The 71,612-nt window shown below is 41.4% G+C and overlaps 2 protein-coding genes and 1 long non-coding RNA gene across 7 annotated transcripts; 2 read left to right on the forward strand and 1 right to left on the reverse strand.

The window, feature by feature from the left end:
- Positions 1–3,253: 3,253 nt before the first annotated feature.
- PPP2CA (protein phosphatase 2 catalytic subunit alpha) lies at positions 3,254–20,682 on the reverse strand. 2 transcript variants are annotated; one of them, XM_075056880.1, is made up of 7 exons: positions 20,443–20,682; positions 7,555–7,764; positions 6,871–7,044; positions 6,593–6,682; positions 5,978–6,139; positions 5,079–5,197; positions 3,254–4,296 (listed from the first exon to the last, which is right to left on the reverse strand). In XM_075056880.1, the coding sequence occupies exons 1-7, from the start codon at positions 20,542–20,544 to the stop codon at positions 4,224–4,226; spliced, it is 930 nt and encodes a 309-aa protein (XP_074912981.1). In that variant the 5' UTR covers positions 20,545–20,682; the 3' UTR covers positions 3,254–4,223. The 2 variants fall into 2 exon arrangements, with proteins under 2 accessions (XP_074912981.1, XP_074912982.1); XM_075056881.1 differs by lacking the exon at positions 20,443–20,682 and adding an exon at positions 19,696–19,716.
- Positions 20,683–20,903: 221 nt separating this feature from the next.
- Positions 20,904–42,172, forward strand: LOC142044436 (uncharacterized). Of its 3 annotated transcripts, none has more exons than XR_012654322.1 (5): positions 20,904–21,037; positions 26,705–26,854; positions 30,428–30,535; positions 32,819–32,924; positions 41,769–42,172. It is a non-coding gene; the product is annotated as an uncharacterized LOC142044436 (long non-coding RNA). The 3 variants fall into 3 exon arrangements; XR_012654321.1 differs by lacking the exon at positions 20,904–21,037 and adding an exon at positions 21,072–21,188; XR_012654323.1 differs by lacking the exons at positions 20,904–21,037; positions 32,819–32,924 and adding an exon at positions 21,072–21,188 and having other exon boundaries at positions 30,428–30,527.
- A 4,670-nt stretch (positions 42,173–46,842) lies between these two features.
- Positions 46,843–59,158, forward strand: UBE2B (ubiquitin conjugating enzyme E2 B). 2 transcript variants are annotated; one of them, XM_075057107.1, is made up of 6 exons: positions 46,843–46,922; positions 54,233–54,313; positions 55,053–55,078; positions 56,138–56,227; positions 57,683–57,771; positions 58,588–59,158. In XM_075057107.1, exons 2-6 carry the CDS (start codon positions 54,288–54,290, stop codon positions 58,714–58,716), a joined length of 360 nt encoding a protein of 119 aa, XP_074913208.1. In that variant the 5' UTR covers positions 46,843–46,922; positions 54,233–54,287; the 3' UTR covers positions 58,717–59,158. The 2 variants fall into 2 exon arrangements, with proteins under 2 accessions (XP_074913208.1, XP_074913207.1); XM_075057106.1 differs by lacking the exon at positions 46,843–46,922 and adding an exon at positions 50,435–50,587.
- Positions 59,159–71,612: the final 12,454 nt, after the last annotated feature.

The raw sequence follows: 71,612 nt of genomic DNA on the forward strand, positions 1-71,612 counted from the left end.
CCAATACTCCATGTAGCGATCGCTGTAGTGCACAGAAGGCACCCTACACATTCTACAGGACTTCAAAAACCATTGCTTGCCAACATTTTGCTCCAAAATCTAAGCTCATACAAACCATGCGTATGGTTGCAAAAACCATGGAATACTAAAAAGCCATTTCTCTTGGTAAAACTTTGCTTTAACCTATGCAAAAACCCCTAAAACAGATCTTGAGTTTCCACGAGCGCTCAGCATACACACAAAACAAGAAGCAATTAGAGTAAGTGATAAATGAGTGTGTGACAGGTGCATAAGGAAGTGGCGAGAGTGGAGCCACACCTTCAATTAATTGAATTTGGAGCAGCATTTAATTTGAAATTCAAAATTGTGCTTTGATCACACTTAGCTCTTCTTACAGACCACTTTTCCCAAATGAACAAGCACTTTTATCCTTCAGCCCCCTCCTGCTCCTTAGGTCACAGCTCCTCAGACAGCAGGAACTGCGCTCCAGTATTGCTGCAGAAATGAAGGGGTGAGAGGGGAAAAACAGAGGAATGTGTTTACCAAACTATGAAAAAAGGCCCAAAATAAACCTGGCACTTGCATTAACAGTTTTGGGTTTGTATTATACATGAGGAAATCCTTTGCCTTTAAGATTCAGGCTGAATTTCTAAATTGCCAGAGCAAAGACTTTGTCTCAGGCTCTTAACACACAATTACTTTATGAAAATGACTTTCAGTGTTTAAATTTACCACTATAAAAAAGTGAAATGTGGAACCATGGATTGGCAGGTATCAGCAACTCTCAGAAATCTTTTCTCTACTAACATTTCCAGATGGACTTCTGATACTAACCAGGCAGATGAAATGTCAAAGCTTTCATCAGCAGTATGTCCACTCACCACCTTCTTCCCCAAGGCAGAATTTATTCCATTATCATCCAGACACATGAGGAAGAACAAGGTAACTAGCTCTGTCTCTCTTCACTTGCCCGTGCGTCAAGTATCCTTCTGGGCTATTATCATAAGTTCTAAAAGAGGTAATGCTGCCCAAGCATTTGAAGCAGGGATACTGAACATGTATGCAAATGTCAGCAGCTGGAAACAATCTGACACGAGCACGAGCCGACAAACACATGCACTGGTTTACCTTGGAGAAAACATCCACCTACACACGCAGCACTCCTTGTCAGTCACCAGCAGAGCTGGGGCTGCTGCAGGAGCCAGCCCCGTTCCCCAGGGCGCTGCATAAGAGGCGCACCAGCGCAGCTCTGCCATCGGGGATGGCCGGCCAGGAGGCCATCGGCAGAGAGTGGGCCGTGGGAGGAGGGAAGACAGAGAGTGTGAAGGGGAAAAAAACATGGCAAATCTATACACCTCAAAACAGTCTCATTTTTCCTTTCAAAACCAAAAGCTATTATTTCCTTGGGTAGGAGTGCAATTTTGCCTCTTGTTTTTGACTTAATGACCCCTTAGTTCAGAAGGACAGGCCTCCACAAAGGAATGGTGCTGACTTCAGTCTGATATACAAACTCAGAGAAATGGCCAAATGATAGGACATCATTAAGTGCGACTTAAGTAAAACACAATATGGAAAGCTCAAAACCCTCCCCCATCTGTCCAACAACAGATTCTACTGACGCTACCCAAATTCTGAGAAAGAGAAGAAAAAAGGGGAAGTTTTTAGAGCAGTTTGTAGAAAAGTGTCGAGTTTCATTCACAACTGCCTTCTGACAATTTAAACCCCACTGTCAGCCCTCCTCACTGAACACTGGGTTTAACTATCCTGCTTAAAAAAATACTGAACTACCACTACTACTGTGGGATTTCCAGCTACTCCTAGTTCACGTTTCATGGAATTCACTAGTCTGTGTATTGAAGGAGGAAACATCAACACTGATCTCCAGCAGAAGTACAAATCCGAGTTATGCTCAGCATCATCACAGTCTGAAGTGAAGTTTTGCTCAGGTGAACTAATCAATCTGCTACCACTAAATCAGACAGTAATTATTTATATTTGAAGTTTTCTCCTCTTGAATCTTCCAAACATGCCTTTAGCTGGTTAATACTGCTGGTGGCCAATCTCCATCAGAGTAACAATTTTTTGTTCACAACGTGATTATTCTCAATGCAATCTTCAAACAGGCAGTCACAGTGCAGTTATGGGGGAAAAGTGCAAAAACTGGAGTCACTTTTAACATCTTCCATTGACTTTTTACTAACAACTGCTTGCATTTGTATACAGAAACTGAACAAATGGACTGACTGCTCCCCCCCAGAGGAGATGAGTCACACCAATTAAAGTAACAGGGAAAACAGAAAATAGGGCAAAGTCATTACTCTTGAAGGAATGGTGTCAATTAAAGACACAAAGTTCTGTCTACGAAAACATTTACAGAGAATGGCAAGTGAAAGGAATTTAAAGTGAACTACTCTCTACAGCAAAGGATTTTGTTTTTTTAATAGTGATCAAAGCAAAAGTTCCTGATACACTAAAAAAAGACACTTCAGATGCACTTATTTTTAGTATGCACTTCTTCCTGTAACAGATCAAACTGCAGAAGACTGAGCGCTCTCCAGAAACCATTTGGAACCCAACCTACGGGACAAGTCTGAATTTTTGGTGAAGAAAAAAGCAACCACTCAAGCCTTTCGGAAAAGGGATGAAGTAATGCTTGGTGAAATGCAGCACCTTCTTTGCTAGTTAGAGAATTAAGCGGTCCTCCAGCAGAAAAGCAAGACTAGGCCTTTCCCTAGGACTAGGCCTCCAGGTAAGTTGGACATTTGCAAAATTCCTGTACTTTCCCTTAGAAGCAAGCAGTGTTAAAAAAAAAAAAATCCTCTATAGTGTTACAGAATCTACACTGTGCCCAAGGAATTTAAAGTCTCTTAAACAATATGAAAATTAAGAACCCTGTATTAAAACAAGACCCAGGTGTGTCTTTTTAAGATATGCCCAGTAAGTTTCAAGCACAAGCCTTAAGAAGGCATAAAATTTAAATTTGTTTTGAACAAAATAATCAAATCAGGATTCAAATTCTGAAACAAATTAGTAGAAAGGAAATATTTTAACAGAAATTAACATAAAACACATACCACCATTTTTCAGAATGGAAGTTTGGGCAATACACGTAGTACTAAATTTCAAGTTATTTCCTTTAATATTTAGAAAACTGGTTTTATTCTTAGTTTTTCAGAAAATTATTTTAAGTATTAGCACCTACATTGTAAATTACTCAAACTTAGATTTACACTTGAAAAAAAGCCACACTCAATCAATTAAGTGATCCTATATTCTTCCATTTTCGAATATTTCAGTAGAGCACCGAGAGGGAAAGAGAGCAACATGTCAGTAATAAGCAAGCTCTGTTCTCAGCTGCATGATGACATATGACCAGGCACCTCCCTGGGACAGAATTCAAAAGGTCAGTTTTCCAGCACACTCCAATCACCTCAGTTTTAGTTATTTAAGGTGGAAATTTCTATGCAAGTTTGTAAAACCCATCCAGCTACATGTTACTTTATTAAACCACAGTTGACCTGAGATGCAATTAGGATTTGACATTTTTCCATACTTAGTTCACAAGTTTATTATGAAAAACACTGCAGCTCTGTCCTGCAGTAACATTGTTTTACAGAAAAAAACAGTTCTGTTCAAAGTAATTCACTATCCTTGGACAATTACAAGGGACAATATGGTAGGGCAAAGAGTGGAAAAGGGAACCGAGTGCAGACAAAAAAAAAAATCAATACAATTAAATTAAACAGTATTCCCTGAAAATAAAACAAACAAACAGTTTCAGAACAAATATGAGGCCTTGGTACTTATTTTAAAAATGTTCTTTAAGCTTCAATGATTGTTTGCTGCTACCCTTATCTACAGTCATGCTGAATAAAGCTATAGCTAAATGGAAAGTTAAATGTATTCACGAGGTGTTAATGTCTACATCTTATTATTTGCAGTCTCTCAGAGAAAGCAAAAGTAACTACAAATAGCGCTATGCCAGAAACTGGTTTCTTGACCAACAATGTTGCTTCAGCATGCAATGAACTGGTTCATTCTAAAGTGGTCACAGTTGTTGACGACAAGAGGCTTTGTATTTGAATATGGCACGTCTTTTGGTCCATGTGAAAACAAGTTTGAATGTTAAATATTTTCTGACACTTTGGAGTTACTGTTGCTCTTCCCATTTTCTTTAGGTCAACATATGGTTCATGGCAATACTGTACAGGTCTAAAATCTCTTTACAGGAAGTAGTCTGGGGTGCGACGAGTAACATGCGGTTCACCTCTACGTGGTGCTGGATCAAACTGCAAACTGAAAAGCGTAGATATTAATGAAACCGCAAGAGTTCAGTTTACATGCAGGTATGTTTTATATGTGAATTACAGTACCAGTGGTCTTAAACACAGGTAAGTCTTTTCAAGTTTTTTTCAACTGATTAAAGTCTTCCAGAACAACTGTTCAACTTCTTCCACTCCTTCTATTAGTATGTATTTATCACCCCCATATTTTACACCCCTCTTATGATTACTACGAAGGACTGGAGAGAAATGAATCTTAGCTTTTAAAACTCAAACTGGTCAAGCATTAGCATATATTTAGAAAGTTAAAGTCTCCCGTAATTGTCAAAGGGGGCAGTTTACACAATGCTTTTGCCTCATTTATTAGTAAAGTTGCTGCTGAGGTAGTTAATTAGAAACCTCATTAAAAAAGCTGACATCCTAACATCTGAAGAATTCAAAGATTCTGAAAGACTCTTGCCCTCAACTGACAGGAGGGCATTACCTCAGATGTGACAGAGTACTCCTACTCTCAAATCGCATACCTCTGTAGTATTTCACTGAACTCCAGTTATACCAAACAAAAAGGAGTCATCTGACTTTAATCTGACAGACAAGATGTCAACAATGACTGTTACAGATATTTGACCCCAAGACTTATGATGTGACTAATCCAACAATTCCACACTCACTTTAACTCCCTAGAGCGTATAGGGGAAAAAAAACATACCTTAACACAATAATTAAGTGGTATCTTGCTACAGCAACTATCTTAAAATCATGGGCAATGTAATTCTCATTTTTAAAGATACTTACAAGGAGTATTTTAGAGTATCATCAAGTTCCATAATTGCAGCCTGGTTGCCACAACGGTAACAATAGTTTGGAGCACTGAAAATTGTTACTACGTTCCTATCATGGCACCAGTTGTACCCCTGGGGAGGAAAAAAAAAAATTATGACGTCCAAGTTCATTTGTTGTACCCCATATAACCATCTGACTAATAACTGAATTTTTAATGCACAAAACCCAAAGTGGCATTTGTAGTGTCATTTTAAATAAGATTAAGGCTATATCTTTGTCTTCTTGAGAGAAAAGAAAGTAAAAAGGAATTTTGGCTTTCATATGTTGCTTCTTACTAGTAAGCATGAGCTAAGCATATTTTAAAAAAACTGCAAGAGTTCTCCATTCTGTTAGTGTTAAAAATTAAAACAGCAATTCTGAAGTACACAATCTATTCTGAATCTTCAGCACTGATCGGCAAAACCAGAATCCAGACACACATTTAAAAATCGTAACTGCCAGGGATAACTAGAGACTAAGAACAAAAACACACATCCAAGGTAAAAAAGAAAAATACCTATTTTTTTCAAGGCACACATTTGTGTGCATTTTCTTATCGAGGGACTCAGCATTTATGTTTAAGAATCATTTTATCTACACAGAAATGCAATACCACATCTACTGCTGAAGTCTGTTTTGGGATGTTACTGTAAATTTTCAGGAAAAAAAGCCAAAATAAAGGTTACTCTAGTGTCAAAGTGAGAAACTTCTTTAGTAGCACATGAACACTGTCAAAGTAGAGTTTCTGGAAGACTCTCAACTCGATCATCAGTTGTCACAGCAGTATATGCACATCCCTGACACACAGAGTATGGTATTAATGGCCAAACTATGCAATCAACAGTTTTAAACACACAGACTATCCCACTTACCTCCATTACCAACTGATGAGCTCTTGAAACCAACGTAAGGCCATTAGCATGGTTAAAGGTTTCTGAAATATCCTGTCCAAATGTATAACCTGCACCTCGAGGAGAGATGCCCCAGCCACCACGATCATCTGGATCTGACCATAGCAAGTCACACATTGGACCCTGTAAGAGATGTAGAAGATGTTTCAGAACCTAAGTGCAAAAAACCAAAACCAAACAAAACCACAAAAAGCCTGCACACGCACCATCCCTGCACAGCTTGTTGCAGCATCTCTTTAAGACTTAAAAAAAAAAAATGCCTACCAACTACAACAGCTCATGCAGTTAGCACTTGAAATACTACCAAGAAGTTAACCTGAATGAAGAATTTTCACAGAAGTAGTTCTCACCTCTGAGATCATTAAGTCATACCTGTTGAGATTCGAGTCACACTAAAATACGTTTGTTTCTTCAGGCAAGAACACACCCCTTACTTTCCCTTCAAAAAACTAGAACAGGAAGACAGGCACTTTCATATTGCTCAGTTGTTCTGAATTTAATTTTCGGCCTGTGTACTCAAATACCCAATATATGCTGAATCATGAATCCCACAAGTTGAGAATTATTTTTCAGTACCTCATGGGGAACTTCCTGCAAGCGATCAAGTGCTCTGATGTGATCCAGTGTATCTATCGATGGAGAGAGGCCACCATGTAGACAGAAAATCTGGAAGAGTTAGATACATGAAGTTTATCTCATTCATTTACACTAATTATATCAGTGCAATTATAATTTAGTATAAATGACTAGGAGAAAATCTGCAAGAGATTCCTTTAAAGCTGAGAGCTGATAGAATACAGTGCTAATAGCTCCCTTTACAACTAGTAACATTTAACTTGTCAATATCAACATACCTGGCCATCCACCAAGGCAGTTAGAGGCAGGTAATCAAAAAGGTCTGTAAAGTATTTCCAAACATTTGCATTTCCGTATTTTCTTAAACATTCATCATAGAAACCATATACTTGTGTGATTTGCCTGCTTTCATGGTTCCCTCGAAGAATTGTGATACGTTCACGGTAACGGACCTAAACATAACAGTTTATTTTAGAGACATCAAAATACGCCTGTGTTCCCAAAACACAGAATTTGCACCCCTCACCACCCGTCATATAATAAAGCAATGAAAACCAAGCCCTTTAAGATGAAGATTCAATTATAACCTTTGAGAAAAGAATGGCTAATTCATTCAAATCTTCAGCTGGCAAATACTTTTGAAATTAATTACAAATTTTATTCATTGTTACTAGTGGACTTCACTATACCTGTGCATTAAGCTGATCTCTCCAAGCAAATTCTTAAATATTGCTACTTAGGCAAGTAAAAAATAAATACAGCACTAATTTTAGAAAAAGTTCAGGCTTGCATCTGAACATCGACTTTATTTCAGAAGTATCTCAGAAAACTAAGACAGCCAACATTTCAGTTTTTGTACCTATAATACCAATGTAGTGCAAATCATAATAGATATTAAGTGTAGTTAGGATAGTAATTACATATGTTTTATACAGAATTGTACAACTGAGAAGAAAAGTTACCTTAAGAGCTACAAGCAATGTGACTGTTTCAACTGAATAATAGCCTCTGTCAACATAGTCCCCCATAAACAAATAGTTTGTGTCCGGTGATTTGCCTCCAATTCTGAAAAGTTCCATGAGGTCGTGAAATTGTCCATGGACATCTCCACAGACTGTGACTGGACATCGCACTTCTTGTACATTAGATTCTTTTGTCAAAATTTCTTTAGCCTATAAAACAAAAACCACATAAATTGTGAATTTGTCTATGAACAGTCACTTTATTCAAAATATGCTCTACCACTTCCAGCTCTCAACAAGCTGCTCTCTTTATGAAATCTTGTCCCTTCCTTGTCTGAAGCGCTTGAGAGAAGAGCTTATCTTTACTTAAAATAAGATTTTGCTTTATGCAACCCTGTATTAGTAGAAGAAAATTGGTATGGTGTTTTTTTCCCCTCCTTGAGGAGGGTATTTCAGAATTAATTTCCAGCATAAGAAAAACTTCATACTTTCTACAAAAATGGTTCTGTGAAGCATAAAACAGTTCCACCAGTGATGATAATTGAAGAAGTTCGTAAGTATTTGAGAAAATTAAATCTAAAAATCACACCAATGTCTCATCTCCAACCCTCCAAAAGCTTGAACTCAGACATGGCCATAACCGAGACTCTCCCTCGGAGAGGTGAGCACAGCCGTATCAGATAGCAAAAGCTCCCAAGGAGTTCTACACTTCCGACGTCTTGCTTCGGAAGACTGTTTGCCACCCGTCTACACATACGTCTTTGAATGCAAAGGCAGAGAGTCCTACATGAAACAGAAGCAAGAACATAACTAACATCCAGTGGTATCAGCAAAAACAGCAAGTTATGTCTTTATAAACCAAAGTAGGAAAACAACTTTGTCATCACCATTTTTCCCACAAAATTGTGTACATAAAAGTTGCAGACAAAGGCAATTTGTATGAAGAAGCACAAGCTAAATATAGCATCAGAAAGGTAATTTTGAAATAACACAAGAATTCCTTAGTCGTACCATCACACTGCCAGTTGTTAGTTTGTTCTCAGAGCAGTCACCAAACACGTGCCACAATAATTTTCTAAATCAAGAGAGTATTAGAAATATAAATAGTAACAAGTTCACAAGTTACTAACTACAAAGCTTTCCATGCCTTTCAACCACCAATGTTCCTATTCAAAAAGGATCCCTTTTCTACCTCATTACCAGAATGACAGAGAATATATAAAAACTATATTCTATTTCATAACCCAAGGTGTCTATAAGACTTGCAGAAATGGCACCAAATACTACCTATGCACAGGCTACACTGAATCCAAAATATTCTGAAGCATACACCAGTTTAAGAGACAGATGGAAGAGCAACACCACATTAATTTTAGGGTCACTTTTCTTAACTTTCTCAAACCTAACCTGACAACTAAAGCAGCATGCTCATTTTTGGGGGGTTCTGCTAAGCAAAGAAGTATTCTCAGACACTGGAAAAAATTCATCATAATCTGAAAGAGTATTAGATTTTAAAAGGTTAGGAAAGAAACATTTCAAGTTAAAATCTAAACAGTATATTAAATGCTGGGTATTCACATGAGCCAAGCTTTTAAGAAACATGCTGCTGTGTCCAAGTTTCCACCTTATTCATGAAGCCACTAGCGGGACAGTGACTGATACTCCCACTCCCACCCCCAAAAGTGGTCTCGCTGTTCCTGGACATTGTCCAGGCTACCCACCACAGTCACCACTTCAAACAAGAAAAGTGCCAGCAACATGTAGTATAACGATGGAGAATCATGAAATTCAACATTTCATTCAACACTAGAAAGAAATGCAAAAATGCAATTGTGGTTAAGAACCCTGCACAACACAGAGCCTTAGATATTACAGTGTGAGCAACAGAGTTAAATCACTCTGCAGACATATTTACATCAAAAGTCAATCTCATATGACAGTTTCCACTCATGCCGTGCCTAGTACTAAAGATAGGTCATTGCTGGCTTGTGGTAGATGCTAAAAGTGTAGATTTATTTTAAGATAGCCTGACTTAAGTTCATTTTAATGCAGTGACACTCACCGGATGTTTTGAAGGTATTTTAACAGCCTTAGCCTCTTCTAATACGCTATTACAATCAGAAGCATTAGCCATCTTAATTCTCCTTTTGACAGAGAATGTTACAGATGCTTATAGCGCTTCAATATAAAAACCCTACTCTTTAATTAGAATGCTTTCTACCACCGTATTTTCTTAACGCACTAGAAGCATTGCACAAAGAATGAAGCATTCATTTTTCATCAAAGGTATGCAGCGTTTATGCTGACGGAGATTAAAATGGCATAGTTCTCAGCAACAGAGTTGCTGCTTCCTCAGTTTCTGAAATATTAAATCACTCAGATATGCATACAACCAAACACGTAGGTAAGTCAGACAGCTACTCTGATGGAAAAAGACTGTTCCAGGTCAACTTTCAAAACAACAATCTCTATTTAAATCCTGCAGTGGAGGAATGCTGGTGCAGGGATTTTGGTATTTCCATGTTCCAAAACAAGTTTCATGAAATACTGTGTTATGAACTGCTTAGTCCATTTACAGTCTTATCACATCCCATAGCATTAACAGTGGCATATACTGAACTGCTTAAGCAGCATACCTGCCTCTACAAAAGAGCTTCAGCAGAGCTGAAAGTGGAAAAAATAATACCCTGAAAACAAGCCACCAACAAGTAGTCCATCAACCATACCCCAAATTTCCATATTAAATAAATTCCTATAAAAGGGTAAAGCAATAAATGTTTTAATATACTGTAGCATAACAAAAACACAAGTTGGTAAGACAACAGTACATGTAATATTACAATTTCACAGTTCAAGTTTCACAAAGGTAAGTTATTGCTGAAGTATCTGTGACCCTGACTTTGTAGTGGACCACACACCATCCTGTGCAACCTCATCTGATTCTACTCCCTCTTTCTTGATCCTTTCCCCGAGATCCACGATGATGCTACTTGCTCAACCATATCAAATAACTGCCTCCCTGTCTATCCCTGTCCACCCCCCCCCCCCCGCCAACAAACAGGGACTTCCCACCAGCAACTCTCCTACACTTCCTCCCAGAAAGAAAGTAGTAGAGCATCTTTCAGCAGCCTTCAGTACAAGACCAAGTACTCCCTGATCAAACCACCTGATGAAGGAGAACTAGGGAAGAGAGACATACACCTGATTCCTTGTATTTCAAAACCCCAGTGACCTATTGCCACGAAGGATGATACTGCAACACTTTGCAGTATTTTGACATCAACATTTTGAAACATCCAGGTTTCGTTGCCTATCACCAGGATAAACAATTATGCAATTCTGAAACAGATTTTTCTTGATCACTTATTAGTGCTTTTACTTCTCAGTCTTTTTTCAGTTCTTAACAATTCTTAAGGCAGGCCTGAACCTCTGTATGTCTTCGATCCTCCTAAGTACCCCACACCAGAGAAAGTTTAACTTGTGGTGGTATTATACAATTTAAAATAGATGAATTAACTTAAGCAAAAACTTGATAACCACAGCCTACTACATTACAGTTATAAGACCCTACTTCCAAATCAGCTTAAGTATTTTGTCAGCACTACACACTCTCAGATTTCAAAATCAAGTGCAAACGTATACAGATTAAGACTGAAAAGAACCCATTACTTCAAATTCATAAATGCTAATTTTACAGCCAAGCACCAACGAAGTCTAATGCAGAAAAAACCTGTAGCTATAAGACACAGTTGCACAAGGAGAGCCTAAGAAGAACTAAGTAAAATGCTGTCATAAGCAACAATTGCTGAGGTGGAAAGTCATGTAATTTACTTAAAGCAATCTCAAAGTTCAAACAATATGCATATATCAAATACACTTCAGCTTAGTCATAGTGCCTGGAATTCATTCCTACTTGATTTCTGAAATACTGGCTTACTCAGCCATTTTACTGGAAAGAGGCAACTTGTACAATCGAAACACCCAAAAGACAAGAATAAAACCAATATTGGTTTAAACACAGATGAAGAAAAGACCAAATTTTCACTTTATTGTAAAGCAAGTAGCACTGCATAAAACCACAACCTAGTATTTAAGAATTAAAACATTCCTGGACTGCTGCACATCTTCTGAATGGCCAGATGAACAGTAAATCATTGTTTTGTTCCCTTTGTTTACAAAGCACATCTTCTATGCAAAACACTGTTCTTAAAATACAAAGATTAGCTTCATTGTTTTAAGACAATGCAAGATCCAAGTGTAAATTCTGCATTTTATAATGAACAGCCAGGGATAAGAATTTAAAAAACTGCATGACCATTAAAGCTACTACCATATGATTTTCAGATCTTCACAATTTTATTTAATGAAATGCAGGGGTTGTATGTATGCGGAGGTATCTCCTATTTCCTGCACATATTTTTATCCTATATGCCACAGAATAAGGCTCAGAATCAAGTGCCGTAAAGGCTATAATCCATCCATTCTCTTTCTCAACTTGCTCTACACTGAGCACAAGTGAGTTTCCCTCATGAGCAGAGTACATCATCAGCTTTGCCTCACAGAATTAATTTGAAGTGGTCCATTTCTGAAATATCCTCTGAATTCATCTGTACCCAAATTCCTTTGTGTTTCCAAAACATACCAGATATTTCTCAATTACTCCTACCCCTTCTTAGATCCATACATTATACCAGTAGCTCTGACAACTCAAATCAAACCAAATATCTACCCTGAAAAACTCTGGGGCACATAAAAAAAACAAACAAAAAACCCAAAACAACAAATAAAACCCCAAAAAACCCACAACAAATATTACTGCGGCTTTGTAGAATTGTAGAACAACACTTGAAACTGCTGCATAGCAGCAAACCTGTGCTATAAAGCACTTATCAAAAGATTACCGCTAACTCAGTAAAGGAAATACAACCATTATTTTAATTAGACAACATAGCTCCGAAGTCATGGTTGCAGACGGTAATGTGTCATTCTTGGCAGAGCAGAATTCACACCTGCAACCCACCATGTTGTCTAGTAAAGTGTGTGTTGAGAAGCATCCACTATAACCAAGAAAAAAAAAAAGGTATTTCTAGTTACCATAAAGATATTTTGATGTGATCGAAGACTTCAACCACACCCATAATTTCCTGTCGTCAAGATGCACAGGATGTGACTAAAGGCACAATGACCAGATAATTGGGATGAATACTCGTTTTAGCTGGCCAAACATCTGTGGCCTGGAAGAGATTCCAGTTCCAAGCAAAGTCATCCATTACAGTCAGCAAGTCTTCTGCACAGTGAATGCATTTGTTTCCTTCAATGTAAGGGTTTCCCCCTACCACTTACTTGCAGAGGAAAGGGAACATGTTCAGACAAAAGATGGACTCACCATTTTTAGAGAAAGGTATTTTCATTCACTGTTGACATTTTAAACAAAACTAAGAGGAATGAGGCCTCCAATATCACCCTTCTGTGAAGAAGGTATGCCAGCAGTCAGATTACATACGACACAAATGGGAAACTGATTTATGCTGAACTTCAGAATCCACTAAGGAGTTCAATGTGAATGTATAAGTAGGAACAAAATTAAAATACAGAGCTCCCTGTTGGCATTTAATTATTTAGTATTCCAAAGTAAGTAAAACCAGGATTTCCATCCACATAGAAGAAGCTACAGCAGCAAAATACTCTTTTCCCAGGACTGAAACAGAAGATAACCTATCTGCTTTCTCTCTGGTTTTGTGACTAGCACCTATACCTCCGTTTCCAACCTCCTTCACTACCAGTGATACCAGAGGTTTAGAACTCAGCGAAACAAAACAAGGCATGCCTGGTCAAAGAGTCACAGTGCAGCTCCTGAGAACATGTGTCACAATGCGGTCACTACATTTTTAGCCCTTAATTTTCTTGGGATAGGGCAAATAGAACTAAGAAATGAACTCAATTTATTTTAATTCAAAGTTTGCAAAATGAAAGTTTAGTAGCTTATGTATCAATGATGGTTTGTCAGTGAACAAGAACAGGCAATCAACTAACCAAAAAAGCATAAAATCCAATGAGCTTTGTATTTTACAACACACAGCGAAGTACCTTTCTTCACTGCTCCACAACTCATCAACAACTGCTCCCTTACTCTCTTCACAATTTCTGTTTGGTTAGAAGAGAGACCAGTTAAACACAAGATGTTAGCCAACCAAAAGATCAATCCTAATGCCAGTACTGCATGTAAGAGTATGAGACAACCACCTTCCTTATTCTCCTGTAAATTCTAGAAGGTCTACAAGAAAGCATGCAGACAGTAAATTTTTGCCAAATAACCCTCTATTATTCCTTTGTATTACCAAGTAATGACTGACACCATTTGCAGCCTTGGTAGTCCCCTCAACACTTCAATTTGAAAAAATCATTAGCAGTCTTACATACTCAGCGTAACTGAAAGGAGTGTTCTTTCCCTCAGAGGCAGATTTGGGGGAAGGAAAGGGGAACTGCTATTTAAGTACCAGTAGTCAACAAGACCAGTTGGAAAACGAGGATAGGAAGGGGCTGCTCTGAAAGAACTTGGTGTCATCTTTTTGCTTCATACAAAAGATCTTAGTATCTTTTACATTGAATTAAAAGAAAAACAAAGCCTAGAAAAATATTTTTTAAAAATATAGGAGGCCAAATATCTCAGGAAACAGAGATGTCTTCCTCTCTACATGAAGTTGCAAGAAATACAACAGTAGTAATGCAGGAAGCTGACCACTTAACACAGAGGTGGCCTTCAGTCCTGTCTGTAGAACAAGCTGTATTCATTTTGTATCATTCAAATTGTTAAAAAAAGAAATACGCTAAAGCTATTCCCAAACTAGTTGTGCCTGATATCAACGAATCCAGCTTCATGTAATAAAAGGTTTTCAACTCTTCTGCTCAACGAACTCCAACCACAGCTAGGCCCGGTCATGTTAAAGGTACGGTCAGGATATCAACTGGAGGATAGTGTAGACACATGTGTCAAAACTCAAGAAATGTACTTCAAAACCAACTAGCAAGCATGCAACACCTATATTGGAAGTATTTTCAATACACCCAGCAAAAATATTGGAGACCTGGCTACTGAGCAACTGACCTCCAGTATTTATTTTTTAGCCAGGAACAGACTTCTTGCAGCTTAACATACTACCTAAAGAAAAGGAACTGAGGGCAACAACTGTGTTACTGAATATAGGTGTAGTGTTTAAGGGTCCCTAAGCAAGGATGGAAATGCAATCGCTGCTCCTTTGATTCCCTTTGTACAGCCATTTGTACAAGGCCTCCTTAACTCCTGCCAGACAGAGCCAGACAGGTTAGGTTATTACACTGTTTAAGGCAACCCAGATGACTAACTGAAAATGGCTAGGGAGCAATCACAGAGCAGCACTGTCATCAGATCTGAGGAGGCAACAGCCTCACCACAGGTAGACTTGGAAGAGGACATCAATCTACAGTCTCATCCATGTCCTGAGCCTTAAACTGGTAGAACTCAACCAGGAGCTTGCTCTGACTTACAAGTGCTTGCTTCTGTTATCTTAAGCTATGCCCAAAATAACTTCTAAAGCAACACAAAAATATCTTTCACTCCTATTAGATCAGAACTAATGTTGTAATTAAAAAAAAAAAACCACAACAACAAAACTACAAAAAAACCTACACCTAACTGCCAGCACAACTCAATTTTACAGAATTTCCTAGAATTGAAAAAAATTAGAAAGCTGCTGATGCTACAAGAATTAGCACATACAAGACTAAATTCACAAGACTAAATTCTCACACACACATCAAAATGTTGTAAGTATAATCAGGACTAGGTGAGAAAGCTGGCAAGGTTGACACTTCAAATGCCTTTTGTGTAAAGAGACAATTTCCATTTTATATTACCAACCATCACAAAAAAAAACCCCCACAGAACACTGGGAGTGAAAGGATCTTTTTTTGTGAAAGTGTTCCAAAATCATCCGAAATACAATTATTAAAGTGTCACAAAAAGCTTTCCACAATACACCTTTAACTCTTCAGAGGTGGAAGGCATAACTATACATGCCCATCAATGGCTTGATCCGTGGGTATGTTCAACAAAGCGGCAGCAAAGGAGCCCTAAACCATCTTCTGGTGTCCTGCAGCCCCTGGAACCACTGAAGAAAGCCCTCCCGCCATTGGCAGTAGTTCAAGGGTTTCCTTGTTAGTGAATCCAGAAGCCAATGCAGTAGCGAGGAAGAACAGAAATGCTGTGCCTTCCAGATACACGTTCTTCTGCCAGGCATAGGGTTGGAGGGACACAGAACTTGTCCAATACACAGCCCCCACCACAGGGAAACTCTCACTAGCTGGGAATTCTGTCAGGGCAGGTTTTCAGTCGATTTACAGCAAGTTCAGACAGGAATATTCATTTTTACAATCATCCTTGTTTGAAGAATAGTTACCTGTGATGGTTACTTGTAAAGATATGGGAATGCAAAAGCTAGCTAATTGAAAAGCCCTTGCAAACGCAGCTGGGGACAGTTTAAAAGAATTCACTTCTGGACAAAAATAATCAGCTAAGAAAGGTAACTCCCAAACAGCAGAGGAGGCAGAAGGGAACGTGTGCCTCTCTCTGGCCAAAAAAAGAAGTGGGGCAGACATCTCAGGGCAGTAATAGCTTAAAACACAGGATTGAGATCCACAAAGCTTGCTGGTCCTATGCATTAGAGGAAATGAACTTTGAGTGCAGGGGGTTTTTTGACCCAAAAGAAAGCTTCATCAGTAACGTACTGCCCTCCCAGAACTAAGGCACTTAACATAAGCTGAACGAGTTCAAGCAGCTCACACAGCTGCAGTGGGTACATGCATGTTTGGTTAGTTCTCATCTGCAATCAGTCTCACAAAATCTAACTTGGAAGATCTGGTGTTAAACAAAGGCAGAAGTTTTGCAACAGGAAAAAAAAATTAGAAAAATACACCATTAACAAGGTACATACCAGAGAACAGTATGGCCCAGAAACATATTTATACTATGAAAATTAGCACTGGTGACAAATCAAAAAGCAAATGTAACCAAGATCATTGTTACAGATCAAAAGCTGCAGGAGACAAGTCTTGAATCAAGGTTTCTTGAATGCCTTTACCAGAATCAGCCCTACACTGAATTTAAAAAATTCTGAATAGCAGCACTGTCTATTCAGAGGTATTTTACTAGTAATTCAAGTACACAGGTAGAGAACCCAATGACCAAATTGTCGTCTTTTTCTAAAAACTGGATGCCAAGTTCCAACCTGCTTAATTACAGACTAGTATTTCCAAAGGAGAGACACCGATACCTCCGCCTCCACCTGCACTAGATACCTTCTGAAATAACCAATGGAGACTCTATCCACAAATTCAACTAATTCCTTTGCGCATTTTTAGACTGTCATCCCACCTTTCTGAGCAATGTGCCACACCCCCATCTCCTCTGATAAAGGGCATTTATACACCACAGTGAGGAGACAAGACCATTTCCCTCTATCCTCACAAAGTATGGAAAAGAACAGTCCTCCAAAACAGCATTCTTTCATTCAAAATGGCCAGTGGAAAAACCCTCACCTGGGAGTAAAAGACTTCCTTTCTCCTCTGTTCACAGACAACACTCAATAAACAATACAGTGTTAAAAGGACAAACACTGCCGATACATAACAGTGACTATATGGTGTATGTTTTGACCACTTCTTCAAAACTTGCACTTATCAAATCCCCAAGCAAAGCACTCACAATTAGTCACACAACTGATGTAACATAAAATACATAGCACATATTAAGCCTAGAATAACTTAACTGCCACTCAGAGGTTCATATTTTTTCAAATCATCTGTGAAAGTATTATGTATTATTCATGGTTACGAATTATTCCTAGACTTAGAAGACATTTCTGCCCAGTTACCACCACCACCATCACCCAGGTAACCAGGTACAATATAAGATGCACTAAGAAAGTAACTGGGATGCAGGAATGGCCACACTTAATTATCATGTTTGTAAACAGCTGTTATGTTCTTTAGATATCAATACTGAAATACAAGAGAGCCCTCAGGTTTATTCTTATTAGACAGGCACCAGTCTGCACACATGAAGTCCCAGCAGATCAAGAAATACCAGTCGGGAAGATCATCCAATCAAATAGTGTTATGGGGGAAAAGCCCTCACAAAGACTTTTTTATTTATTTATTTGTTTATTTTAACTAGCCCTAGCTACAATTCAATGTGGTGAAGAATGACAGTTTACACCTAGCAGGGTCTTTATCTGTCCTTTGGAACTGTAGCTATATTTGACACTGTCCTTAACACATTAAGCTATTCATGGAAAAAAATAACCTTTGGGTGTGATTACAGCCCCAAAACTACTTAGGACAATCAAAACATGAAGCACAACTCAGCGAAGTTTCTGAGAGTCAGTGCTGGAAGCATGGAAACATGTTAAAGCAAATACTGTCCCTCAGCAGGAGGGCACAGAATTCGACTAACACCCTGCTTTCATGAACACGGCTTCCCACTCAAGGGAGCAGACACAACTTGATAGAAAACTCGAACTTCGGGGGCCTACTTCCAATTCCTTGCATCAGCAACCATGTAGAAACTTAACTACTCTTAGCAGGAAGTCCCAGTAAATCCACCTGTAGTTATCAGTGACAAATCATCTCTCCTTAACATAAATAGCCGTGTGGCTGTACTCTGCAACATGCTGACCACAAACCAGTCAGAGATAGGAATTTCAGCTCAAACACAGTATCACGCTACCTGGAGAAATTCTACCTTTGGTGTGGAGCTGGCTCATGTCCACCCAACTTGAGGCAACATGAGGTTGCTGCTAAATGATAATTTTCAAGTAGATTTCTCACACATCCTTGTGGTGTCTCATCTCAAAACACAGTAGTTGGACACACAACTTTCTGTGACCTTTCCTTATCTACCATTGTTTTGGTGACAGGCATTACACATTTATCCAGAAATACAGCTCATTTCCATTCTTCACTGGGAAAAAATGAACATGTCGTCTTGCGCAACAATGATGACTGGGACTACAGTATCTTCTGTAAGGAATTTCTAATGGTATACCTACTCCTCACCTATTGAAAACCCCCAGTAAACTGAACGCTTTTTGTATATTCCTCATGCTCCTGCAAATTACCATACAACCCTTCAAAACACACCCACTTAGGCAGTATTCAGGACCCTGTACCAGCATCAGTTTATAAATGACGGCAAGTGGAATACTTGCCTCTCCAACAAAGCAATACAAGGAAGAAGCTGGACGGCTGTCATTAGAGACGCACGTGAAAAATAGTCAGGCAGTGACATTGCCACTTGCTTGCAACACAATTTGAAATACACAACTGTATCAAATGGTAACAATTTTAAGTTGCTGGAGTACTAGCGAACTAAAATTTGTACTTGGGCAAGAACCCGTCTGGCCAAAACCACTGCAAGTTCTTTTAATAAGTTCATAGACAGTCCTCTGGAAACAATGTGCTTCCAAAACAACAAGCTGTAGTATTTGGAGGCATGATACCAAATTTAAAATATTCTAATTACGTCTTGTGGCAGGTATGCAGGCTTCTTTAGAACCCAATACATCAGTAGCTTCCCATATTCCTTAAGTTCCAGTTCCCAAACAGTCCACAAATATTACTTCCTTAAGTCTAGAAACATAGGAATACGTAAAACCTTCAGTAACCAAAAAAACTTGCTCAGCTATTAAGTTACACCCAGAATTAGAATCCAACTGGAAAACGCAGCTGGATGCTACTAGAACAAATTTTTCCTTGATTTTCCAAAATGCAATCTATCCTGGGCTGATTTAAGAGCTTTCTAAACTATAAATACTCAATCAACACAGTACTCTAACATCCACGTCTCAACATTTTCAATCCACCACCATAAAAATAAATAGCTATACAGGATCTCAACTGCGTGTTCTGTGAATGTCACGAAACGCAGACTCTTATTCAGAGAAACCAAGTCCCAAAGCTAATCTACCCTTCGATTAGTTATAAATGCGTCTGTGCTTATCACAAAAAAAAAAAAAATCAAAGCTGTTACCTTCAAGCAGCAGCTCTTTACCCCGTGCAATTATCAACCGATTACCATAAGCTTTTATTTCCGTTGTAATAACTTACACTTTTAGGGCTGCTTTAAAATTTTGACCGTATCATGACAGTACGTCGCGTCGATTCACGCGTGACCCTCCGTACACGACGGCCGGACCGACCGACAGCCACCACCCGGCCGCGGGCACGGATCCCCCCCCACGCCCAGCCGAGGCCGGTCGCGCCAAGCGGGGCCCGAGGAAGGGGAAAGGGCAGCGTGGAAGGCCCGGGGCCGGTGCAGAGCCGCCCGGCCGGCCCCCACCCCCCCCGCCCCCGGGATGGCGGCCCCGTTCGGGGGGTCTCTCCCGAGAATGCCGGCAGCGGCGCCATTTTAGGAGGCGATGAAAAGGCGGGAGGCGGAGCCAGGTTCCAGCGCAGCGAGAGGGGGCGCGGATCCGCCCGCGGAGGGGCCGCGGCTCGCCCGGCCCTCTACCCCCGCCGGCGGCTCGGGCGCCAGCCCAGCCCCGCGGAGCCGCCCGAGAGGCCCCGGCCAAGCGTCCCGCTCGCCCCGACGCCTCTTCCCGCGTCCCGCCCGCGGACCCCCCCCTCCCTCCCGCCTACCCGCCGGAGAGGCGCCTCCCCCGCCCGGCAGCACCTTCCCCGGCTCCCCGGCCGCTCGCCTTCCCGCCGAGCGATCACCCCGACCCCGCGGGCTCCCTCACCGGGCGCCGCCTCCCCGGCAGCGACCCGGTCCCTGTCCCCCCCCACCGCCTCCCCACAGCCCCTCACTCGCCGGCGGGGAACGAGCCCCGCCGCCGCCCGCTCGCCGACCCTCACCTTCTCGCAGAGGCTCTTCACCTGCCCCTCGGAGAGCTGCTTGCACTCGTTGAGCTGCTCCACCCACTGGTCGAGCTCCTTGGTGAAGACCTTCTCCTCCATCCCGCTCTCCCCCTCCTCACCGGCTGCTGCCGCACCACCCCCGGAGGCCCCCTGCGATCCGCGCTCCCAGCGGCGGCAGGATGAGACAGGCGGCGGGTGCGGAAGCGGCCCGGAGCGCTAACGAGTCGGGAGGAGAGGCGGAGGAACGGGGCGGGGGACCGGGGAAGGGGAGGGGGGAGAGAGGCCGGCGCCGGGCTCTCCGCTGCTGCAGCTCTGCCGCCCGCTCACCTCGCACCAGACCGTGTAATGGCCGCCGCTCCTGACGTCACCGCCTCGGCTTCCACTACGGGGAGGGGGAGGGAGAGGCCATGAGAGGCAAGAGCGCATGCGCAGCCTCTGGGCGGGACCGCGCGTGCGCGCTAGCCCGGGCCGACGGGGACCAGCCCGACCGGCAGGACGATCAGCGACGGCGGCGGGACGGAGTCGAGACGCGTCTGCGCCTGCGCAGCCCCGCGCGGCACAAAGCGGCGGGGGCGGCGCTTGCGCTCTACGGGTCAGGGATTGCCGGCGCATGCGCGGCAGGGGGGGGGTGGGGGGGTGCTGCCGGGAAGGGTCTTTCCCGCCCACTCGGTGTGTGAGGCGCGGCGTCCCGGTCCCGGTCCCGGTCCCGGTCCCATCCGCCTTGGCTGTCCGCCGGGCCTGTGGTGCGTGAGACCAGCGGTGCCGCTGAGCGCTGGTGCTCTCCTCGGTGGGGTTCTGCTTGAGGGGGGCGGCGCAGCCCCGCCCCGCCCGCCCGCCCGCCCGCAGCCCTGAGGCGGGAGCGATGGGCGCTGCTGTGAGGGGGCTGCTGTGGCCGGCCTGTCCCCGGTGTGCCGAGCGGCGGCTCCTCAGGGGGGGCACGGACTGGACAGGGAGCCCGGCCTGCCGTATGTCTGCTGGGGGGGCTGGGAGAGGTTGTGATCACTTCGTCCGACTTCGCAGTGTCTGTGCTTTTCCCTGTAGTCCTGAGGACGATTACCGTGTCCCTCTGGGATGAATGAAGTGGAGAGAACTTGCTGGCGTTAGGTGCTTAGAAAGAAATCTCTTCAGCTCCAGCATGAGCGTTAAATATTCTCTCTCTTGTACCACCGTGTAGCGGTTGGATTAAAAAGGCTGCGTTGCGTTTCTTTTCTTCAAAACAACTTACACGGAAAGAGTTCTTGAAGTCTTGGGTTTCTTATGACCTTTTAAGAGAGAAGGAATAAGTGAAGCACAGTGTAAGCTTTCAGCAAAATACAGGAAGCTAGTGGTGGACCTCAGTTACCTTAGTGTACTCTGACACTTGGTTTTCTACCTAAAGGAAAAGATGTCAGTAAGGTGGAGACAAATAAGGTGCAATAAAAAGGAAGGAAGGAAACATGCGTCTGTGATGGATTATGTATTTTATTGCAGTTTGCTTCGAGGTATCAGTCAGTGCAAGATTCCCCTTAAATAACTTGCAAAAGACATGAAATGATCAGTAAAAAAAAATATTCTTTCCCTTAAATGGGTCAAAATTTGGACAAAATGTACCCTGTTGAAATCATCAAATCAACAACGACTTTTCCTAGTTAATAGGCATTAATTGTTTTGGTTAGGGTTTGCCTAATACAGAGTCTAAATTGTTAAATTCTTTGCCTGCTACTGAAGCACGTTAACAATTACATAGTGAGCAAGGGGGAGAGAATGTTTGCTTTCAAAGGTCAGTCTCGGTTTCTTGGTGTCATACTCTCCTAGTAGACATCAGTTGGTTTGAATGACCTAACTCAGGTGTTTCCTTTTTCTTCCAGAATGTTTTTGCACTTTTTACATAGATTTACATCTTCAGATGTTCTTAGTTTTGTACTTAAGTTGTAGAAGGAAAAGTGTTGTTCACTGAAAAATGATAGGTTTCAGGAATTTACTTTGTAGCACATCTTCCTAAATGCTCCCAAAATAGTCTCGAACAAATAAATGCAAAGAACATGACGCAATAACATCATCTTTTGTGTAACTTGTCAAGCTAAAGTTTATTTTCTTTAATAATTGTTGACCTTCTGGCATAGTCAGATGTTTTAAGACCACATTTAGCCCTGTTTTCCATACAGATAGTGAAATTCTTGGCAAAACTCGAGTAGATTACATCTTTGAACTCCTCATGGTGTTGGTTTTATGGTTAATTATGTTCCTGTCTACAAAAAAATAACTAATTAGTGTTATTTTTTTACTTATTTTCCACAACTCTCAGAAAAATCTGAACCTACAGTTTTGCTACTATATGCCTCAATCTCAAGAGAAACAAGTGCTTCAGCACCTCATCAGAGTCTAACTATGATCCAGAAAAAGGTGTTCTGTGCTCTTGGATGATGGTCACATTAGGCTGATGGGAAGATGGCACCAATGGCAGTCCCCTCTCAATATTATTCCCCGTCTGTTCAGCAAAAAATGAGCGTTCAAAAAAACCTGCTCTACTTGAAAAAGTGTTTTTTGCTGCATCTGTACCGTTGTCCAGTTCTTTGTGTGGGTTTACAAATGGTGTGAGCTGGCATGGGAAGGGATCCACAGGGTCAGGATCACAGCAGGGGCCAGGTGGGAAAGGAGCTGTGGAGATCATCTGGTCCAGCCTTCAGCTGAAGGCAGGGCCTTGGTTATCAGCTGTAACTCTTGGGCTTTCTGTGGCAGACAGCTGATCCAGCTGAAAAAGAGGGTGTGCTGGGTACCGATCCTAGTGCTCAAAATGGGGCAGGACTGCATTGCCTGCAACCGTCTTGTGTTTCTGGAATAGGAAAGATGGGAGCGAGAGAGGAGAAATAAAACCTCCTCAGCAGCAGGAAACTTAACCTGGCTTATTTGCTTACGAAACTACAGCCAAAGTCCTGTGATGTTTTATCTGATTGGTGTGGGGAAAGCACAGCTAGTGTGGATTAGACAGGGCTCCTTACAGGTTGCAATAAGAATCGCTGCTGTCTTCAGAGCAAGTGTGATGGTTCCCAAGCCCACCATTGGTTCACAGGAGTGTAGTGTTAAAGTGCTTGCCTAAGAAAAGAACCCTTTTTGTTTGAAGACAGCCATAGCTCTTAACTGCCAGGACAAAGCCCACTTTGGAAGGGGTAGGTGATTCAGCACTCCCTGCTTGCAGCTGAAGCTGTGCCATTGACTAGGAGAGACTTGGCACAGGAAATTCAGGATTCGGTTATCTGGACACTTGCAGAAAAGGGGAAAGTTTTGGTTTCCATCTCCATCCCAAGCATTAGCTCTGTATTTTATCCTTATATTGTTTCAAGTAGTCTATTTGTGGATCAGAGGTCAGATCTTGTTCCTCCCTCCTTCTTGAGAGTCATAATCAATAGTTTAGAGAATCATGGTTGCTTTCCTCCTCTTTCTTAGATAATTATCTGAGCCTTCAAAGGACATCAAAATAATGAAAGAATACCTGCTGTGTTGCATAAGTTGGGGGTTTGTCAGTACTTCAGATATACAGTAAGATTAAAATGTGAATTGTGAGACGGCAGTAATAATACTTTGTATTTAGTATGTGAATATATGCCAGGCTTTTGTGTGTGTGGTTTGTAACTAAGGAGATCGACGGGGTGTGGCTGCCATGATGAGTCAAGGGCAGTCTATACTGCTGTACATGATCCTAGCACTTGAGTCAGAAACAAGTGGTTTTTGTATATATGGCATTCTTTAAAAAGGTTAACTATTCAAGCTGACTGCACTTAATGTTTACACACACTGAGTTGGTAGGTTATTCAACTTTTTTGCAAAACCACCTATAGTGCCAACTAATTCTCTAACGGTCTGAAATGAATCTCAAACTCATTGATGTGTGTGTTAGCAATTACAATAATCAGTTACTGCAGTAACACCAACATTTCCATTGTAGTATAAGACATATCAGTCAGCGTTTAAGCGATGCAGATTTATATTGCCGGGCGTCGTACAACTATGTGAATGTAGTGTTGATTAAGTACTGTATAGTAAGGAACACGCAAATTAGTTTTCTTCACACTTACCTCTCTCTGAATATGTTACTAGTTTTAAATTATCAGTCCATGCATGTCTGAAATGGCTGTTGCTATGGTGTTGTAATACTAAATGCAGAATTAAAAGGCTATACAATAGTGTACTAATGAGTTGCCACATTTGATGGAGGGCTGCCTTCTTTGATTAACACATTTTTTTGTAAGCAAAGAGTATAGACACTGGTACTTCGGTGTAGAAGTCAACTGCCTCTGTGGAAAAGGACTTTTCCTGATCAGATGAAGTGAGAAGTATACATCCTGTAATCTCTCACATATTCAGATACTGGCCACTTACTGAGACAAAACATTGTATGTTTTGTGTCTTAATAGTCCTATTAAGTGAGATAAATCTTGTGATCTTTAGTAGAACGATTGCAAAAGATGGGAGCTGGAAGAGAAGCTATTTATGTCAGATATTTGTGTAACAGCAGCACGAACAAATATTATTTCTGTATATTTGACTCATTCCAGAGTCCAGGTAGTGCATGACAAAACCGTGACAACACTATCAACAGAGGCCTACTCACTTTAAATGTTCAATTAAATGGCTTCTGTAAAGGGTGGAATCTCATTATTAATCACCTTATATACCACAAAACATATTACTTGAAATCTGGTAGTTCATAGTTCACTCTAGTGTTGCAGAGAAAGCAGGAAATGTACAGTCTTATTGAAAGAAGAACTGTGAAAATCACATCTTCAAATCACTATGGATACAGATATTTCATACTCAAGAATCTTTCAAAAGCTAGGAAAGGAGTGCTCATTCACAAACATTAGGTTTTTAATATTTTGCAAATATTTGTTGTCCTGCTCTCTCCCCATGAGCATGGCAGCACTGAACGCTGCTCTTGGCTTGTACATCCAGCCTGGTGCTGTCTCCTAGCTGGGCAGGAGCACTGCTGAAGTAGGTGCATCGCTGTGCACCTCAGCACATGGCCGTGGTCTTCCTCAGTTCTGAAAATGCTACGTATCATCTAACAGTTTTAATCTTTAGAGCACTTGACAAATACTACCACTGCCAGGACAAATACTATCGCTATCTTGGCCAGATGGACAAATACACGATTTCAGGCCTGCTGAGGAAACAGATACTGAGGTTAACTAACTTTCCAAACATGACAGAAGCATTTAAAGTCAAGAGAGTAGAGACCACAGTTCAATAGATACTTGGTGACATGCTTAAATTCCTTTCTTTTAAACAAATAATGTAAACATCTGTGAAATGTCCTGCTAAGCTTGTGCTAGGAGGCTTTAGACTTGCTGATTGCTGGTGTGGTGCTCTGATCAGGTCGCTCATGTTACAAGTACTTTCGTTGGAAAAGCTCTCCTATCGTTCAGTCCTTTCCATAAGCTACGTTTAAGCACACAACAAATTATTAATACATACAAGCAGTTGTCATGGAGATAATATGATCCAAAGTGGGGTTTTTAATAAGTGGCACAAACTTGGCACATCCCACGTGCCTTGTACAGACAATTCATATATAATGTTTCCTGCACTAGGCACGGGATAGATAGATATCTTTGCTTTTCGTGCCAGCACGCTATGGAGAAACCACTGTTTCTGGCTTTCAGATGGTTGGCTTTAGGAATCTGAAAAATGTAGGACTTGCAAGAGGGTGGTTTTTTTCAAGTTGCGACATCTTAGCAAGGGGCTGCACTGCTCACTTCTGTGAAACTTCAAACACAACATGACAGCTGAATTACGGCTAAAACCTCTGCAGGATATATTTTCTCTCCTCATCTTGGTGCATAGACTTATGGCAAAATGCAGCAGCTAATCCAAAAGAAGGCAGCTGGCTAATGTAGCTGGGGAGGCTTCAGGACTGTAATGAGAATTGTTTTCCTTGGAACAAGACTGTGATCCTATTAAATGCCTATAAATCCAGGAGGACCAAGTGCCATACCCGCAGACTTAAGGATATTAAGCCTGCGCTTTGAGAGTCATTTTGCCCATGCTTGTCATAACGTTTCTGCTCTTTTACTGTGCCCTTGCAAAGTAGTACATAGGACAGTTCAACCGATAAGTAGGACTTTTACCTTTATTCTGTGCCTCTTTTTCTTGTCTTGTCCTGGAGAACCTGTTACACTTAAGCCAGGCAACACCTAAGTGATGTAGCCATTCTGTAGCCTATTTGAGTGAATGAATGAGATTCTCTGCATATTATAACTATTGCTTTTTTTTTTCCCCCCAGATATTTACTCTTCAGTTAATACTACGTCACAGTTACTGTCATAATGACCTTCATCTGGGCCAAGCAACTAGAGAGTTAAGCTATAGAAAGACTGCAAAAAAGGATTCCAGCAAGAAAATGTGAGATATTCCTCCCTCACTTCCCTGCCAGGTAAATGTATGTTTCCTTCATAACACTGCCAGTATCTTGTAGCGAAGGAAGCATGAACCCAGTTGGGGAGTACCCATGACTTCTAGCAGTGTATTAATATAATATCCATGTTGTTTTGGAGATGCCACAGATGTCTTGCATGACAAAACAGGTACACGGAACCTGCTAAAGATGCCTTGGCTATACTGCTGCTTTGCCATCCAGCTCAGCATCAGCTCTCAAGCTCAGTTCCAAGCAGTGCTGTGTCCTGGCTGCTGTTTAAATGCTTCCTCTGAATAGAGAGACTGGGGAGGGAAATTTCTTTTGAAATCTATTTGTGTATGTACTAAAGAACAAAGGAGAACCGTGATATATTCACTGCACAGGCACACTTATTCTTAGATCATGATTTCGCTTCACTGTGGCTAACAAGTGTATTATTAGTAATAACTAGTTACAAATAATAACCTGACCTTATTTTTAACCTAATACTGAATCAGATTTCATTGTAATAGGTGGATTCACTGCTGTGCTTTGTTCTTTGAATATTATCATTCAGAATTTCAGTGCCTTCCATCTTAGGTATTAAAAATAGGTGGCAAGTTGGATAATTATTATTGTTCCAAATCTCGTTTGCAGCCTTACATAACAGTGTTCTCACCAAAAGCCTTATTTTAAGGGTGGAGTGGAAGAACATGCTGTAGCAACCTGAAATTATTTGCACTACTGTAGCTGGCTTATACGGAGCCTAGATAGAACTGTCTCTTCTTTTTTGAGGAAACTTTGAGAGCCAGTTTAATATTAATGAAAATACAGATATCATGGAAAATAAAAATGCGTGGACTACCTTGGCTTTGGCATTATAAAGTCATGTGTTGTCAGCACACCTCAGTCCCAAGCATAAGCATTCTTGGTAATCCTGTATTGCCCAAGCAGAAACTACTAGTCATGCCAACTCAATGACAGTCAGAATATTTGTGAGTATAATAATAGTAAATATATAAACATGCAAAATGAAATAACAATGGTAAATTACTTGGAAAGAGAATGTCCCCAGGTAGATGGAGCTACACTTGATAAACCTGAGCTTCCTCAACTTGATAAACCTGAGCTTCCTCATTAGTAACACTGTGTTCATAGGCAAAGTACTGTCTCCGTTTTTATTAGCTAAGGCTATTTACCCTTCCAGCCCTGAGCAGGGTCACCTTTCCCCACCTTTCCTGATCATATCCATCAAACTCATGTGACTTGGGAAGGATGAAAAATGGTTGGGAAGAGGCTGTGGTCAATCCTGAGAACATTAGATACCTCCCTTCAGCTGTAACAAACTCACCAGCTCTCCCAGTGATCACAGTAACAACAAACACTGATCTCTTCTATTTTAATAATAAATTTCATTTTTTCATCTCCTATTCCATTGCATGCTGTGGCCTCCCTCCTTGATCGACATTTTTTTGCATCAAAGCTAGCATCATTCTTCCTGACTGTCATTCTTCTCCTCTGTCCCTTTTCCTGTGCATAACTTCATTTCTTCCCCTTTTCAGCCTCACTGAATAGGATTTAGCCAAATGATCCACAACACCTTGTAAGCTCTGGAAATGTCATTCTAAACTGAGAGGCTTTTCTCCCTGAAGTTGTGTATAGGATAAATATAATGAAAATTAAAAATGCAGTTATAAATTTGACTAATAAAAATCTCGCATTTGGCAAAAGAATGAGAAATGGCCATGAAGGGTGACCCATTAATCTCACTGGTAATACCAAACCTCTCAGCATTTCAGTTGGAACTGGCATCTTACTTAGAGAGCATCAAACTTCCTTTTTGATATATATAGCATTAGTGATAGCTGCTGAGTGTGTTTGCTGGCAAAGTAACGTTCTTCTCGTATTAGCCCCAGAGTGCACATGTCCACTATACTGTATTGCATGTCTGTCATACAGATGTTACACACACCCAGCTGTTGGAAGCCCAAGCCAACAAATCCTAAAAGTCTGCAGGCTTAAAAGCTGTGCTTGTGCTGGGCTGCCCAAGTGCATGCTGAACTTGAGCTGCATTAGCTGAATTTCACTCATGGGCAGTAAGTGCATCCAAAAGCTGTCAGTCTCTATGTGTTCAAAGACAGGAGCTAGTACTAACCTTGCTTGCTGCCATGATACACAGAGATTTACTTTCAGAAGTACATATCTAGCACAAGCATAATGTTAATTTGTACACTTCAGTGTGGTTTTCTCCTCAGACTACAAACTGAAAAGATCAATGAAATTATGACTGTTGTTTTTGTTGGATGAATAATTACTCCATAATTAAATAATGATATCAGGTATATTATCAGAGAGAAGAACTGGTTTCAGAAAACTGTCATTAACTTGAGCAATTAGAATTTTTCAATTCCATAATGAATGTATATTTATTACAGGACTGAATGAGTAGAGAGGCGATGCAGGGTCTATTACAACAGTGGTTGATCTCAGTTGCACAGAATGAGAGGGAGAAGCTTGCCAGCTTCACAAGGGAGGCTCTGTCATGAAATCAGTGGCCCAGTGCTTTGGGACACTGCACAGCAAGTTTAATTTGGATTCATGTTTTACTATCAAAGATAATCTTACAAAAACCTGGCTGAATTTCCTCATAAGAATGTTTATTTCAGAAACAGCACCTTCCAGGGCACCAAAGCTATAGTACAAATTAGTCTCAACAGCATTAAGTGTTAAACTTACCATTCTTGTGTTGCAACTGTCAAGTCCATCAATATACCTTTTCATAAATTGCCCTCTTTCTCCTGACTATAGTTACATTTTCCTTTAAAAATGGTATCTATTAGAGCAGAAAATCATTCATATTCATTCTTCTAGTAGTCCAGAAAACTTTATTGGTACAGCTACTACTGGTCTAATTTTTTGACAGTGTCCAACTGGAGACAGTCAGGCAAATGTACCAAAATCTATCAAGAATTACTCACGTAGATAATATACCAAGTAAAAGAATTTCCACAATAGAGGTGTGTACATTACAGTAGCCTTGAGATAGGGCTGACTTCTTCCAAAACAAGTTCTTCAGGTTTTATGTGACTATTTAATACACTTCTGTGTTCAAGAAAATAACTCTTGCTCTTACTCTGTACTATGAAACCAGTATAGCAGGAGGCACCATGGGCTGGTGAACAGATCAGGAGACAGAAGACGTCTCTTGTGTCTGTTTAAAGCTTTTCAGGGCCATTTCAACTCCCACTTCCCCTTCTGTGAAGCGTTAGAACTACTATTAATCTGGCTAGTTATATGAGCAGATTTTTTAAACTGAAATACATTTTCTTCAAAGTATAAGATATCTTTAACAGAAAAGTCATAACTATTAGGTGAACAAACTCATTTTCTTATGTCTATGAATGAAAACACTTGTGGGCAGTGTCACTGAATGCAAATACTTCCATTTTGTTTATCTGTTTTAAATGTAAATGCTTTCTACATATCAACCAGAAGAAAAAAATACATATATTCCTTTTAGAGAGGATAGCCTCTCTAAAAAATAGTAACAAAGGGTATCTATAACATGGCTTTTCACTTACTGCATTTCTGTACCCTCTTTTGTCCCAAAAGATTCTGCAGTGTTCAGTGCCTTGGAGGCACAACTTATCCTGAAAAGCAGCTATATCTAAGATGAAGTCTGAGCCACAGCGCTGGACAATAAGATTTTTAGGTGAGGGAGTGACTAACCATTTATCCACTTGAAACTACCAATACCTATTTTTAAAGTGGGGGTGCTACCAGCAAAGTACAGCTTACTGTCAAGTGAAACCATGTGTGTAACAGATGCTGGCAGTCTCAGTATAATACATACCTGTGCATCCAAATCACTTCTAGTCCTCTTTTTTTATGACGGGATTGTGAATTGTACTTTTTTGTTTTTGTAATTAAAGGGTGGAACAGATGGTGAGAACTTGAAGAGCTGCATCTATTAAATTAACGTAGAGAATGTCTCCACATTATAATTTAATATAATGGGATTTTACTTCAGTGAAATAAAACTATACAGTCTAGTGCTTGGGAATGTTTACTATATGAGAAGCTTCACTGTTAAAAGATTTTACTGAGTCATGCTATGAGTGTCTGCCAAATACCAATCATATGACCAACCCAGTTAAAAAAGGGTGGTTCTTCGTGCCAATATATTTCACATGCCACTCTACAGTGAACCTTTTTTCGACCATACACCTGTGGATTTTATGTAACACTGAAGAGGGACAATGTAATCTGACTGCATGTGTTTAAAAAAGGGTAGATCTTAGCAAGCACAAGCTAGGTAGTCTAAGTATTAAGAATGGTGTAACAAGGGGGGCTGGGTTTGACAGGGTTTCAGAGGTAGAGTTAAGGCAGACAATCCAAAACAAGCATTGATACTGTTAAAAATCAATTAATGTTTTGCCAGTTCCAGGAATCGAGATGTTACTCTTCAGATGGCAACCAGTTTCAAAAGTTTCTGTTTCTCATTTCTGTTGAGACAGGGATTTTAATTACTATAGTTAAGACAGAAAAAGAAAATCCAGAAGTAGAGGCATGAATTTTATAAGCAGCAGTGGACACTGCTAAGTTTTCCTAAATCTCAGAAAACAGTTATACTTAACTATAAATATTTGAGCAAAACTTGTCTAAGCTACGTTTTGGTAATCCTGTACTTTGTTACTGAAATGTTTTTTATCCATGGAAAGTTACAGCAAATGTTTTGTACTAGTGGTTCTTTACTCCAGCAAGCTCCAGCTGTAGATACATAATACTTGTCTCCCACGCAGCTCCACCATGGCTAGCAATCAATACATTGTCTTCTGCATACAAAGGCTATTCCTCTTATAATCAGACACTGGGATAGGGATGAAATCATTATGGAAAATAGCGCTAGAAAGAACACAAAGACTCACAATGGGCCCAAGTGTCTCTGCTGCAACCCTTACTCCAACTAAAATACACTACAGATTAACTTGCCTTAATGACTACTGAATAAGAAAGTTAAAGGGACAAGCACACATACCATGGAAAGTTTAAATTACACTTCCCTTCAGTGTAATCTGTGAAATCACTGTTGCACTGCGTGGGAATAATTGAGAGGTCACAGAGGATTATGTGGTCATTTATGTTTCATTCTGGCTTAAGTGTGTTCAACTCCAGTGATATCAACAAAATTGTTTCCATCTTCAGTAATACTGCATTTGCTTCTAGGACTTAATAAAAGAATAATACATTTATTAACTGCACATATTTATCTCTCACTGAGATCTCAGGATTTCAAATTTTCAGCAGTCAATTACTGAAACGTCATTTCAGACATACTGAAGCTTCTCTACCTGCTGTATGGAAGTGAAAAATAGGGTGGTTAATAGTTTCAGAATATCACACATCCCACCTCTCAGAACAAAGCAGAACATTGCTTTAACAGCAATGGGTTTTGCCAGGGAACCTGATATGTGGTGCTTAAGTCTTCACCTAGCACTGCATGAGACGAGACGTATCGCTCCCTTTTCCCTGTTTCTCTTTGTCAGGGAAGGAAAACTTTCACTATACTTCCTTTATAAGCTCTCAGTGGAGACATGTGTCCTGCGCTGGCTGTTCTCACTTCTCTAACTATTAGGTTATCCTTCCTCCCCTTCAAAAAATAAAGACTTCTGGTTTGGAGAAACATTCACACAGTTGAAGTAAAACATACGGTGTCACCGAGCAGTTTCTCCTTTGGTATCATATGCTCTTCAAACTGCAGCAGAATGCCCTCTATGAGATAATTAGCAGCTGTATTCAAGTGACTCAAGGGAAGATTCGAGTTCTGAATTTTGAGAGGATGTTTGTGTATCTGATGTAATTTTGTATCATCACAGTCTGTGTAAGCTTTCTAAGCAACAGAACAAAGGAAAGAATTAACCAATGAGTCCAAAATACTTAAGCTAGGAAAATAACTATTTCGTTTCAACAGCTGGTGCAACTTTTTCTCCATTAAATCTAAAGAATGCCATTGAACAGAGGTTTAAGAAGTACAGCTTTTACTATCAGTAACACCCCACAACGAACAGGAAAGGAAATCTGTTTGAAACACTTCAAAATAATGTTTGATGTAAGTAAGGTAGTCTTTGTCTAACACAGTCTCTGAAAATCAATCTTTTCACTGGGAAAATACACTTCTGCAATTGAGCAATTGTGACATGTTTCTTAAACATTTATCCATGTATGCAATAAAATACTTAACAATTTTAATATTAATTCCTCTGCAGAAAATAATTAAAAACATATAGATAGAAACTGATAGTGAAGAGCAGAACTCTTAGAGCTGCATGGTTGGTCTAACTGTGCTAGATCCTCTTCCGTAGCCCATGGCTGGTGATGCTGCGATCTGGATGTGTCTTCAGCTGCATCACTAAATGCAATGGAGATTTCTGAATTGGGTAGTTATTTCCATATTACTCACAGAAGCACCTTTTTTTTTTTTCCCCCCAGTTTTCTTCCAGCAAGGAGGTTCCTGCTTGTGTTATCATTTCCTCTTTCAGTGGTGGTGTATTTGCTAACTCCACAGAGTGGTGGGAGGCATACAGCATGTAGGCAAATAATTACTCATTTTCCATAGGCAAAACATTTAACAGCAGAGATTAGTTGATTATCTGCTCTTCTCTGACCACCCTTCTAAAACCTGATAATTGTTTGTATCTAGAACAAACTGAGCACGTGTCTAAAATAATTCAAATGCCAGTCTTTTATGGGGAAAGCATCATATTTTAGTATCAATTCTAGAATAGCATTTTCCATCAGTAGCTCTCAGTGGGCTTTGCAAAGTCAATACCACTTCACAGATGAGGAATCTGATGTGTTCAGCAACAAGATTATTTACCCCAAACCATCTCAGCCAGCCGCACAGCAAGGAAGGAACATGATCCAGACATCTTCTAGGCTAGTGTCAGATCCAGTTGGCCATTTAAATGGAAAATATTTTATTATTTATTCTTGGAGAATTTGCTACCTCTGCCTCCCTTTTACACTTTTTTTTTTTTTTTTTTTGAGCCTCATAGATACTGTTTTTCTTTCTGGGATCTTCAAGGTATGCTCTTCCATCTCCTGAGCTGGGATGCAGTGAATGAAATCTGCTTTTCTGAGCTCTAACCTAACCCCTAGCCCATGTAAGCTTTTTCTGGATTTGCTGACTTTAAGCCCCCAGTTCCCTACTTACCCCGAGCCCTCAAAATAAATTTTTAGATAGGATTATATGAGAAAACGCATTAGGAGAGGAAGAGATTTTAAAAATAGCCTAGCATCTAAATCTCAGTGTAATCTCTTCTAATTGTCCCAGTATTTGAGTGCAGGGAATGGAGTTGTACTAGCCTAGTGTTGGTAAGGACGAGCCATGTATAGGATTTACACTTTACAAATAATTACAAATTTATGAAGCATTCTAAAGTGTTGGTTACACCCAGGTGATGTCATTAAAGGTTTATCTATAGTAAATCTGCTTTCCTCAGAGGGCCAGTGGGGCTTTTTCACACCCACATGTGATAACCCATAAAAGCAGCTGTTACAGTTAGAATCTGTCAGTCAATGCTTTATTAATCCTGCCACAGCAGGGGCATAGCTCCTGCATAAACAGGCTGGCAGCAAAGCACAGGCCAGAGAGCAAAATTGGAAGGGCTGCACTGTCCTGATGCTTAAGTTTAATAAGCAATGTAAGACCAAATAGGAAGAAATTAAGATGTGCTCAAATTATCCTGATTTTGGTGTATGGCTTTCTGTTGCCATTAAGTGTTATCCAAAACTCTGTTCATATTTCAAGATTTTCTATTGTAATTGCTGAATTTAAATAGTTACCATGCTATAAAGCCACAAAAATAAAAGAAATATTTATTTCAAACTTAAACATAACAATAGGGCTCTTTATTTTTTAACATTGTTTATTTTTTTAACATTCCAGGCTTTTTATAGCTTTCTGCCATGTCCTACTATCTAGCTTGGGGTGTCTGTACTTTTTTTTTTCCTAGCAGTGTCAGTAACCACCTGGAAAATGCAACAGAGGAAAGCTAATGAAAAATTTTAAATATGTGACAATAAATAGGAAAAGTTATCACAATAAGAATTGGAATTTGCTTCCTAATTCGTATGATAAACAGACTTCACTGCTCATAAACTCTTCCAGTTTCCTCATTGTGTTAGCTTCGCTGCTGAGCAAGACTCTTGAAATACTTTACAGACAGCTCGCAATACCAGATAATGTAGTGATCGGGCAGAAATTACTTCCCCCAAAATACACAGGATGGACAAGAGAGCCCCCATAACACTTTCTATATAGCCCCAATAACACAGTTTCCATATAACCCAAACTCCTACCAGTTTCAGCTAAACATGTGGAACAGCAGTTTAGCTCGCCTCCGCTGGGTATTTTTCTAGTTCCAGCTTCTTTTACCGCCTCTGCAGGTAATTTATCCTCAGTTCACACCCAGTGAATACCAACAATCAGGTATATGCCTGGCCTCTTGAATCATGCTGTAGTTACTTGGCTATTAATGAATAACTGTTCATCTTGCTGCAGATCCATCATCAATCAGGGCTGGTAACAGAAAACAGTAATACAACTATAAAATACCTATTTGTTTTCTGGTAGTGTTTTTGTTTGTAATTTGTGTTCTCTAAGCAGATCTTCCTCCTAGAAATGCATGTTTGCGTGTTTTCCCTAATCTTACATTACTATGCAGATTCCTCCTATGTTGTCTATGTATGCTCATCCCTGTAGCATGTCATTAATTCATAGTACATTCAGTTGATTTAGACATGGATATTGGAGAAACATAATTAACACACAACTACAGTATCATAGCTATGCAATTGCTTTTTTTTTCTATTTTCTTTAGGTATTGAAGGGGCCAAAGTCAATGCAGGGGGTCTCAGTTTGTAAAGCTGTGACTGTGGTTTCATGTCCTGGGTGAAGCAGCCTCTCTTTTCCTTGTGCCCCTCTCGCTCTTCCCTTCCCAGGCTACCGTCTCACTGGTGCCACTGCATCTTTGTGAGGCCATCATTCAGGAAAGGGATCCAAGTTCAAAATAACCATCTTTGGTCAGGTTATTTTAGTCAACATCAAGTCCTTGACCGGGTTCGCTGCACAACCCCACATGCAATTAACGCCAGCACAGCTTAGGGAAAGATGTGGGACTGGTAACAAACAATATGACTTTGGGCTGCATAAGGCAGAACTGCTGCCAAAAGAAACATTAATCAAGCTCTACCGAGTATTTGTTTTGAAACAGTTTTGAAATAAAGTTTCAGAACACTTGCAGATGAAACACATTTAGTTGTTGGGACAGAAAGCTATAGGCAAAGCTAAATCTGGCTTCTAATTACATAGAATAAAACAGATACAAAATTAGACTCTATGAAGTCTAAATAGGTAATTTCACAGTGAAGATTTAAATATAGATATTTAACAATAAAAAATATTAAATAAATATTTTTAAATCCTTCATGGCTGTCATGCTGCTTGCCACACTACAGCCTATAATCACTCTTTAGGAGTAAAGGGGTTTCCTGGGCAACGGTGGACCACTAACTCTAGTATCTACTCACAGCACTGTAAAAGTACACCAAAAATAGCTTTTGGCTAAAATGTCCCTTCTCACTTTTTCACGTTAGCTTTGTTTTTGTTAATGATGCTGGGGCTGGAAAGCTTAAGAAACAGAGGTAGTTGAGAAAACATACCCTCTAAAAATCTGTTTTTTAAAGTTTAGCACGTAAGAAAATACCTTTTGTTCAAAACTGTACGTAATGTTTTTCATCTGGCAACTGTTTTCCCTTTAAATGATAAAACATTAAAACCTGAACTAAAAATAATCCTGTTGGCTGTTCCAGTTCAGGAAATTTCTATGAGCCAAGTTTTGTTGTTTTTTTTACTGACTGTTATTCCAAGTGTAAGTCAGCTCAGCAACTGCTGACTCGGCAATCATGACTGGTTTTGTACAATCTTCATTTACTTTCTTTTATTTTTGGAAACCATGACAAAACATCAGCTGGAACACTCAGTCCAGCATTTTCTTAACATAACTCAAATAAAACAGCAGATGATCATCTGCAAGAGAAATACTCCAAAATAACATGCAGACCCCCAAAGGATGTCCCATATTCCCTAGATGGATGATTCTTTAAGAAGTGAGGAAGTTTTTTGATGCTGGTGTTTAAAACCACCTGTAAAATATGAACACCATTAGACAGGAAAAGTAGGAAAGTATCAGGATGAGAAGTCTTTGAGGTTGGATTGTGCATGCATTTTTCCCCCCTGCACTTTAGCTACAGGTGTGTAGTCTCTAGTTCAGCAGTGTGGTTAAACCTGCAGTCCAGTCATCCTGCTATAAAAGCGAGTAAGCGTGTGCTTGAATATGATGCACTTGTAGTTGAATATGTGCTCAATTGTTTTGTTAAATACAAATGAACCACTGAATTCGGGTCCGATCTAAAATACCAATATAAAAGACAGCAGATTAAAAGTCTGCTTTGTTCTATTTAATTTTGGAAATACTCCCTCACAATCAACATTGTTTGCTGCTGCAATGATATTGATTAGATTCAACCCCATGAAGACACACAGCTAATCCAGCATCGGTGCGTTGTAATTACAATAACAATTTTATGCAGCAATAAGTATTTAAGAAAAGCACTTCTCACCTTCCCAAATCCTGGACCATTCTGACAGGTATGAAAAACAGTACTTCTCATCTTTTAGTAGTTCTACATCTTTGTTATTCCCTCTGTGCTTTGAAGGAGAACTTAATTTTGTTTCTTGTAAGAAGTTGGCTTTCAGCTCTGGTAAGAATCTGATAGCAAACAGTGAAATGATCTTTTAAGTTATATTAAAGAATATTTTCTCTTAAAATTATATGCCAGCATCTAAAGTAGATCTGTTATTTAACAACTCAGAGAGCCAAATACCTTATGAGTAGTTCTAAGGATAATGCCAATTGTATACATTAAAAATGGAGCTCGTCAGCAAAGGGTACAAATGATAGTTTCAAGTCCTTTGCAGTAAAAAATACTGACATTAACGTCTGCATAAAAGACACCCGTACATATATCACTCGTGTTTACAGTTACTCTGGGATTTCCAAGGGTGAAGCAAACACGTAACTTGTTAGAATGTCCTTGTTAGATACCACTGGGTACAGTGATGACATCTCTCCACAGCCTCTGGACTGATGGAAGAAATCCCGTGGATTTCAAAAGGCTCCACAGCCACACCTGCTGGCTGGCAGGCTCAGCACAACACAGATTAAATGAATGGTAATTTTTAGAGAAATCACTCCAAAACAATGCTTAATGCTGTATTGCACCTTTTAAAAAGTACTATACAGAAAGTGCTGTATGGAGGTTCTTGTAAAAAACTCTTTGTGGCCAAGCCAAGTGTTCAGCAAGTTAAAAGCTAGAAATTGCATTTCCTAAGCTACCATAACCCATTGGCCTTAATACATTAAAAGGTGGTTGCATGTTATCTGCTATTTTGACTAGGGAGTTTGCTTTACTCAGCCTCTGTCTGGGTGGCAGCAAAATGGTTTCTCTTCACTGTTCAGTGTGATTTCTTTTTGCTCTGCTATAGGCCAGATCTGGTGCTTTTCCATGATAAATTTATGCCTCTTGACAAGAAGGCTCAGCACAGTGAGGACTTGGCCAGTGTCTCTGAATCCACTCTTGTGTAGGAGAACATATAATTAACATTTTGTGAGAGATCTTATAGAACTTTAGGGAAATACAGGCTTTTGGGGACCTTTTGGGACATATTGAGGCTCCTCTAAATATCTCTACTTTGCTGCACACACACAAAAACCGAGGACAGTTTGCAGTCTACAGGGGTGACTCATTTACCAGTGTGTGTGTGTAGTTATGAATTTATATCTGTTCATTTCACTAGATTATTCATAATTTCATATCATTAGGTTATTAAGAATCTTTTCATTTAGTGCTATTCGGTGTCTGTTCTCTACTTAAATTATCTCAGAATTTTTTTGTCATTGCACCTACTTCAGTAACATCTAGGGTGTCTGGATCTTATTCTGTTGCTGTGTAACCTAGTTCATGGTTTTTGGCTCATCTTTCTGAATTGGTACAGCGGGTGGGTGGAAGGTGAGTTATTATTTTAGCTCCCAGTTCTAGGGTAGGTAAGGGCCCCAGAGTTTTATCTAAATTATACTGGAGAAAATATTCCCTTCAGGAGCAGTCTGCTGGCTGAGGACTGTCCCAAAATACTCCGTTAATTTGTTGGATAGGGGTTATGAATGGACTATCAGGGTAGCTGTGGCAACTATACATCCACTCAGGGCTTTTTCACCTCCCATGCTGCCCCTTTGTCTCTATAGCCAATGATCTGTCCCTGTATTTATTTCCAAATCGCAATTATGTGTGCTGCCCTACCTTTTATGCATCTGTGGATGCGATTCACATGCACGAACAGAGCCTGAAGTTCTTGCAGTGGTGCAGGTTTTGAGCATGGAATAGGAAACAAGAGACAGGTACCATAAGATCATCAATTTAGATCTTCTGGCCAGCCAGGAAAAACATGTCATCTCTGACTACACATTCTTCCTTGAATGCATAATGTCTTCTCTGAGCGTATCAGAAGATACGAGGGGCTTGCAGCTCAGTTCAGGTGGATCCAGGCTCCCTGCCAGCTGTGTTTCCAGAGCTGATTTTACCTTATCTCACATGTATATGTTCTTCTGCATACCTGAGGAATATTGCCCAACTTTTAAGACTGCCTGCCTGGAGCTTCTTAAACTAAAGGGCCTAGGTGAGCAAGGTAGGATCCCTATCCCAATAAACAGAGACATTCTTCCATAAGCAGTTTAGAACATCTGATTTAAGAGTTTAATTATTGCCTAACTGGGGTGATGTGAAGCATTTTCTGAGAATCTCTGCTTCTCTTCCTTGGCTGTTCAGATGAAAAACAGATGCTTCTAACCTAAACAAATAACTCAGATGTCTGAAATAGATGGGCTAATACCCCTCTAAATACATAGGAACAGACCAGGTTCCTGTATCATGTCCTTATTCTGAAAGAACATCCTCCATCCCTCCATTTCCATTTCACTTCCAGCTACCACAGCTGGATGATGGTGGCCACTTCTGAAGTGGGTCACTTTATAATGTCCCTTTATGCTGTCTCTGTGTGATTCATTTTAAACATAGGGAACCTAAAAGAAACCCAAATAAACACACTAAGACAAACTAAAATAAATCCTCCTGGAAGCTCTCAAAATGTTTGTGAAAGGATTTTGAAGGGTTACAAAGACTTCTGAGGAATCAAAGTAGCCTAATGGATAAACTGCTTTCCCTTTCTTCTCTCATACACTTCAAAGCTCCATTTCATTTTAAGTATTAAACTTAAATGTCATAACTTAACACCTTCTGAAAATATATCCGTAACACAAAGTCAACCCATCATCAACCAGATCAATGACTCTGGAGATTTAAACACATTTTCCACTACAGCTATCAGAGATTTGGAAGGACATAACAGAACCAGAGAGGGAAGGAGTAAACCCTCTCCAGCACTATAATTCAGCTGTGGGAGGAAAGCTTGGCCCCTGGTCTTTCCTTTTCCCCGTCCCCTATGAATGAATGAGATCCTTCATTTCTCTGCAGCAACTGCATTTTCTATTGCCAGAGAAAGAATGAGTCAGAAAAGCCTGCTGCTGGTGAAAGCTTCGCTGGTCTTTACTCAACAGTGGGCTTCATCATTTTTTGTTTTGAGTTTTTGTGGTGTTAATACGTTATTAGAAATGCCTGGTATCACCACTAGCATTCTGGATTTATAAAAGAGCTTTTTTGCTTGTCATTTATTTTAAGACTTAATGAACAAGCTCTTTTTGTGGAAGAAGACATTTTAGTTATGCTTTTAAAAATGAAATAGAGCAAGCTAGTAAAAAAGAAATGCATCTCAATTAGATTATTCTTCCTCCATCTGCTCTCAGATCTTTTTATGACAGGAAATTGCCTATTGGATTTTTTATTTTGCTTAATGGAAATGGCAAAACCTAAATCCATTCCCGTTCCTACTGACATCAGGGGAAACAAGATTTGATGTCTGAACAGAACACTTTTTTTTTTTTAAACCATTAGTGTCTGCAACTGCATCTCAGTGAATATAGTAATTATAACATCAGTGAATTTAAATTAACTTAAATGTGTATGAAACTGTGGACTGGCACTTATGCTCCTGAATCTCCTTGGCATTTCTGAAAATCCCAGCTTCTCTAGTTAGTAATTTCTGATGTGCCACATTCTTCATGTGTGGACATTCACAATTAAACCAACTGAACTCCTCATACGAGTTAGGGTGACAGACTGTAACTGAATGGGGTTTCTAATAGAAAATGCTATTTAGCAGATGAAATAGAAAAATGTATTTACATGCTGTGTTCACATAGAATAAGAATTCACATATTCAGCTGTACTCATAGGAGAAAACATACTGAATTTTGACAAATTAAAGTACTATCATATTTCAGTCACATTAAAATAATCTCCAAACTTAGGACAAGCAATGAAATCTTAACTCGTCTTAGTGAAGTGCTTTTGAATAGATGCATTTCTCATGTCCTAAACTTCACTGCCCATTTCAATGACAGAGTCACTCTCCAGAACAGAAGAACTCCTGCAGAACCATGGGATAACTCTCCTTGGAAGCGATGCTCAGGAAGAGACACTGGGTAGGGAAGCTGCACTCCCCGGAACAGATTTGTGTTCCAGATTTAAGTTGACAAACATGGATTGCAATCACTATATATTAGATAGAGGGTTTTTCATTCTTGATAATGTTACAAATTATACACAATTACTAGTAAAAATTGTTACAAAGTTTGAAACTTGGACCTCCTCTAAGGTACATGTGTCATGTTTGCCAGTAAGGCAGTGAGCTGGGGAAACCTTTTCCTTGCATTTATAGGATGCTGGACTGCATGGAATACCATCCCTGAAAACCCTGGGCTCCTTATAAAATACTCTGAAGATGAGGTGTCCAACTGCTTGGAAAAAAGTACATTATGAACAGATAATAAATCAGCTGGTTAAAACAGATACAAAGATTGTATGCTATATGTCGGGGGATGCAATGAGCCTACGGAATTCCTGACAGTTCGAGAACAGCGCGACCTTGAGCAGCTTGTAGTGTATCCTTGAGAGTCTGGAAAGATCCGAGAAGACCAGTACAAAAACAAGATAGTGATAAGAAGAACCGTCCTAATGAACTCACCAATCATGAATTGTTAGTTACTAACCAAACCAATCATATACTAACACATACTCAAAAGAAGGGTATAAAAAGGTGTGTTAGAACAATAAAGTAGCCATTTTGCATGATCTATTACTTGTCGTGTCCGTCTCTACCGTGACAGCCATATTCTAGTATCCACATGGGGATGGCTAAAATACATTAAAAATCTCTCATCAAAAAGCCTGCTATCTTAAAACTTGAAATGAATCCAACTATACAACACTGCTATATTCCTCTCTGCGCTTCTTCTCTCAGAGAAGAAGGATACGTAAAAGCAGATCCTTCCCGCTGACTCATTCTGCTCTATAAACTACATTTGAGGTTTGAGAATAAAGGAATTATCCTGGCTTGTTAAGCTATTTACCTCCATGTTTATAGTTCAACATTACCAGAACAACTACTGCAGTGTACTGTTATTATTATTACTAATAATAATAGTAATCAATACCTAACAGCATAAATGAGAGCATACAGACAGGAATTATCACTCCTCTCCACAATTCCAAACTTCCTCTCCAGAATTTGATAACAGTAGGTGGACAATAACAAAATTTTATAAAATACAAAATAAAATCTTTAGTGGAAATTAATTACACACTTGGAAAACCCCTAGCACTTCTGAGTTACCATGTTGTTAACCACGTGTGCTACATCCCTGAAGTTCCACATCTTTCTTTCCTCAGTTTTACAGCATCCTCTCTTGCACAGCTCCTTAGGGCTCTTCAGACAACCCTTATCACTGATCATCACAGGGGCTCAGCGCCAACACTGCTGGACATTTTTCATATGGATAATATGGAAAATCATCTGCAGGGCAAACGGTCACAGGTACCTAGGAATAACATAGATAACGATCTTCTAGAGATTTATAAAAAAATTATGAACGATCTGTTTGGTTTATATAGTAACAGTGCTGTATTTAAAGATAAACCTTGCACTGCTTTCACTAAATCTGGAACCAAAGCATAACAGTATCTTTGACCTTATATGTAGGCATGTTATATGTCACCGTTTTAATTTAGCTTTTATATGATTATTTTCATTTTTGCTAATGTTGCTTTGTATGCAGAAGATCATATGGAGGAGACTGCTTCTCCTATACCTGCTGAATTACAGATGCCACCACCACCACCCCCCCGCCCCGAAACCCCCACATGTATTTTTCATATGTGGGGTCTTTTAAAACCAGTTCAGAAGCCCTGTACCATCACGTAACCACATAATCTGTATAAGCATCACCAGGGGTAGCTAATGTTTAAGCAAAACCAAAATCACAAAGTTTAGTAATTCCACTTTGTGTTAACAAAATATTCTCAGGTTTGACATCATGGTGTACGACAAAGGAAAGAGAAAAAAAAAAGAAAAAGGAAGAAACCACCAAAAAAACCCCAAAATAGTTTAATAAGGTTCTGTTTGCTTTAGAAGTTCTCAAGGCATGAAAGCATGGACTGAAAAGAACCCTCCTGCTACTTCAGAATTGGCTCCGTGAGGCACACAGTGCCCTCATTTCCCAAAGTCATCAATGTCCTGATACTACTACAATTAGCAACTGCTTAATGTAGATGATGAGTGAAAGAGAGCAGGATTTCTGCACAGTACCGTACCGATTTCTGCACAGTACCCCACTCATCAACAGCAGGACAAACCAAAAGTGATTAAAACTGATGAGACAGCACGAAGGAGAAGGACGAGGTGGGAGCAGGACAAGGGAAGGCAGGGAAGACAGCTAGTAAGGTAGTAATGCAATGGCCTGGATAAAGTACTGAGTATTTTTATCTCCAGAGTTTCAGAGATGGGTCCAAATACTCTGCAGTAGTAAGTACTACTACTATCCAAGTACTCCTCCGATCATCTAGTCCGATGTCTCTTTACTGTATTGTTCCAATTCTGCAGATCATTTCAAGCCAATTGGAAGTCTTAAACTATGAAACAAAACCTTTTTCTCAATAAAGAATTAAAACTTTTGATATCTGTATGACAAAACACTACAAAAAAAGAAAAGGTGTGATCTGAAAGCGATAACATTTTATTTATGATCAATCTTTCAAGTGAGTTCTTACATTATTGTTGTGATGGTACTTGATTGCTTGTAGTAATGGGAAAAGGTATTTTTAAGCCTTTTGTTATCCAATCCATGGAAATAATGCTGGAGCTCGTCTAGAATTGTATGATCGATTAAATTCAAACACCAAGTGAAGTCTTTTTTTTCTGCCTAAATACATGAATCAGGTTGACAATATTCTTATGATGAAATCACTGTTGGTAAAAGAAGAAAAACACTTTCTACCATGGCTTTTTATTTCAGTTCATATAGCCTTCCTCTTTAAAAGGTTGATAACAAGAACTATAATTTGCTTAATTAAAGATTGACATTATTTTGAAAATACGCTAAAAGTCTTTGTTTCTTCTCCATCAGCCTTCCTCCAATATTCAAACATATTTACCAAGTTATTTTTCACAATGCATCTCCAGACTCTGAACTAATACTGCTGAGCCAGGAATACAGCAAAGACACAAGCAGCTCTTTTCATTAGCTTGAAAAATAACCTCTTGAATGCATTTTACTTATACTAATCAATCATAGGTAAGAACTCACATATTCAAAGAATCACATTTAATAACATGTACTATTTCACATTGAGGTCCATTTACCATTTAATTTTTACATTCCTATCTGTTGATATTTTGAAGCTGCTTTAGGTTAAAACCAAAGCTAGTTTTAACTCAGTACAAAAGTATCTGTCCTTTTAATTACCTTTTTTTTTTTTTAATTGAGGGCTACACTCCCCATGGTACCACATCTCCTTAATGCCACCGAGAACCAGGACATCAGTCTGCATTTAGAGGTAAGGCCTCCGCATACACTAACTTTGAGAGAAGTTGAGGGACCCATATGGCAAAATGTGCCATTATGCCTAATTAAAAATTGATAAGAACTAAATTTTTAAAACATCCAGTTACTGCAAAGAGTGGAAGTGGGCTGAATATACAGCCGAAAAGAATTGAAATTTATGACCTTGTAATCTTACTACAGGTTATCATTCCCATATTTTGCAGAAGTTCAATTAAATCAGAGTGAGCTGGTATCTCTGGCTAGGAGAAAATCCAACACAACCTACATCCAGACTAAAATTCTTGCAGACTTTCATGGACATAGGTGTAAACTCAAAAGTTACCACTGAGCTTTTAGGGGAGATCTCCTCACTGCACCGTAACAATGCTGAAATATCTTTGTGATGAAATGTTTGTAGATAATCCCTCTTCTGTTTAGGGATGGCAGGGAACTGGTATAATAAATACATCGCCCCTTTTGCAGCCAGTGTGCACTGGGGATGCTGGGAAGAGAGCCAAAGGAAAGTGATGTAACCCACAGCTGACAAAAAAAGCCAGCTGGGGAAGCTGGGGCAGGACACAGTGTGAGCTGCAATGCTGACCTTCGAATTGCAGAAGCAAGAGGGGAAGCCTTTCGGCCAGTTCTGCTTTCCCTCTCCTGTGCTGAGGGCAGGCAAGAGCTCTGGTATAGAAGTACCCACAGCAACAACACCCAGGCAGATAATTAGTAACTCAGCAGAACTCACACATATTCTTCCACTGCTTAGTTGAAACCGGGACTGCTTTTGCCAACATCATTTCCAAACTTTGTCTCCAAATTCTAAATTTACTGTAGATACTAATTATATTTGGCAGCAAGGTATTGTAGAAACAATGTTTTTTCATGCTGTTTTGAGCACAGAGCAGGCTACAAGTCACCACCTACCCTGGCAATGATGGAGGTCTAATTTTCAAGCCATTTCCCCCTTGTTTTACGCACTTAAAGCTGCTAACCCATAGAAACTTTATGCCCCTCATTGTGGTTTTGTTACAGATTTTTCTGATTTCTCATACAATATTTTAACAGCCGCTGTCTGTCCCTTGTCCTCATGCTTGCACTTCACTGCTGTTCTTTAACTTCTTCTCCTGCTTTGTCAAGGATCTCGTACATCTGAATCTGTTCTTATTTCTTCATGGAAGGACGAGAGTTTTAATTAATTTGGGGCACATACAGTTCTTTAAATATGCATTTGTAGACAGCGCTTCAAGAGGAGTAACACCTGCAGACAGCAGCGCTCACACTATTCTAAATGCTTCTGCAAGCCCTTGAGGCTCCCAACCCCTGGGTCCTGCTGTTTCTAAACACGTACGGGGGCAGACAAGAACCAGCTCTACACTCATTCACAGAGGCCTCTCCAAACCCCACCTTTAAACGCATGCCATTTAAAATGCGGAATGCAAATTTTAAATAAATTAAATCCATCCCCATCTTCTAGAAAAAAAAATAAAAGGTGCGACCAGCGTGGCTGGGAAAGGCCCGCCTATCTGCCTGACCTCCCTGTTCCAAAAAATGGCTGCTGGTAGTTTTGGGAACGGCCCTGCCTGCGGCCTGGCCCCGCCGGCAGCGCGGCGGGGCTGGGCCCCGGGCCCGGGGCCGGTATCGCCGGGGGCTGCGGAGGGACAGCCCCCCCAGCACCCGCTTCTCCTTGCGGCGAGCCTCGGCCACGCCGCTCCGGAGGAACGACGGGCGAACCGGGGCCGGGAACCGGGCCCGTCCCACCGGGCCTCTCGTCCCGCTCTGGGCCGCCAGGCCCTGCTGCCATGGCAACGGGTGGGGCGGCGGCGCGGTGACGTCAGGCGCACGGCGGGGCGGGGCGCCGCCTCGCGCTCCCTCAGAACGGCGGTTCCCGCCGGTGGGAGCTGCCGCTCTCTCTCTCCTCAGCGGGAGCCGGTGGTTAAATATCTCTTGCTCGGGCAGACGCGGTCGCCGTTGCCTCCGCGGGTCGTGGCTGTCAGGTAACGGAGGGTGTGCAGCAGCGCCGGGTTGGTGAAAAGGGTGACTGCTGCCCCCAGAGGCAGAACTGCCATCTCCCCGCTCCGGTCTTTGTGAAAATAAACGACTACATACATAAAATTTGAGGGAATTCCTTTAGATTCTTGAAAAGTCCTGAAGCAGGTGGCTGCGTTGAGCCTGTGGGGAAGTGGAGTCACTTAGAACGAGTGTTAAATACCCTCTGGTCAGCCGGTGTAGTGGAGAGAGGGAGGCAGGTGTGGTAGCTCTGGGGTTTTGTTGTGTTTGTGGTTCCTGTAAGTAGTATGCCCCTAAGTAAATACGAGCACGCTTCACTGAAATGCAGTCAAAGAATAATCATCAATAGTTTCCTGTCAAAATAAGAGGACAGGTTGAGTAGGTCCACACAGGGATTTTGTTGTGAGTCTGGTATTTTTCTTGAAAACCTGAAGTGGGGTTGGAGGCAGTAACAGGCACGCAGGAGGCTTGGGGACTCTGGAAGATGGGCTGGGAATTGGGGCACATTGAAGTAACACCCTTCAATCAATGGGCTGTGGGGGCTTCAGAGGCTGCTTCTAGCTCTGCTGCTGTGTGGATTAAATAAGGTCCTTAATTCTCTGTACTGTGGCACCGCTTACTTGCTCCTATATTGGAGCTAAGGGTGAGCAAATCAAGTCATTTCTTTGCCTCTTGACCTGGTGGATTATCTTTGTTCCCGAGTGCTTTGGGAAGAAGGATTGTCTCTCCTGAAAAACAATATGGCATGGCACCTGGCAGAGTCTCCCTGTGTAGCTCCTCAGCAGCCACTGCAATGAATGAGAACAAAACCAGTTTCTAACAGGTGACTTGGCTTAATCATTTCCCTAATTTTGGAGTCTTGGGCTTGGCTGATGTTAATATAAATAACTCTTCCCAGAGGGACACTGCAGCATGAGAGTGACCTGGAAAAAAAAAGTTTTTAGGAGGATGGTTTGTTTTAACAAACAGAGAAGCAAGTAGTTTCCTTTTACTGTTACTTCTCAACCTTCTCATCTTATGATGGGACAAAGTTACCTTAGAAATCTTTTGCTGTTGCAAAATGCTACACAAATATGTAGTGTTTACTCAAGATTAGTATAGAATGACTGTGCTGCAAAATACTACCTTTTTATTTAATGTAATCCCCTATCAAATATCATTTTGGGGGAAAAAAAATAGGGATAAAAATGGAACTTGAACCAACTTTCTGGTCAGGAAGTTGTTATATCTATTTCAGTACTATTCAAGAAGTTTGTAGAAGGAAAACATTCATTCATGTTCTAGACTGCACACTGCGTAAGGATTTTTTCCAAGTTTTTGAAGCACCGTTACAGTGGATAGTTTTAATGGTTGCACAGGAAAAAAACCAACCCAAACCTCCAGACACCAAATGAAAAAGTTAGTTCTGAAATTGTTGTTTCCACCTGGCTCTGGAAGTCAGTGGGTTACAAGTATATGATAAAATGAAAAAATTTAAACTAAAATGCCCACAGTGAATTAAACAGTAATGGCAGTGATGCACTTAAATTCATTAAGCAAGGAGGTACTGGAAATAATTATCAGCAGATAGAAATCTACAGTGGTTATTTAGTGTGGATTTCATTTTGAGGCCTATTAAACCACCTTAGCAAGGGCAGAGCCTCTCTTTTATCATTACAGTGGGACTTATTTTTTGAAACTAGCTTGGGATATAGTTAACTTCATTTTAAAACCTAGGTGTGCTGTACAATCAACAGAGCAGAAATCGCAGCTGGTTCTTCAGAGGGGAAAAAATAAAGCTTTCAATTTATTAATAAAACTACTGGCCACACCTGTGTAACAGCCAGGCAGGACTGAAGAGAAAATGTTCCATTAGATAATGTCAACAGGCTGTTCCCCGTTGGTGTCAGGGAAGAAGTAATACTGTCGCTGTTGAGCTGACATTGAAAAAGTTCCCAAGCCAGGTGGAAACAACGCAGGATTTCAGATTTAACTCTTGTTCGGTGTTTGGGGTTTGGTTTTTTTGTTTTTCCCCTGCACAGGCAGTGGCTGTTGCCCTGCGGGGGAGCTCTGAGCCGGAGGCGTTGAGCGTGGCTTGAGCTTCCAAGGGTAGATAGAGAGCTGCCCTTGGGGCAGGGGATGCTCTCACTGCCCTGTCTGGGCAATCGCAGCGGAGCAGGAGTTAATACCGAAATAATGAATGTTGTTAAACCGATGTTAATTATCTGCACAGGTCCAAGCTTGCGCTTGTTTTTTACAGTCTGCCTTCTCCCTTGCAATTAGCTTTGGCTAAATATAAACCGTATAAAGCTAGAGGAGCAGCAGTGGAATGTAAAATCAAAATGTCTGTGTGACGGGAGGAGGAGGAGGAAAATCCAGAAGAGAGGATTGCTTGGCGGGAACCATTTCTCACTAGTGTGGGGAATAATGTTTTAGTGGCTGGGGAATGATAGTTTCTTATTACCAAGCCACTTTGAAAAGCTTGCTCCCTTGCGGTACCAGGCTTTATGTAAATTCCTATGCTTACATCTCACTTTAAGCATCCAAATATTTTCCCTGAGGTGGGACGTTGGGTTAAAAAGTGTTCAGAGCATAAGTCCTTGCAGGGTAAAATCCTGACCTGTGTGGTGTACCGGTTCAGAGCAGCGCCCAGGTCAGTCTGTGTCCAAAATAACCCGCGTCAGTGGAGCTGCTGCAGCACGGGCTTGGCACGGATTTTGGCAAAAAGCAGTTAGGAGCTTTGTGCTATATTAAACCCAGGATTGATGCTCTTCAAGCACACGGATAGCCAGGGTGAAAGAAACGGGCAGAGGGAGAAGATGGTGTTTGTTTCTGTTACTTCATTAACATGAGTCTCATGATGTTTAGACCTCCTTAAAATCATGTGAAAGAAAGGCAAGGAGGCGCACGCAGTCACACAAATCCAAGTTCTAGGGCTAACTTCCCAGGCTTCGTGTAAGAATTAGGTCATGACTTCAAAGAGGTCTGCTCGAGTCTGTTGGAGAAATGGGATTAAAAACAAAAAAAGGGGGGGAGCATCACTTCCCTGGTTCCCCTCCACCTTCCCTTCAGAGCATAAGACAACGGGGTACGAATCTTTTTCTGAAATGATTTCTGACGACATCCATTTGCCTTTAGGCCGGTGCGCTCATGCAGCCTAAGCCACCTCTTCCCTTCCGCGGCCGCAGAGGGCTCCGCGCTAAAAGCAGAGCTTGCTCTTGCCCCCCTCCTAAAATCTGCTTCGTGCGACCCCAAAACTGTCATCTTAAAAAAAAAACAAACCAAGAAACCCCAAAAATAGCTGCCGGGCGCTCCGATCCCGCAGCCCTTTCCCGCCGCCTCTCCCAAACGCCGGCAGCGGCTCCGCGGGCGCGGAGCTGCGCGCAGCCACCTCTCTTCCCCCCCCCCCAGCGGTGCGGTGGGCCGGCCCGCGTCCCCCTCCCCTCCCGCCGTCCGCGACGTCGGCCGGCCCAGCAGCGCGCGGCCCGCCTCCCGCGGAGGGAGACGCCATTGCGGGTTGTTTGTGCAGGCGGCGGAGGGAGGCGGCGCCGCCGCGGCCGCGGACTCTTTTTTTTTTTTTTTTTTTTTTTTTTTTTCCCTCCCCCCCCCCTTCCTTCCCCGCGGCGATCATGTCCACCCCGGCACGGCGCAGGCTGATGCGAGACTTCAAGAGGTGAGCGGGACCCCCGCCGCCGGGAGCGGGCACACACACACCCCCCCCCCCCCCCCCCCCCGTCCCTTCGGCCACCTTCTCCGGGGGACAGGGCCGGCCTGGCAGCGGGGGAAGCGCCGCTGGTGATGCCCGGGTAGAGCCGGAGCCGGGGCCTGACCCGGCCGTTTGTGGGGCCGTGGTTCGGGGTTGCACCGCCGGGCTGCTGCCCCGGTGAAGGAAAGGGGCCGTGCCCGCGGGCAGCGGCAGGGCGAGGAGCCGGGGGGGGACGGGACACGGCGTGTCCCGGGCCGTTCCCTCCGGCCCCAGCTCCTTTGTGCTGGGGACGGGGGCTGGCACGGAGCCCCCCTTCCCCGGGTCCTCCCCGGTGGGGGCGGCGGGGAAGGGGTGCGCTCCTAGCTAGCGGCTTCGCCCGTTCCCCCCCCCCCTCCGCTTTGGGGAGCCCTCCCCGTACCTGCCGGGGGGGTCCCGCCGGGCAGGGCCGGCTTTGTTTGTGCTGGGCGCCGCGGCCCCGGCCGCCCCGCCTCGCCCGTGAGCCGACGGCTGGGGGCGTCTGAGGATAAAAGTTGAAGTTGGTGCCTTCAAAACACGGGCAGACCCGGCCTCCCCGCCTGCGGTGGTCGGGGGAGCCTCCCCGGGGGGGTGGGGGGGTGGGAGACGGGCTGTTGGCGGCGGGCTGTCCGGTGTCGGGGTTCGGTGGGGGTGTTTTACAGGTTGGGTTGGGTGGGAGTGTGTTTTACAGGTGCCCTTGCCCTAGGAGGGCCCGGCGGTGCGGAGCTGGCCGAGGCCGAAGGCTTGCGCCGTGCTTCCCGCACCCCCTTCCCTTCCCTTTGCATACCGAAGGTGTTTGGCCCGGTTTTCTGAACAGACCGGGCTTTAGATCCGTTTGGGGCCGCTCGGGCTCATGGTCTCCGAAGAGAAGTACAGTTCGGGACGGGCATCTAAAAACAAAGCGCAAAGTTGGCAAACGCTTCATTTGCCTGTATGTAACAAAAAGCAAAACGCCCTTTAATGTTTTTAAGCACATGCTATTCTGTCTAAGATTTTCAGTGATGAGGAATCTTCTCTATAATATATACAAACTGCTGCAGAAGCAGTTGTTAGTTGCACTTTTTTAAATGCTAATGGCCGAACCACAGACTCTAGAATAATTTCTTTCCAGTCTGACATGTAAACACACTTATAACCGAGAGCATAGAAAAAGGTGGGGGGTTCTTCCGTAAGCTTTACAATATGTCGTATGATTTCCCTGGACTTCAGTCACTCGTAAGTTGTTGATGAGTCAGCTTTGATAGTGTCTCTTTTTTTAGCTATGTTATACCAGTACCTGAAAATACATCAGTAAACAGTTGATGCGTATTGTAGTTGCTTTATGTGACTGCATGTAAAGCTACAGTGGTAAAAGCCTGATTTGTGAATCTACAAAAAGTTGGATGTTTTTGAGATGTGGAGCCAACCTCTTCTGTTGTATTTGGGTGTTGGTGTTTGCTAAGTGGGTGTTGCTTGATTCCTGTTCAAATCAAAACAGGATATTCAGTCTTTTTTATTGTATTCAGTTACACAGATGACATGAACCAGTGATTTTTTTTCAGGGTGAGAGACTTAAGTAATTTTTCAAGATTGCAATCAGATGTGGGTTTTATGATTTTATAATTGTAGAAGGACTGGTTTAATAATTTTGAAATTTAAGGTGGAGAGAAGACTAGAGCTGTGAAGTATAGCCAAGTAAACACAAAACAAATCAAATTTATTTATCAAATAAATGACAACTTTGATACCCTAAAACTTATGTAACTTTTTCATGTCAGGTTTTTTTACTCTTCTCTTTCCTACTGTAAGTTATGTATTTGTTCAGCCTTATGTTACTTGTACCTCATACTGAAAAAGCAGACTCTGTGCTGTGAACTCTGATTCACTTCTTTAAATATAAACTCCTTTTGCAAACTGTGATTGTCAAGAGCAGTGGAGAGAGAACATTTCAACAGATTTTGTATCTCCTCTAATTTGTTTGACTAAACCAACAGAAAAATAAGGGGTTTTTTTGTTTGGTTGGTTTTTTCCTGTTAGAAAAGGGGCTACAAATACTACCTTTTCCCTAGCTGTTAAAGATTTCTGGGCCCTGTTCAGATCAGGCTCATTTCCAGTCCTTGCCACAACCTTTCTGTAGTTAGACCCTTTGACAGCAGGGTGCATGTGAGCTTTTAAATTGATCTAAAAACCAAAGTCATCCTTCAGATGCATTTGTCAGGCTGAACGCTTAGGCATTATTGTTGGCGTACAGCCTGGCTGTCACATAGGAAGAAGTCCTGTTCCTGCTCTCCCTGACCAAAATAGTAGGTGGTTTATGCTGTTGATACTAAGCTGTCTGAACTGCGTGTGCTCGGAGAGCAAGGATGTAAACACAGAGTTCAGAGGCGATCCGAGCTGCAAATGGAGCGAGCCCTGCTTCTGGGCTGTCTCTGTAGGGCAACGCCATTGCTCAGTGTCCATATACACATGCAGTTTTACCACAGACTTAGGCAGTGCAAGTGCAGGAGAATTGACTGGCTGTATACCAGTGTCAGCTCTGAATACATGTGCATTTACACACTGACATTTAGTTAGAGTTTGTCCCTTGGTCTGCAGGGCTTTTGGTGGTGACTTGCTCGTAACAGTGTACTGTGATGTGGTCAAACCTCATGTTAACGCTGAAGAATTGCTTTCAAAGCAAGGGCAGTCACTGCATTTTCTTTATTCTTGTGTAACTCGAGGCTGAATAGGCGGGGTGGGTAGCAGCTGTCACCAAAGGGATTTGATCAGGCAAATTGCTCATCAGGTGATTGGGGCTTCCTGGTTTGCGTTGTTTAGGGTCTTAGGTGACCTTTAAGCAGAAACACTGGTATACAGAAGGATGGGCAGAAGGACAGTATCTGCATCCTTCGGTTCTTTGGTTGCGATATATATTTCTGTCTGGCCCAAGTTTATGTGGCTTTCGATACATAACATGCTTTTCCTTAGTCCAAGGATTAAGGAACTAGAAAGAGTTCAAAATGTTTACATGATTACTTTAGAGAAACACATTTGTTGAACTGGTAAGAGGGAGCAGTACACAGGTTTTCCCCTTGCTCCCTTTTGAAGCAGTCAGCTTGCCAGTCAAAATAGGCTTATACCAAATTTAGCCACACGCGCATACGGATCTGGGAATGTAGGAAAAGCTCCACTGACGGTCCCTCACGCTTAGTCCCAGCAAGTGGGCTGTGTAAGTGTCACTGGCTGGTTTTCAGCTCCTGTTTGTGGCTGCAATTTGTTCTCTTCATTGTGGCAGCCAGCAACAGTTGCTCTTCCACAGTTCGCTATCTCGTACTGTAAATCCCAGCTGTACGTGGTGCTTTAAATTATTCTTAGAGTTAATGCTTTGCTCCCTGCACACTTAATCTAACCTGTTGGGTTGTTGTAGCGTGTTGGAGTAATACATGAGAAAATCTTGATGTGCATCACCTTGTAGGTTTGTCTTGCAGAGTATTGATAATCTGTGTGTAATGCTTTGTGTACCTTCTGATTTGGAATGAGAAAATATTTACAAATTCTGGATATTACTGTTAAATTATACTTGCAGGTGGAAGTATTTCATTTATATAAGGCTTGTTTTTCTATATTTGTAATTCTTAGATTGCAAGAAGACCCTCCTGTGGGTGTCAGTGGTGCACCATCTGAGAATAATATAATGCAATGGAATGCAGTTATATTTGGGTAAGAGTTTTTGATCACTATAAAACTCTATATCAAAGGGCTAAATATAACAAAACCTGGGTTTCGTTTTTACAATGACTCTGTTATTTTTATGTACATGAAGTCAAGAAACTTGGAAAAATGACCAAGTGTGCTCTTGTGGTAAGAATCTGTTTTCAGGGGTAATACAGAATGCATAGGAAAGAAAAATTTAGAATTTGTTCATCTTTTTTGAATAAAGCTTGCATATGGCTTAAGAAATAGGTTAGACTGTGTAGGAGTTGAGTTATGAAAAAGCAGGCTTCCTCTTTAAAGTACATAAGAGCCACATGTTCTCGGCCGTTAAATCCAGATGTATTAGCAGTGATTGGATTGATTCCCAGTAGAACACGGTACCGGTTCTGTCTAGGAAGTTACATTAGATATCCTACAGAACAGGAACTGGCTTAGTATCCTTTCATAAAACTGAAGAATGCTTGCTAGTAATTTGCTCATTAATTCCAATCTAGTCACATAATGGCATATGTGTTGTTTGGCATGATGATAAAGTAGATATCTCCACTAGCAGACTGGCTATGGGAAAGTGTCTTAGATGCGCCAAAGCTCTCAGAGGTTGCCTCTGGATACTTCTCTAAATATTTAAGTTATTGCCTCTACCTGTATCTTGGGGAGGATGAAGAAGATGATACAAATTCATTGTGCCTGTTAAGAAGTAGGTAATGATCATTTCTAACTGGAGTTTATTTTTAAAACCTTTCAGGCCAGAAGGGACACCTTTTGAAGATGGTAAGCCGCTAACTTTTATATCCTCTGTCATTCTTATAAATATTGCCAGTATGAACATTGTTCTGCTTTGAAAAAATAATAGATGTTATCTGTATATAATCTGGAACAAACTAAGCAAGCAAGTGAAGGAGTAAGGTCTTGTTGGCTATAAAAATATGTATTTTGACATAAGCAATGTCTTGTCATAGTGGTTGATGGTTAGTTAGAAAGCTATGAAACAGTGCTTATACCAAGACTTGTTTATACATATACACTAGAGCTTTTAGTGGGGGAAGTTGGTCTAATGCTGCCAGATGTGTTTTCACATCTCCATAGCTAAGCTCAACAAGACAGCGTGCTTTTCTGGTTTCATCTTTGTGGCATGTTTGATTCATCTCTGTTCTCCTAATGAAGAACAGGTGAAGGATCTTCAATTGTTCTGAATATAGAACTCAGTGAGGGGGAGGGAATACCGAATTTGTACATAAACATGAAAGTTGGTGTGTAATGAAGCTCCCTTAGGCATATGAGGAATAATGAGTTTAATAATTATAGTATTATTGCAGTAATCGGCAGCAGATGGGTTTTTCTCTGTGTTGGGTTGGAGGAGTTACAGTAAATTGTTCACTGATCCATAATAAAGGTTTTCAGTGAATCGGTCACGAGCTCCAAAGACTGAGACTGCCGGTTATGAAATTCCAGCGTTTCTTTGCTGGCACCACAGTGCCTTCTTAATGAAACGCCTTAAAGTCACTGAAGTCCATGGAACCAGCATGTTGGGTCACAGAAAAAGGTGAGGGTGGTGGAATGATTGATGTTGGATCTAGCTGCCTTTGCCACGCGTCCAGCGAGTCTCCAAACTTCCACCTAGCTGCTGCTGGGTTTATTACTATCACTGGAGTAGTAGTTCCATTATCACTTGAAATATATGAAAAGAAACCAGACCCAGTGTTGTTTGTTTATATAATGGTGAGAAGCAATACCGCTCATGGAGCAGATAAATTAGCTGATGCTGTATATGTTCCTGGAGGTGTTCTTTTGGTGTTGGTTATCTGATTGTATTTATGTTTGTTTGGACAGGTACTTTTAAACTAGTAATAGAATTTTCTGAAGAATATCCAAATAAGCCTCCAACTGTTAGGTTTTTATCAAAAATGTTCCATCCAAATGGTGAGTAAATCATTTTTATTTAGCTGTAATACCCATTAAATATTACGGTGTGGTCATGTATTCTGCAAAGCTCCAGAATGCCTAACAGCTCACCATCTCTCTTCATTGCTAGCTTCTAAGTAGATGCCTAGGACAGCAACTGCTTGATGAAAAATGAAGAATTATTATGCTATTAAGTAGCAGCTATCTGTCTCTTTCTAATCAATATATAGCCTCAGTAGCAAAACCTGTGAGCATTTTCAGCAGCAGCTGCACTTAGGTTGGCTTAAAGAGGCAATTCTGGTTGCAGATTCCTGCCCCCTTCCACTTAACAGCAATCGTGTATGTGCAGCCACATCATAAATTGGAGTAGGGAACTGATGGAGCCAAATGTTATTTATTTCTGTCAGGCTAGATTTCAGCCCATTCCATGCCTTTGCTTGGTTCACTGTACCAACCAGTACTAGCACAAGGAAGAAGGTCGCAATGCACGGTCATAGGAGAGTGCAGAGGAGGAGGCTGACCCAAACTCAATGGTGAGGGCAGCCTTTTGAGAGAGTGCGCCATGGTTCCTGCTCCAGCACTTGATAGGTTTTATCCAGTTATTCCTGCATGCAGGAAACACAAACCATGCCTTCTACTTTTCCAAGCCCCTCTGTAGCAAAGGGGAGTATAGATTCAATTTGAGGGTTGCAGCATAAGCCCAATTCAGCATTTCTTGTAGCTTGAGCCCTCTTTGAACAGAGGCTGACCTTGGCTTTGGTGCTGTGACTTTTTAGACAGTGCCATCTAACCATTCACCTGTTGCGTAACATGCAGGCCAGTATGCCTCTCACAGGGTTTTTGTCATTTGTTGGTTTTTACTGGCATGAACAAGCTAGAAGACTAGGGCGTAGGAAGTTTGAGTTGCAAGTCTTAGTTTCATATGGGCTCTCGTAGTAAGACTACTGGTAAGTATCCAGACAGAAGTAGGGTTTCAGGCAGACTTTTCAGTATTTTCTGTTGTTTGCCTTAGTGTCTCTCACAGTGAGCGTAGAGTATGTGAAAGCGGGGCAAGAACTCCTGCCGTTCAGTGTGTGAGTCCATTCAGACTGAGAGATCCACAGCTGGTGCAGCGGATTCCACTCCTGCCATAAATGGCTTGCTGCTCTCCGGGAGGCCTCACCTCTGTGTGGATCTGGGCCAGTCACACAAGAGAGCAAGAAACCAAGTCTGCCAGTTCCTGTGCTAGTGCCATAATCTTTAGACCTCCTTTCTCTTCCACTTAAGTGTTCTGTTACTGCAGTAATATAACTCCTTCAAAATACAGGATGTCAGACTACAGAAAATTGTGAGACTTAACTGCTGTCCTCTTTCCTAAAGCATTAATTTAAGCACAGTCTGAACTGGAACAGTAGCTCTGCCTTGAACAGTACGTAATGAGCAAACTAAAGTAAATCTGATAGTTTCTAAATGATATCTATGTTATATTTACAGTTTATGCGGATGGTAGCATATGTTTAGATATTCTTCAGAATCGCTGGAGTCCAACATATGATGTTTCATCTATTTTAACTTCAATTCAGGTAACTTTACATCTATTTTAGCAAGTAACTGTAGTGGTGTTAGTCTCTACTCCCAAATACGGAGCTCAGTGATGTGGCTAGCAGGTGTCTGTGTCAAGGGGGACTTCAAATACCTGTGAGCTAAGCAGTAGCCTTTTAGATCAAATAAAGGTTAAGGTGCTGGCCTGTGTAATTACTAATTTTAAGCTACAAAAGTGCCATTAGATACTTTTTACAGGAAAACTGTTACTGATTTGGATTCCTTCTTAACTGTTTTTAGTCAAGATAGGACATCAGATGTAGGAATTTGCCTAGTGTTTGAAACACCAGACTTTATCGTGAAGCCTTGCCCTATGAAGTCCTCAGGGAGACAATACTGCTGAAACTTGCTTTACTTGGAATAAGTAAAAATGGCCTGGCACAGCAAAAATGTACATTTTCTTTTCTCCTGTGTCATTGTTTTTATTTTTCTACAGGGAAGTTTTGTAGGAGGCATCTTAAGCCCCTCTTTAGTCCTGGATGATAGTAGTAGTGTAATTACCAAATAATCAGTTAGCATCAATTAGCAATACTGCTAACTGGCACAAATGACCATGTATCTGTTAGGTTTGTGAACCTAGAAGCGTACGCAGTGCTAATGCTTACGCAATATATAATTTGAGGTTCAGTAGTGTAATTGTGGGTGCCTAACCATGAGTTTAACTGTTGGGGTTTTTTTCAGTTGGGCTCTTATGAGTCTGTCTCCTAAAACACATTTGTTTTGAGAGTTTTAAGTTGATTTTTCCCTGATTTAAAATGTGTTGGTTTGTCTCACATTTTGTTTTCCCCTTTTTACAGTCTCTGCTTGATGAACCTAATCCAAACAGTCCAGCAAACAGTCAGGCGGCACAACTCTATCAGGAGAACAAACGCGAATATGAGAAAAGAGTTTCAGCTATTGTCGAACAAAGTTGGAATGATTCGTAACAGCTGCTTTGTTACTCTCCATCCTCATAATCATTATGTACAATTTAACTCTCAATAGAAAGGCTACCAGAAATTTCAAGTGCCACAGTTCTAAGAATTTGCATAAAAACTCACTTGCAAATGGAATTAAGCCCTCCAGTTTAGGAAATTTAAAAGCTTGTGTATCTTGATTAACGTACTTTTTATTGCATGGTATGAACTAAGTTATTGCTACATAAATTTGTAATATATCCTGTTTGTATTTTTTTTCCAAGTGTATAATGTTGGTGTGGAGTTTTCATGGCAGAATATACACATTTTGTAAATCTGTACTTTTTCAAATATTGAATGCCTTATTTTTGAATTCTTTAGATTTTTAAATTGGAGAAAAAGCACTTAACAAAGTTTTTATATATAAATATTTCATGTAAAACTGTTAAATACATAACCTTAGTGCAAGACATTCTGCTCTCACTCTATCTCTTTCAAAGGGCTCATTTTTAGTCCATTTTTCCTTTTGGTATGTGCTGATTATACCATGCACTTTACAAACAGAGAAGTTAATCCATGATGTAACTGTCTTCACTGGATGTCTCTGCTTCTGCACCAGAGCTTAACTTGATTCTGTGCCTCCTCAGTTGTATGAGGAAGAGAAGTATTGGTAGCTGCCAACTGACAAACGGGGAAACAGATGTAACTATTTTGCTGAAAGTCCCACTTTAAACCAGCAGCAGAGTTGCCAACAGGACCTGGATGACCAGGCTTGATGATAATGTGTTCTAATAACTTTTATTTTTCAGGGAGATTTTATTTTACCAAGTTGTAAAATCTTGTCATCTAAATCTGTCCTATATTCACATACTGATACTGTAATATAGTTTTGAGTATCTTCTAATGATTAAAGAGGTGTCCCATTAGTTTCCTTTGGGGGTAGGGAAAAAATTAATTGCCAACAGAAGAAAACATGCCTGCAGATTTAATGGAGTTACTTTTTAAAACTTGGCTGTGTACCACGTGGTCAGGTCTCCTGTCCATATCACAAAGGTTCCACATATTCTTAGGTTGCCAGTTTTAAAGAAGTTTGGTTTTGTTCTTGTAAATGTTGATGTGGTAATTTCTTACTGTAGTCTGTAAACCAGGCTGGATGACTACAGTAAAGAATTAGGCCTTTTTTTTTTTTCTCCCAGCAGTGAAACTGTAATCCCTTTGTCATAATTCAAACCAGCATTACATATGTATTAAAACCCCCAAATCCCATCTCAAAATACAGCTCAGTGTTGCCTGAAAAGCAGTGGAAGTTTATTTCAGCTAGAAGAGAAAATGTCATTTATCAGCAATAGTAATTACCAAAAAGTTAGTCTCTGTTAACACAGTGAAACAGGAATATTAATTCACACTTCACATTCTGTAATTTATAGGAGCAGCACTATTCAGTTTAGAAACTGCAGTAAGAATACTAGTCAGACCATTCTGTGTCAGTAGCTTGTGGAGCAAAACTATTCTACCTTATATAAGAATTGTTAGAAAACTGTAGTTAGTGTGCAAAGGCTTAGAAACCATTGTGCGAAGTCATACTAAACTACAATCCTGACAAGTCAGTTTGCTTTCCTTGAGCCAGTGAATTTGTGTTTAAGAATTCTTCAATCTATGTATAATTATTAACAGAAACCCCAAAGGATCCAGTTGCCTTTTGACTATGGTGAAATGACAGTACTACCAGCAAAGTGATGTTAGGTAGCTTAAGGCAGCATCAGTGCAAAGACTTTGTTCACAAATATGATGGAAAAGCTTCCTGTTTCTAAGAATGTCTAAACTTTGAAGATTTTTCTTAATTTTGTCTCCTGTTTGAGTGTTTATTTTTGTTCATTTGACATGTGTGTGAGATGAGATTTGCCATTGGTTGGAGTCCACGTTAATTTGATTATTCCTGAACAGTCAGTTTAGATTAGTTATAGATTGATGAAACTCAGAAAATGTTTTTGTGTATCTGGGGTGGAAGCAGTGTACGTCTGAGAAACGTAAGTGGAGGAGAAGGAGGTTTAATTAGCTATCAGCACAGCAAACTCAGAGTGCCCGTGCCCAGGCACAATGTATAGGCACGCGCGTGCGTGCGAACGCATGCATGAGCGTTCTCCATTGTAGGCAGAATTTGGAGCCTACAGTGAGTAGTTACAGTCTGGGTGGAAGATGTCCTGCCGTCCCATGGAGGAAGGTCATTATTGTGTTCCTGGTGTGTGGTGGGGCAGGACGTTCCCCAGTTTGACCGGATTTTGACGACTGCGGAATCGGGATGCAAACGTCAGGATGGCGAAAATCCAGGTTTTTGATGACGACCCGTGGGGAGGTGCTGGTACAGAGGAGCCGGCGTTCCGCGAGGTGGGAGTCCTCAAGTGCGCAGGAGACGGCGCAGCATCCACCCGCGAGTGGCGAGGGCGAAGAAAAAAGGATCGGCGACTTCTGCGAGCCCTCCCAAAGCACGTGTGAAAAATACTCACCGGGTACGGGTTAAAACCCGTGAAAACTTGATAGAGAATTAATTTGATTACCAGGCAAAACGAGCCCATTGCTTAGGGTGCGAAGGAACGCCAGTCACCGCTCCGCCTAACGCCTCGCTTTGCCCTTCCCGCTGGCTGACGCAGGCCGGCCTGGACTCGGATTCCTCCTGAAACCTGTGTGAAAACATCACCAGCTGGTTCATTTTTATTGTTGATTGTTCGGTCTGGTGCCGTTGCCTTCGCTCTCCCCGGTCCTTGCCGGTCTCCTGAGGCGGAGAGAGGTGCCGAGGCCCCCTCCGTCCCGCCTCCGCCGGCACCGGAAGGCCTCCGCCTGCGCGGCCGCTCTGCCCCACGCCTCGTCTGCCCTGGAGGAGCGGAGGCGGGGCCCGCGCAGGCGCTGTGTGCGCAGCCGCGCCCGCGGCTGAGGGGAACCGCGGGCCGCGCCCGAGGCCTCCGCCATCCCCTCAGGGCCGCGGCCCCGCCGGTCGCCGGGAGCCCGGGGGTGCCGAGATCCCGGGGGTGCCGGGACCCTGCAGGCCGCACCCGCGGGCGGCAAGGCGGCGGGGCTGTGCCGTCCTTCGTGCCTTAGGTGCGGGGCGGCCGTGCTCCCCACCCCGGGCCTGCCCTGTCAGTCAGGCCCGGGAGCGGTGGAAGGCGGCAAACGGCTGCGGTGCGAGGCCGAGGCGGTCTGGGGAAGCCCCTGGAAGTCCCCTGATGTCGGAGGAGCTGCCATAACCCATCGCACCCGTGGCTGTCGGCAGCTCGGTGGCACAGGTGGGCCGTTGAGAAACCCCCTGTGAAGGCGTCGCTTAGTAATGGGTCTGGGACAGCACAGGGTGGGTTTCACAGGTGCTGGTGTTGGTTTGGCACCCGGCTGTTGCAAATTAGGGGTAATTCACCCGTCCTTCAGGAGAGAGCGAGAATGCCCTTAACGCACGCAGTGTCCCCGGGCATCCCGAGAACTTTCTATTGGCAAAACGATGGGTACGGAGCATGGGTAATGGACAGCGTAAAAGCAGATACTGATATTTCCCTCTTTATGCTACACAGAACAGGAGTCCGACAAAATTTAAAGGCTGAAGCGTTCAAGTATACTGATTTGCAAGAGCACCGTATAGTCACAATAAACTTTGTGGTACAGATAATTTCTTAATTAGTGTACTGGGATGCTTGATTTTTTTAGTTAATTAATTAGGAAATGTAATACACTAAGCTTGCTAGGACGGTGGGATTAATTAAGGAAGTGCTGATGGGTACGCAGATTTTAGTTTTATATCTTCTCACAGGGCTTTGGTTCACTGATACTAAACAGTTCATAATCACTTCTTTTCCACGGGATTCCCTATAAAGATTTCAAATCACTTTGGAGACACTTTAAAATTACTCCTGGTGCTTTTGTGTTGTGTATGCATGTCATTCATCTGATTTTACAGATGGACAGGCGCAGGCATCCAGACCTGCAGTAGTTTTGTGTAGGTCAAGAGGAAGCTGGTGGCAGGGCTGTAGGTGTGAGCCGTTCGTGGTGATTCCCCAGCCAGTTTCAAGTAGGAGAACACCTTCGCCTTCAGGTCTATTGTACTAATGTTATTCATAAGAAGCATCAAACACTACTCTGCTGGTGCTACTTTCTTCAGATCTTGGTTCCCTGAAGATATCTCATCCAAATACAGTCCCAAGCCAAAACTACAGGACTCAGATCTTCACAAATGTGATTAACTTCACTAGTGTGAGTCGTCCCATTGGGATTCTTCACCATAGTATAGATAAATGTGTGTAATTGCAGAATCGAGGCCTTAGGCTGTGAGAAGCAAAGGCATCACAGCTTGAGGTGGTATATCTGTCGCTTCTTTGTGGGAGGTTTTGTATTAATAGTCAATTAATTCAATGTGTCAAACAAATAAAGCTTTAAATATTTAGAGATTAGGAGGTCCCTAATAAAAAATTTACAGGAAAAGAGGAAGATTCCCTGATCACTACGGTGGCATTCAGTTATTCAAAATAAAACAGGTAGGATAACACAGACAGATAGTTAAATACTTTGCGTTTAGCATGTCAAGGTTCTGTGAGAACAGCTGTTGATGTATATAAAAATGCAGAGGAGAGGAAGAGCCTTCTCATCTGGCCAGGCTTTCCTACCTAGTGTTTTTATTTGAGCATTTTACTGTTTGTGGAAGCTGTCCCAGGCAAATACTATGCCTTATTTGTTTAGAGTTGTTTTTTGGAAGAGGAGAGATGTAATCAACAGACAATCTGCTGTAATGTGTGAGTTGGCAAGGCAGCGTTTCTCCACCTCTCCTTTTGATGGGGCTCCACGGCGCAGGAAAGAACGAGAGCCTGGTTGGACTGCGAGTGGGAAATGAGTGACCAGAGACTCCGGATGAGCAGGCAGGCATGTGTTGGTGAGCAGCGCCAGCTCCAGCACTAGCACTCTGTATAATTTGTTATTTAAGTCACTGGGTAAAACAATTATCTGGCCTTCTCCCCCTGATTTCATTAATCTTTCTAATGGAAGCGCTTTGACAGAGTACAGAATACATGTGCCCCCCTGTAGCATTGGGGTATTCTGGAAGGGAAGAGCTGTGGGTTCAAAATTCCTCAGACAAGGAATAAACTCAGGTCTCTGACTGTTGTGTAAGTGTAGGAAAATAGGATGGTGCCTCCTGCTCCTGCGTTTTGGACACACTGGCTTTGGTCAGAGAAGTGCAGGATTTAAGGCAGTCTCCTATATGGTATATGTCCTACTGCCCAACTCCAGGCAGCTGCCTGCTGCGGATCCTTCTCAGGGCACCTGACTTCTTTAGAAGGTGTAACCTCAGATGTTGCACTAGTCACTGTTATAAACCTTGCTTGGATCCAGCCCTTGGGCCATACGAATGCCATGCAGCCAGAGTGGTGAATGATTTAGGAGGCGTTCCTTTTTATTTCATAAAAGCTTTTGGTATAAAAGCAGTCCAAAACCAGGAGACCAAAGAATTGTGTATTATTGTACCCATGTGGACAGTTTTGTTGAACATGAGTCTTCTTCACAGTTAATCTCTAGAAATCTGTTTATATTAAAAGAAATGGTGTAAGAGGCAAAGGAAAAAGAAGCTAAATCTAAAAAAAATAATTAAATATGTAGAATCAAAGAATAGAACCCTCTGCTGTTCTGCTTTTGCTGTGCATTCAAAGGGTAGAAGTTGTCATTTTAGAAAATAATATGCCTTGGATCATGTGTATGTATGTACATAGGAGAGGAGAGGGCTTTTAGAGTTTATTATTTTAGAAACTTTAAATAATTAGGTAGCAGTACTGAAAACAAATGGGGTTTGGGGTTTAGGGTTTGGGGTTTTTTTTTGCTTAACTTTGTCATTGCACCTTGAGTTTGTCTCACATCCCAGCTACCATGAGCAGAGAACAAAAAATACGCAGAACTTTTTAGACTCTGTGATAATGACTGTAATTAGCATCACAAGCTATGGAAATTGCAATATTCCCTAAAGGTTTCTTGTCATTCTCCCATGCTTCTGCACTGAAAATAAAGATTTTTAAGACAGGGTATCTTCTGTGTTTGGTACTGTCCCACTAATGGTAATGTTCCAGCCTCCATGGCTGCCTGAATCCATTCTTAATGCTTGTGTCAGAGCTGTATTTCTGAGCTGGTCTGTGTGAAAGCTGTATCCTGCCAGAAAGTAAACATGCTACTCTTAAACAGTGTATGTTGTTCAGCATCCAAAATGAAGCCTTTTTCTTTATGATGTGGTCAAAGCACATAGCGTGGGATTTTCTGAGCTAGCGAAAATGTTAGTAAAAGAAAGTGCATTTTAAAATCCCAGCATGTGAATGTTTTAATCAGGAATTCAGTGATGTCATAAAATAAATTATTTTTGCCCTTAAACATGTGCCAGGGCTGGGTCAAACTACAGTATAAAGGCAATATTATGGTATGATGGCGCTGACTGATTTATTAGAGACCTCGCTGTAGAGGCTGTTAGCATTGAAGGTGGGTAGGCTTCGCTTACCCAAGCCTCCACCTGTAGCACAGGGTAATCAGTCCTCAACTTGTGTAACTGAAAAGATCTTGTGTTTCTTTCCTTGTTTTTCAATTTGGGTCGTTAACTGCCGTGTCTGATTCATTTCTAAGCTGAATAATTCTGACAGCTGCCAATTTGGTACACATACCATAGGCTGAGCTGGGGAGCCGTGAAGCTGCAAAGGATACTGCAGCTGGAGCAGAGGCTCTACCTGGCACCGCAACACCTCCGCACCCCTGGAGCTTGGGCACAAAGGGGAGCCTAAATACATATGCATCAGGGAACTAGTTGGTCAAAGTAAGGTCATCCCAAGCATCTGAGACCCACGTTCATTTTTATCCTAGATAAACCTTTGCTTACAAATCAGTGAACACTTCCACGTTCTTTTCAAAGCCGAGTTGAATTTTGAACTGCTCGGTTTCAGCGTCAGATTATTAATAACACTGTTCATTATCATCGCCACTTATGTATTATTTATATTTCTGTTCATTCTGAAGTTTATTTGGATGTGAAGAGAAGATTATGGGTTCAGGATTTTGTCCAGAATTCTGCCACACAAGTACAACGTCCAGGAAATGCAAATATTGTTATTTTTATTACTTCATGTTATATGGGAATAGAAGGATTTAGTTCTGAAATACAGTACTTCACACAGACTGAGAGGGAAATTGTCTTCAATGACCGACCAAAACCGAGAATAAGGCAGAAATGCCATCTCTTTTGAATTAATTATGAACCACACAGCTCTTGCTATTATCTGTTTACACATTATTGCCCTTGTGATGTGCTGGTGAGAGATTTCCTTTCACTGTCTGGTCCAAACGTATGTTAAGTCCAATTTCATTAAAAAGGCTGCTCACTTTCCTTGTTGAAAGGGTCATTGTGTTAGTTATTACAGTGTTTTCTTTGTGCTCGCTTTCCCCAAATTCCAGTAACTATTTTGTAGAAAAGTTTGAAAGTGAACTTTTGATGCCTGTGAAAGCTGCTTCATTGACTTTATTGACTGCAGAGCCTGAAGTTCTTTATCCACAGAGATCTTTAAAAGGACACTAAAAAGTTTCAGCCAAAGCTTATAGAATTTGGTACTTATAGTTAAGTATTATAGACCCAATGCTGTTCCCATGGAGACCTAAAGGAATTTTTCCATTGAATTAAGTGGTAGCAAAGCATACCCTTTATTAAGTGGGAAAGGGAGTAGACTGGAGAACTCAATTTGTTGTTCCTAGTTTTGTTTGTGTGCTTGCTCTTCTGTATAAAGAAATAACCCGGGAGAAGTTACAGGTCTTTGCATTGCGATTCATCTGCTTCAAGCTTGTTGTGTTTGTAGATAAGGGGGGGTGTGTGCGGTTGCAGTGTGATAACCCACGAGGCAAAGGCAGATCTCTCCTTGTTTCACTCATTGCTGGTGTCTTTCCCTGGAAACCAGGATGTGAGGAGAGTGTTTCAGTCTCCCACATCTCCTGCTTGGGAGAGGTCAGCGGTGGTACGACCGGGTGCTGTTAGCAGGTAGTGTTAGTGCCTCCCTATCGCCGGTTGGGTGCCAGCTATTCTTGAGGGCACCCTTTAATGTAAATCTGTTAAAACACTAACTTGTTAGCAGTGACATTCCAATGATTTACTAATACACAAAGAAATCCCAAGTAATACTCATATTTAGAAAGAGTTTTTCCATTCTGGAAGTTTGCGATATTGCTCAAGGGGTTGTTGGAAGCTGCTGGTGAGCCCTGCTCCAGCCACGGCTTCCAGTGGGGGCTCTGCCATAGGCATATGGCCGGATCTTGCAGCTCTTGTGTATGAAGATCCCTAGTAATTTACAGAAAAAGAGAAAATCAAGGCCTCAAATTATACAATATAGTGCTGAAAATTGTTTTTGGTTGAAGCTGTGTCATGAAATCCTTGGCTACCGAAGTCAACAGATTTATGATTGATTTAAATGGAGTGAGGATTTTGTCTATAACGAAGTCCTTTCATTTTGGCTCACTGAGATTTCTCTTGTTCTTTCTTAGTGCCTTATGACACATTCACTCCATCCTTGCCTCAAACAAAGAGAAATTATACTATCATGGTCTCCCTTTAAATATTTTCTATTTGAGGGCCTACTGAAAAGACTCCAGAGGCAAATTCTTGGTTTAGAAGTTGCTATTTATGTCTAGACACATCTGAATGTCGTTATGCTTTGAATGTTCTGGATTGCTTGCCATTTTCTTTGTAAAGACGTATGAGTCTAGAGAGAGAGTGCTTTATTTTAAATGAACTTGAAATAAGCTTTAACCAGCTCAGGCTTCTACTTGTGGCAACTGGCTCCCTTGATAAAAATACATAACAAAATAAGCAACACCACAAGTAAAATTCTTATTTATTGGTGTTTTAAAGCAGAGTGGAAACAAGTTCTCAATGTATGACATTGGATTCTGTTGGCATATTAGTATTTGAATTATTACAGTGTCTCAGACTCCTGGTCATGGCCAGGAGCCTACATGCTATGGGCTCTACACAAACAAAACCATTGTGTTGTCTTTATTCCGAAGGGCTTTCGGCCCAAGTATAAGGCAGGTAATGACAGGGAACAGAGTCAGGCACAGAAGGAAAGAAAATAACAAAAAAATAATTACTGCCAAGAAAGCTAGTGGTCTCGCTATTGCTAATCAACTATCAAACACTGTAATAAATAAATATATAAGTTTGGTGATTTATACATTTCATTAACAAATATAATTACAGAGTTATGTGCACTTGAAGTAAGAAGCCAAATTGTCCTCAGTGGGTGCATCTCAGCTCCAAAACCAGGTTACACAATATGGTTTTCATAGACCAGGTGATCTCCACCTCTGTTTTTCTGTAGTTCTGTATTTCTAAAAGGATTCTTCAAAGTATTCTAAAGTACTCCAAGTTAAATTGCTGCTTGTTTTTGTTCTTTCCCACAAACTGTGTTTGCTTACCAAGCAGGTAGGAGTTACGGAGGTTCCACACGAAAAGCAGCCTAGCTCTCATGCTGGCTCTCTAGCTCTACTGATGCACATGCACTTAAAGAGGGATGGACTCACAACTCTTGTAATTATGCCTTCCTCGTGGTTTTGTAGGTATTAATATCACAGCATTTCTGTGTGGGTTAACAAATACAGAATTTTCTATTATTTTTATTTCATGAGAAACAGATCCTCTGGGTCAGTCACGAGATTTCTTCTTTCTGAATTCGGCACGGGCAGGGCAGGACTCACGGCAATATTAATTGGTGAAATGCTGGGCATGTACAGGTACAAATCTTAAAATCTGCCCTGGATCTCAAGGGTGGGACTGCCCAGACATTGAGTGTATGGTATGTGCCAGCTCGCTATGGCATCAAGACTAGCTGTGAGCACTCAGCTTGAATGGAAAGTTTGGGCAGCATCTTCAGGGACATTTCATCCCTAAACCTGGTAAAACAGAGGTCAGGTTTATGCAGGAGAAGAATAAGACTCTTTGGTTTTACATCACTTTAAAGAATGTCATTAAATCTCTGTATATTGGTTTAACCAACTTAATTGTCTTACTGCTGACTGCATGCTGGTTTGCATTCATTTTTAAAGGACGAAGAAAATATTTCAAATGAATGATCAAAAGAATATTTTACTCTTTTCACATTCAGAGTATGGAGTCTATGAAACATTTATTCAGGAAATGAACTATTAGGGCCTGACAGATATCTCTAGCGTCACTGAGTAAGCAGGTTATCTGGAGATTTCTAGTGCAAACAATCCAGTGAATGAATCCAGTTTGATGAATATGTGAGTAATACCATTATTGGAGTTTGAAAGCTAGATTAGATTGGTGGTGAAGTTACAGTTATTTCAGCAATTATCATAAAGTCTGAAAATTAACAGTCTATTACAATGAGAAACATCTTTTTTCATCAGTGTATTTCTTAAGCAAAGAATAACAGAGCATTTTGCTTTACAGTGTAAATAATAATAATTTTGTTGAGCAGGGGGCTGGGTGTCATGGAAAGAGATTGATACCCGGTAGCTTAGGTTGTAGGGAATTTTGCAAGAGGATCAGTGAAATGTTGCAGTCCTACATGGTCACAGCTTTGTGTTTGTCATTGTTTTTGTGTAATGACATTTGTCTGGGATTTTGACACTTTATTTTCCCCCAGTGTTGTCATCAAAACGATGCAGACCCTCTCTGTTAACTTAAGTGGTTCGGAGCTCTGAGACCTTAAATTGTAATTACATTGCTTCAAATGTCAGGTCCTTCAACAGCATATCACTTCTGGTGATAGAAACCTAAGCAGCTTAGGTGATATAAACCTAAGTAGATTAATAGCTTCACGATGCCATATAATGTATGGGGAATCTCCCTGCACAGGGAATCTGATAGGGGAGATCTGAGTCACGGTGACAGCTTCAACAAACAGGCAGGCGGTGAAGTAAGGGGGTGTGTGATGAGCTCAGAGGAGGTGAGTTGATGATTTACTATTTATAGATGCACGAAGAGGCTCAGAGACAGGAACTCCAGGCAGGGCTGCTCTTTGGTTTGCGATGAAAACGATTCCTCGTTAGAGCGGCAAGCGAAACACAATTTGTAGCTGGCATAGTCTCAGAGTGCCCTGATTGTATGAGCACGTGGACATGCCACAGACGCAGCTTTTGATGAGGGCCTGAAATACAGCACATTTTAGCAATACAGACACTGCTGAATTTTATTTCTGTTCCTTGGTGAGTGTGTTTTGTTTTTACAGAGAAAGAATGAAATGATGCTGTGTATGCTTTACACCAAGAGCAGTCTCCTCTCATTATTACAGGGTATAATTCAGGAATTAATTTGGTCCAGTTTGTTTACTGGAAGACTCTCTTGTCAACCAATTCTGGAAACTAGAGTTATAGGGACTTAAATAAGGTAGCCTTCTCTTCATAAGAGACATTGATGATTACAAAATCCAGTTGCATCTAACTCATCACCATCAGCTTGAGTTAAAAACAAAGAGATTGTGTTTGTTTCAGTTATTTGGTAAAAGGGTATCATGTTTTAGCTATTTCCTAAAAAAAAAGGGGGGACTCCAGAGCTCAGACAGCCAGTTAGAAACCTCACAATCATTACTTGGAGACCTCCGTAAAATAAGTCCACGGGCTGTAGCTGAAAGGTGGCTGTCCGATAAACCTGCCTACTGCAGCTGGAAACCTTAATGTAGGGATCAACGATGGAATTAGGAGTTGAAAATGTACCAGTGTGTGCATCCGAGAAGCTGTCTGTCCGAGGCGGTGTGGGGCTGTGGTGGTCGGTGGTGGGAGGACGCTGCTGGGAAGGTGCGAGCTCTTCCAGGAGACTCATCCCATCCAGTTTGTGCCGGAACAGGGAATAGTGCCATCGCCTGTGCTTTCCGCTGTTAGCTGGTCCCTAGCATGGTTTCAGCTGGGATCAGCACTGTCCCAGACCATTTCTGTCTTAGACAGGGCTTAAGAGTTAGGTTGGGCCATTTTCAATGGGTTGTTTGGACATGCCACTCTGCTCTGAAGAGGGGGAGGCTTTAATAATAGTCCTAATGCCAGGAAAGGCTCCAGCATGTTCAGTTCGGTTGGAGAGACATATCCTTTTTTCTTGATAAAAGAAAAAATTCCAGTTAGAAGAAGCAATAAAACAACAGACATTATAATCCTACAAGTAAGCTGAAAGTTTCGTCATAAACCATTTTCTCAATAAGGTATTTTCTGCTGCAAGAAAAACCACATTTCTATCCCTAAGTGACTGAATGTAGCTCTGCCTCTGGCTTAGACCCATGTGTCCATCAAAGTCAAGGATCAATGTCATGCTTGTTTCATAGATGCTGAATTGAGTGCTTAGGGCCCAGCTCTGAGAGTCTGCGTTCTCTTAAATCCTTATGAGCTCAATGAGCATGGAAGGAGCTCATCACCTCGGAGGATCAGGCAGATATTGAAGCCAGGGAAGCCTCGCTGAAGTCCATGTCACATGCTTAAAAAGGTCAGTCACATATTTACAAAAGCCTGTCAGAGCTGAATTGCACCCTGATTGAGATTATACTGGAAGCAAGACATGTGATTGTGCTGATGTTTACATTATTTCCCGAGAAGGTAAAATTCAGGCATTTATTTTTGATGGTTCTGCACAGCGCAGAACTGTGCAATTTGTATTCAGCTGCTGCATATTGAGGCTGGTCATCAGTCTTATAAATGGTAGATAGGAGGAATTGCTATAGCAGAGAAATATTTCCTCTGTTTTAGGATGGATTTTAACCATAGCCCTCTGACTCCTGATAACCAAAGCAAGAGTTATGTGTCTGGCATTCTCTGCCCCACACGCCCGGTTATTTATTCCATGATGTGCAGGAAGGAAGGAGACGTGCGCAATCTCCATTCTTGTTACGAGGAATTGTGCACCTAATTCTCTGTGCATTGTACTGAAAATGAACTAGTAA

The sequence above is a fragment of the Buteo buteo genome, chromosome 24 (genome assembly GCF_964188355.1).
Source record: "Buteo buteo chromosome 24, bButBut1.hap1.1, whole genome shotgun sequence".
Classification (NCBI taxonomy): domain Eukaryota; kingdom Metazoa; phylum Chordata; class Aves; order Accipitriformes; family Accipitridae; genus Buteo; species Buteo buteo.

Coding starts and splice junctions, on each gene's coding strand:
- PPP2CA (XM_075056880.1), bottom strand. CDS start 20,544: ATGGAGGAGAAGGTCTTCACCAAGGAGCTCGACCAGTGGGTGGAGCAG. Junction 7,765..20,442: donor TGAAGAGCCTCTGCGAGAAG/GTGAGGGTCGGC, acceptor TTTGTTTTATAG/GCTAAAGAAATTTTGACAAA. Junction 7,045..7,554: donor CATTGCTTGTAGCTCTTAAG/GTAACTTTTCTT, acceptor TGTTATGTTTAG/GTCCGTTACCGTGAACGTAT.
- UBE2B (XM_075057106.1), top strand. CDS start 50,544: ATGTCCACCCCGGCACGGCGCAGGCTGATGCGAGACTTCAAGAG. Junction 55,079..56,137: donor AGGGACACCTTTTGAAGATG/GTAAGCCGCTAA, acceptor TTGTTTGGACAG/GTACTTTTAAACTAGTAATA. Junction 57,772..58,587: donor CTATTTTAACTTCAATTCAG/GTAACTTTACAT, acceptor CCCTTTTTACAG/TCTCTGCTTGATGAACCTAA.